We start from the raw sequence: 71,861 nt of genomic DNA on the forward strand, positions 1-71,861 counted from the left end.
AACCTGCTTGCCGTTGTCTGACCCTGCCTGTTTACTATGTTTATGAATAAACGCTTGCACATGGATCCGCACGCCTCATGTCTTGTTCGCCCTGTAACAGAATACTCGGCCACACAAGGATCCAGCAACTTTTCAGATGGACATTTGTCAGGTATGGACACTACAAGACTATTGTTTACCCTCAAACAAGGCTCACGATCACTAGAGAACCATATTAGAGAGTTTTTAGTCTTCTCTCGTTATTCTGATTTACCGGACATTATCTTGATTGAGATTTTTTGTGATGGCATTAATCAACCATTGCAATCTCAGCTTAGACGTGAGGGTCCACGTTCATCACTGAGTGGCTTTTTTGATTTTGCTTTGACTGTTGGCTCACTATTCACTGTGGGTATCACGGATGAGGATCACGTCATGCCACCCATCAGGCCCATCGCCGGATCAGTATCTGGACGTCATAGATTAATGTCCAGCGTGATGGACCCACCGCTCATGTCAGCACGGAGGGCCAAGAAGATTAGCCGAACGGGGTCTTGTCCTGCCAAAACCACCGTTCCAGTCTCTTTCCGTCGAAGTCCCAGCTGAGCCAGAGCTTCACGCCAGTCCAGCCGAGCCAGAGCTTCACGCCAGTCCAGCCGACCTAGAGCTTCACGCCAGTCCAGCCGAGCTAGAGCTTCACGCCAGTCCAGCCGAGCCTGCACTTCACGCCAGTCCAGCCGAGCCTGCACTTCACGCCAGTCCAGCCGAGCCTGCACTTCACGCCAGTCCAGCCGAGCCTGCACTTCACGCCAGTCCAGCCGAGCCTGCACTTCACGCCAGTCCAGCCGAGCCTGCACTTCACGCCAGATCTGCCGAAGCCAAGGCAGTATGCGTCATGCCCGCCGCCCCTGAGACTGTGAGCGTTATGCCCGCTGCGCCTGTGACAGATAGCGTCATGCCCGCAGAGCTTTTGTTTCCTTTTATTCCGTCGACCTTGAAGCTTTCTTCGGCGCGGGTTCCGCCCAGCTCAGAGCCCTCTTCGCCGCTGGTTCCGCCCAGCTCAAAGCCCTCATCGCTGGATCTGCCCAGCACAAAGCCCTCATCGCTGGATCTGCCCAGCACAAAGCCCTCATCGCTGGATCTGCCCAGCACAAAGCCCTCATCGCTGGATCTGCCCAGCACAAAGCCCTCATCGCTGGATCTGCCCAGCACAAAGCCCTCATCGCTGGATCTGCCCAGCACAAAGCCCTCATCGCTGGATCTGCCCAGCCCAGAGAATGCATCGCCGCTGCCCAGCCCAGAGAATGCATCGCCGCTGCCCAGCCCAGAGAATGCATCGCCGCTGCCCAGCCCAGAGAATGCATCGCCGCTGCCTAGCCCAGAGCTCCATACGCCATTAATTCCGTCCAGACCTGAACCTGCACCTCATCATCGAAGATGGCGGAGGAGGAGGAAGACCTCCGGCCTCCCCAATGACCCGGAGGCCGTCCCCGAGCAGCCCGCCATCGTCCCGGAGGCCGTCCCCAAGCAGCCCGCCGTTGTCCCGGAGGCCGTCCCCGAGCTGCTCGTCCTGCCGGCTCCACCCACGCCTGCCGAGCCTGTGTCTTCGGACAAGATGGCCGCCGCCGAGCCTGTTCACGTCACACCTGCCGAGCCTGTGTCCCCTGACAAGATGGCCGCCGTCGAGCCTGTGTCTGTTCCTGAGCCTGAGCCGGTGGCGTCTGTTCCTGAGCCATCAGTGACCGCGACACTGGCCATTATGGCCACAGCCATGTGGTGTGTGTGGGCTACGCACACACTTGGGCCGGTGGTGTCAGTGCCTGTTCCGGTGGTGCCAGTTCCAGTGCCTGTTCCGGTGGTGCCAGTTCCAGTGCCTGTTCCGGTGGTGCCAGTTCCAGTGCCTGTTCCGGTGGTGCCAGTTCCAGTGCCTGTTCCGGTGGTGCCAGTTCCAGTGCCTGTTCCGGTGGTGCCAGTTCCAGTGCCTGTTCCGGTGGTGCCAGTTCCAGTGCCTGTTCCGGTGGTGCCAGTGCCAGTGCCTGTTCCGGTGGTGCCAGTTCCAGTGCCTGTTCCGGTGGTGCCAGTTCCAGTGCCTGTTCCGGTGGTGCCAGTTCCAGTGCCTGTTCCGGTGGTGCCAGTTCCAGTGCCTGTTCCGGTGGTGCCAGTTCCAGTGCCTGTTCCGGTGGTGCCAGTTCCAGTGCCTGTTCCGGTGGTGCCAGTTCCAGTGCCTGTTCCAGTTCCTGAGCCGGTGTCTTTTCCAGTTCCTGAGCCGGTGTCTTTTCCAGTTCCTGAGCCGGTGTCTGTTCCAGTTCCTGAGCCGGTGTCTTTTCCAGTTCCTGAGCCGGTGTCTGTTCCAGTTCCTGAGCCGGTGTCTGTTCCAGTTCCTGAGCCGGTGTCTGTTCCAGTTCCTGAGCCGGTGTCTTATTCAGTTCCAGTTCCTGAGCCGGTGTCTGTTCCTGTGCCGTGGCCGCCCGAGGGGTCGTCTCCGCCATGGCCGCCCGAAGGGTCGTCTCCTTCCTGGTCGCCTGCACAGCCTGACCCGCCCTGGTCGCCTGCACAACCTGACCCGCCCTGGTCGCCTGCACAGCCTGCTCCGTCCGGGCCTGCCGTCCTGTTGCAATCTCTGGGCCTTCTTCCGCTCCACGGGCCTGGCCCTCCAGCCCGCCCCCGGGTCCGCCTCCGCTCCACCACCCTCCTGGATTGTATTGGAGCGTCTGGAAGCCGCTCCTTGTGGGGGGGCTCTGTCACGAATCCGGTCTGTGGCCTTCTGCCCGATAGCCACCAGAGGTCGCTTCTCCATCATATTGACTCACACAGCACACTGGACTGCATTTCCCATCATTCATTGCACGGACGACACACCCAGCTGATTACACTAATCACTCTCCCAGCTGAGAACTATCTCACAATCACTATCACCAATTACACTCTTTATAAGCCTTGGACTTTCTCTCTGTGATCGCCGAGTATTGTTTAGCGCTTATCCTAGCGATAGCTACTCTACGGAGCCGAGTTGTTTATGCCTTGCCTGTTTTCTTGTGTTTTGACATCTGCCCGTGTTTCCAGGATTAACCCTCTGCCTTGCCCTTTGGACTCTGTTTGCCCCTCGTTTGGATCTTTGCTTGTGTACCTGGATTATCTCTCTGCCTGGCCCTGTTGGATATTGTTTGCTAATCGTAGACCCACGCTTGCCCTAGGATTTCTCTTGTGTCTTGCCCTAACTAAACCTGCTTGCCGTTGTCTGACCCTGCCTGTTTACTATGTTTATGAATAAACGCTTGCACATGGATCCGCACGCCTCATGTCTTGTTCGCCCTGTAACAGAGAGGTTAACCAAACACTATTATTTGAAAAGCCGGAGGAGCCATGTCCCGCATCATGTCAACGCATCAACCACTGCCAAGTTTAATGTTTCTGCTCTCAAATAGTGATGGGCGGATCGATCCTGAAGTATCGATCCTCACATAAAAATATCGATCCAAATGTGTATTTTTTTTACCAGTTATTTTTTTATTAATTTAGCACGCAATTCAGTGCGTAAAATAAGCTTCTAAGTGGAAAAATAAGCGAATGTTAGCGGATAATTGTGTAGGATAGAACTTTTTCTCCTAGTCATCTGGATACAAGCCGAAACCAATCAAAGAGAGCATTCGATGCTGGTGCTTCGCTGAGCTCACAGGACCAGTGCGTTTGGGAAACGAAGCCTTGCTTAGATGACAGAGAAACAATCGGGAGTTATTTCGCAATAAACAAACCAAAAGTGTACATAACGGTTCAAAATGTTGACATCAGTAAGATTTTTTTAATGAAATTAATATTTTTATTCAACAAGGATCGATGCATTAAATTGATCAAAAGTGACAGTCAAAGGTTTTACACTGTTAAAAAAAATCTACTTCATATAAATGCTGTTCTTTCAACTTCGTTCATCAAATAATTCTACATAAAATGTATCATGGTTTCCACAAAAATATGAAACTGTTTTCAACACTGATAATAATAAGAAATGTTTCCTCAGCAGCAAATCAGCATATTAAAATGAAATATCATCATGACTGGAGTAATGATGCCGAAAATTCAACTTTGATCACATGAATAAATTACAGTATACTATGGCATAGAAAACAGATGTTAAATTGTAATATTACAGTTTTTACTGTATTTTTGATCAAATAAATGCAGAAGAGAATTAAAAATCTTACAGACCCCAAACTTTTGAACAGTAGGCTAGTACTAGTAGGCTAGTAGTAGGCTAGTACTATAATTAAGGTAGTTTTGTAAAAGTCACTGGCTAATTACTGGCGAGTTGAGAGCACAAATCACAAAATATTTAGGCCTAGTAGTCATGAAAACATATTCAGATTTAGCATATTAATGATGCATTCACCTCATAAATCATGACACACTGCTCTAGCACAGGACAGAGCATACAAGTTCAAGTGTATGCTTTTAAAATGAAAAAGTATTAGTATCGGTATCGATATCGGCTATACTGGCCCTGTATTTACTTGGTATCGGATCGATACCGAAATTTGCAGTATCGCCCATCACTACTCTCAAACATTACAGTTTTGCTTTTTTGACAGAATTAGTGAATTGGTTGTTCTTAATATTTTCAGCACATCATTGGACAATATGACTTTCAACAAGAATTAAACTGAATTCCTCTAACATCTATTTTATTATATGTATTATATGTGTAGTGAAGTCGGGTGACGTTCTCATCACGTCACTATTATTTAATATGTGACCCATGAGCTCTTGCCATTGGGGTATATAAACTTGTTGATGCCTCTTGGAGTGCCTCCCGTCATGGTCGAAAGCCCGCCCCTTTGCGCCGTTGCTATGGACTACCAAGGTACGTCTTGTTTTTTGCATTGCAGTTTAGCTGTTTGAGCCTAGTGTTATTTGGTGACATTTGGCAATTTTTATTTGTTTAGTGTGACGTTGGGTTACTGATAGTGGTGGGCAGATCAAGGCTTCGTGGAACACTGAAACAGTTGAAGCAAATTGCCGTATTGTGTCGAGGCTTCGAAACAAACTGACACCCGTCTCCACGGTGACCCCTAGTGGTCAGAACAGTGTAACAAATCTATTACAAAGATTAAAACGTCTACAAATTTATAAAACTGATCAGAGACACTCCTTCATTGGTTCTCAGCAACTCCTATTGATTCATTGGTTGACAGAGATCATTGTCCCCAGCGGTGAACCATTGAAATTTCTAAGTGTTTTGAAACATTTCGAAACAGTTATGACGTAATTAAGCCTCGTTTACTGAAATCACGTGACTCTGGCAGGCTGGAGTATACGAAAAGTGGAGTATCTCATGTCAGTGCATTCCGTTACGGCTTAAGTGAATGTAAACAGCTTGGTGAAAACTGGATATGTGTCAGTATTTGCTATATTAGATCCTATCAGTGGTGGGCCAGCAGGGCCTTCTCTCAGAATCACTAACTTAATTATAATATAAAATATTTGTTCAATGAATGTGTTTTGAATTATTCCAAATGTATGTTCTCTTAATTCCATAGCTTTTCTCTTAGTTGCACTGCTTCCAGTAGTGTATGTTTATGTTAGAGCTTTTATCCAGTCATATTCCAGCCATCATGTGTTGCCATGGTCAAATAAATCTGCCTTGAGGCCTTCAGAATCAATAGTGCGGGCGCCTGTAGCTTAAAATTAATGGCAGTGAAACTGTATCTTTAACCTATCAGATAATTAATCAGATTTAATCAGCCAATCAGATTTCGATTAGACTGCACCGGGGCCATCTAGCAGGTGTACAATAACGTCTGCAATTTCACGTCCTCTGATTGGATGGACAGAGCGCATACTATCACTATTAGTGAGAGTTAGCGAACCGCATCTGTAGCGAACTGCATAAACTAAAATATATTCTGCATAAACTGTAGATTTAATTTTTTTTTTTACCCACAAATTAATGTTTCTCTTCCCCAGCAGTTTCAAACCTACTGGAAAAAATCCCTTATTCAGCCTTATCCAGCTTAACGCAGAGTCACGGAACTATTCGATCTGTCCGGGTAAAAACCGAACTGACTGTAATGTATGCCATGACTGATTTTGAAGGCAAAAGTCACGCTGATCTCATTGATTTCCTTAAAAAAATCTGTGTGAGAGCATGGGGCAGCTGTACACTGATGTTTTGCAGTGACTGTCCCTGTGTTTCTGTCGAGCGGACATTCTCAGCCCTGACGAGAATTAAAACTCTACTTTCAGCATTAGCCTCGATAGAAAGGACTTATTGTTGGAACTGAAACGCATAGAAAACCTGTGCAACAGAATAATTGAAGTCTCCTTGAGGAAAGTAAGTGTAAAAATAAGCAGTAGTTTTGGAGAGTATAAAGCTTTTTTTGTCCCCGGGTTTACGTGCTGAATATGATTTTCTTCTTAAATTTTCTTGTAAATTTATGATTGAAACTTAATTTTTTCCCACAAACATTCACAGTATCGTAACGTCTGAAGAGCGACAGACAAGGAGGCTCCGTTACTGAACTTTTAATCGGAAAGCAAGAACAACTGTACACAAACGCACTAGCCTAATACCCTGGTAATCCAGAGTTCTCACGAGAGCACAAGTTGAATTTGCTCAGCGAGTAATGATGCTCATTAAATATGCCCCTCGATCTGAGCAGCACCAATCACATCGGGGTTATCTGATATAGGCGGGCCAGAGGCGAGCTAAACAGATGACGACAGCGCTGTGATGTCTAAGTCATTTTTATCTTTTTATCTAAAACAGGAACAGAAGACGCCGCTCAAATCGTTCCTTTGCAAGAAGGACGGTAAGAGTATGATCTACCAGTTAGCTCCGCTGGTAGCTAAGCATATGGAGTTTATTGTTGTGATTGGTCATAGTGTTATCCAATTGTGTGCAGTGAGATTTTCAAATGGATACTTGGTGCCGCCCCTTGAGCAGGGCGATTTTCATTAGTCGACGCCAGACCATTAATCTTTTAGATTTAGGTCTGGATTTCCAGGCTACTAACCTAACTCACTCGCTCATTTCTCTCTACCCGGCCTTTTCCGAACTCACCGCATTAACCCAATAACTGCCAGTGCAAAATAAAACCGCAATTTCACAACAATTATAAAGGGTCTGTGCGCTGCACTATTAAAAGCGCTATTTAAAAAGTAAATAAATGTGGGCTTAAACAGTTTTTAATGGAAAAACACTTTGTATTATCTTTGAACCATAGACTATCAACTGAAAGAAATTTGTCATACGTTTGATTGTTCAAAACAGTTGGTTAGCTTTTTCCAAGAACCATTTTTACTTTTGAGTTTTCTTTTCTGTAGAAGGTGAATTTGCCTTAATTTCAAATCCCCAGGAAGAGAACTACAGGTAGCCTACTACAAAAATGCATGGAAAACCCAGGGTATATGGCTGCAGTGAACGGTTTCTTGCTTTAGTAGTGGTATTCATTCTCGCTGAATGAGATACTGTCTGTGATGTTTGGCGTGCCTGTCCATCCCGTCCTGTTCTTCACCTCGAGAAATCTGGTCACCCTACCCAAGTCCGATTATGTGACTCAGATGTGTGAACAGCACAAACCACATGGATTCTGATTTTTGGCCATATGTAGATTTACAAGTCAGATATTTTGCAGTGAGACCTCAGTGTGAACAGTCATATTGGAATTCATGCAACTTTTAGGCCACTCTAGAATGACATTCGTCACAATATCTGTTTTTTTATGCACAATTTTTCTCAAGGAAATAATATCTATTTTCTTAACTAATGTTGTAAACTATACAGATAACTTTCAGCCGGTACATTATTAAAGGTTAAAAGTAACAAATGAATAGTATACAATTGCATATAATGCATTTTTAATAATAAAAACATAAGTGTTCATTATTTAATGAAACAGTAAAATATATAATGAATATGTTATATAGTGCATATTTTTTTTGTTAAATGCTCCTCTAGAGTAAAATTTTCTTTCCAAGTATGGAGTTTATGGATATTGAGTGACTTCTGAGATAAATGTAATGTTTCTTGACATTGTTTACAAGTTTTATTGATGTCTTTTCACTGATTAAGCATTTACATGAAACATTTCAGTAGGGCAATAGATTTAGATTTTGGCTTCCAATGAATATGAGAACACAATAATTGAGATAAAACGATTATTGTGCCACATTCCTTTTCTTTTCAGTGGTGCACTTTCTCTCCTCCTCAAAAGCACAAACTTAACATGCATGTAATGTGATTTTTGTAAAATGGAATGAGCTTGATATTAAAAAGTGTGAAACAGAACTTGTGCTGTTCCTCAGGCAGCTTTCTGTACACGTGCTCCAAGATGGAGCGGAACACGGATAACAAAGTGAACTTTTGAGTTTTGGCTGTGCGCCTAAACTGGTAAATACACGCTTTTGGCAACAATATGTCAAAATGCTGGGCCTGGTGAGTATTCATGTAAACCCAGTCGGTTATGAATGTAAACCACTGGGTTAAAATGGGATGTGTATCAGTTAGGCTTGCTACGATAGTCAGTGTTACACGGTGTTCAGTCGCAACACCGGTTTCATCATTTGCCCACCGCGGCATCGCAAAAAAAAAGAAAAAGTTTAAAGCGTTAAAAATATTTAACGCAATTATGCAATATCCGTTTTAGTAGTCCTGCCTATTACACACACACACACAGAAAAGACGCACATCAGTATTGAGTTCTCTTTTGCGCTTGAACAAACCATAACGCACAAATTATGCCAAATTGCCGAGTGTCCTCATAAGAACAGTCTTAAATGATTTAAATAAAGTCTTAGATGAACGTAGAGATTTGAGAAAATCTGTCAGCAGTGGCTGGTCTTAAAGTGTCATTAATGTTAATCAAAGAACGAAGGTAAGAGAGTAAATTACTCACTAAGTAAATCCGCGATCGCTCTCCTTGGTTCTGACCAAAGAAGAGCACTTTGGAATCTCCATTACGCATCATACCTGGGCTGCTTTTCCCGATAAAAATAGAAGCACTTCAGAAAGTTGAAATTGCATTTATTAGGACTCATGGGATATTATAAAAAATAATCTAAATTATAATAGCCTATATTTAGACTGTAAAAAGTGGTCAGGAATGTAATATTTTACCAAAACATAGTTTAGTTCTGCTCGTATAACATGAGGCCGAATATTTCACAATTTTTCTTAATTGTTTTAAGTTTTCAACAATACATTACAGATCAATAACACTGCCCGACAGTTTCAATCAATACTCGGGCACAGAACTTGTTCATTGACAACGTCATCTGTCCATTTATTTATTTTCGATTTCATTAACAACAAACTGATTTATTATACAGAGAAGATGCCTTAAAATGTAACCTATAGGCTACTTCGAGATAATAACTAATACAATATAGGCTACCGCCAATTCACAGTCATCCACGAAGATTAACAGCCCTTTAACGCATGTTGGATCAAGCATCACAATATCAACAAAGTTATATGCATTGCAGAAAAACAACAACAACAACAAAATTTCAGAAGCCATTAACTTATCAGGCTAAAAAATAACAACTGAGTAGGCTAAAAGACACTCATATTTTTGCGCCAACAGACAGGCTTAAAAGATTGCCAAACGTGAAGGTAAGGGACATAGAGAGAGTATGAGAAGAATATTGATTCATTGCAAATCAAATTGTTTAACAGAGCAGTAGGAAAAGGCATGCTACCTATCTCTCCGAAATTTCAGGAGTAGTCGGCGGGGTTTGCTCTTGAAAATGTCAGCTGTAAGCTGTAATACTGTAAGCTCTCTCTCAAATGTCAACAGACAGAGGGACATAAGGCGAGAAGTAAGCATGGTGCTCCTATTTGGTGTTTTAATCCGGTTGACACTGGAAAAGATGCGTTTAACTGTACAGGATGTCATTGGCAGTGTTATCAAAGCTTTTAAGAAAGCATGGATATTCGGGAAAACATCCTCATTGCATATGTCCATCACTTCAACAAGACTTTTGAGATGTTCTCCTCTTTTTTTCTTCCTTTCTATGAGTTGCACAAACACTTCGAGCTCCGACTCTGATATGGTTACGTGGAAGCGCTTCCCTGTATCATTGAGAGAGTTCGCTATAGTGGCCAAGGTGGTGTCATTTGTATCAAGGCTAGGGGACATAAGGATTGCCGCAGATGCCATGAGGCCAAAGGTGTCACTGTGGAATCGAGTGTTCAGTTCATTAAGCAGGCAGTCTGTTAGCGTGTTGGAAATGTTGCGCAGGTCACTGTCACTCCTCACCCTTGTCGATTTCCCCAACGTGCATGTGACAATACTTCCCTCAAATCAGCCTGGGAGCTTTCTTGAGCGGGGCAAACTGTGTACATCCCAGTTCTCGACATCATGATCCTCCATCATTTTATTTGTTGTTGCCAACATATTTGAGAACGCAGAGTCACCGGAGCGGATGTCTGTCAGTTCTTGTTTGAGGTTCTCGATCAAATCAACCGTGTCTGTCACTGATGTGTCGATGGACTGGAGGCTTTTAGACGTGAAGTCTGATTTACTGAACAACTGTTTGAAAAGTACAAGGAGGAATATTAACTTTTTTGTTCTGATCTGCTGAAGGAGGGACTGTGCCTCAATCTCACTCTGTCCTCCCTCTTCCGCATACTGTGCCAGCACCTACGCGATAACATCACACAGAATGAAAACTTTTGTCACTGTGGCCGATCTTGAATCCCACCTGGTGTCGCACCCTCGCTCCAATTCCAATGACCTCTGATCGGGCCGCTTCTCTCTTTGCGCATTAAGGAAACGGACATGACGTTCGCTGCCACACATGAAGGTGTGCAAGATGTTGAGAGTGTCGAAAAAAGTAGAAGCATCCAGCGATGTCCGGGCCACAGCTGACAGGACGAGGTTTAACCTGACAGTGACAGTGCACGTAGATGGCGTTTTGAAAGGTGCCCTTAAGGATGGCTTGGACACCCCCCTTATGCCCAGCCATTACCAATGCACCATCAAACCCAAAACCAACGCAAAGGCTAGGGTCTAGTTCAAAAGGTGCGACAACTTCTAATATTTTCTGTGCTATCGCATAAGCAGTCATGTTGTCTGTGGCTACGAGGCCAACAGCGCATTCTCGCACAGTCCCCATGTGCACATACAGAAAGCAAACGGCCACCAGCTGCTTTTTAGATGCATCCTTACACTCGTCTGCTAAAATAGCATAGAAAGATTCCTCATGCAGTTCACATTTAATCCGTCACAACAGGAGAGTGCACGCAGCATCCAACAGGTCATTCTGAATTTCGTGACTGAGCATCTTTGCATTGCTAGGGATCGCATCTAGTCGCTCTTGAGTTGCTTTATCATGCCTGCAGACAAGTCTATAAAATTACAGGAAATTACCTGCGTTTTTGACCTCATCATTCTCCCGGTTGCCACGCAGGGGTACTTCTTGTTTGGCACAAGTGATCAGAACGTCCAGAATTACTTTGATGTGCTCCCGACTCGGACATTGACAGCATGTAATTGTTAAATTTATCCAGAGCAAATGTGTGCGATTTGCTATTCTGGTGCTGAACAAGCGTGACTCTCTTTCTGATGATGTAAGAGAGTTTGTGATTGAGACTCTCTTACATCATCAGAAAAGTTTTGGGTGGGCCTGTTGAAAACTGGGTGGGCACCCATAACACCGTGCCTGCAGTAGCCTATTAATCTAGCCTGGATGCCAGCCTCACTGGTTTTTAGGACATCAAAGAAATCTATAAATCAATTCGAATCGGTACTACCATGCACATTAATATAAAGATAATTTCATGCATACTTTTCCATTTGTAATTAACATTTTCTCGTCATATGTCTTACAATCTATAACAAAAACTACACCATGTCACAGCTGCAGAGTAATTAGCCATCTAGACAGAGTTGAACACCTGACAAAGTGCAGGACAGCCTTATAGATACATTTGTAACTAATTTGATGTCTGCAAAGGCCCATATATGTGATACTAAAAAAGTATCACATATACAACACCTGCTAGACGAACTAATTAACTCTACAAATACGTCTTCACGTGTCAAACTAAACAAATTTATTTCTATGTTGAATGTATTAATACCCTAAAGTTAATAAACACAATATCGCTTTATTTTAAATAGAATTCATAAAAACGTCCTTATAAAAAGTGAAACAAAACCTAAAGTATAACGACATTTTTAAAACAAAGTAAGCCTAATAAATGAACAATCTTTTCATTTCTTTGGTAATCAAATAAACTCTATGATGATCTAAGGCCTACATTTGTAACTTTTTTTCCATACATTTAATTCACAAAGAATTTTAAGGCTAAAAGTAGCTCCTAACTGGCGAATTTAGGAGCAACTCCTAAAAATAATGGGCGTGTCACTTGTAACTTTAGGACTCCTAATTTTTTTGACTAAGAGTAATTCACGAAGCATTTTAGCCCTAAAAGTAGCACCTAAGCCTGGGACAGCTTAAAAGAAGTCGAGAGGACTCCTAACTCACTAAGACCTATTCACAAACCGCTTTTTGTGGCATTTCACGTTGCAATATTTTGAAATGCGTATGCTACAGGAGCTTCCAATCGCAAGGGAACAATTTTGCATTGTAGGCATAACTAGGGATGCAATAACGCCACCAACAACAACCAAAAATAGGCTACTCATTGCATGTAAACTAGTTGTAACGTTTCATTGTGAATCAAATTAAAATGTTCTTCTCTTTGCAAACGTAGGCAGAGGCATATAGTGACAGATTAATTCAATAATGTTGCAAAGATATTACATCAATCCATATGTTTCATTAGGCTACTAGGCTATTTGTTTTGCCTTACTCTTTATTCATTTAGGCTATTTATTCAGTTATTTATCATCTTCCGTCCTTCGCACTACTTGTGTAGCGCACGCATTCTCAGACCTGTCACCTGTCACTCATCATCGTAGGGGAGGTGTTTGGAATCATTCCCGCGTTACAATCATCAGCCAATCAAGGTGGTCACTTCAGTCAAGCTCGTGCATGAGTAATGATGCATCCATAGCAACGAAGACTCACTCTTAGTTTAGGAGTTGTCATTTTTCTTTACTAAGAGTAGGTCTGAAAGGCATTGTGAATAACTTTTAAGAGAAAACTCCTAGCTAAAATCTTTTAGTGCGATTTAGGAGTACTCCTAGTGGTAAGATAAAATGCTTTGTGAATACGGCCCCAGGAGCCCAAAATAACCTCACCTCTCCACTGCATCACCAATGCAAAGAGGAAGAGGAGGGGACAGAACGGGAAATTGTATTGACTCATGACATCACATCAATTAAAGGGAAAGGTACTCACTTCACTTAGGCAGTCATATCAGGTGCAAGTAAACAAACAATTTTGTGAGAATTCTAATAAACTATACATACATTTAACAGTACACTTTCTGTACCTTTTACACCTTTTTTATAAAAAGATGCCACTAAAGTATTTAAAATATACTGTCTTCATGTTGTTTCTACATTAATTTGGAGATTAAGTTATTACATTATAAAATATATGAAAAACTTGAAATATATTAAAAATATATGTTAAAATATATTCAAACTTTAATGTTTTTAATCACGATTAATCGTGATTAATCACAGGAAATAATGTGTGATTAATTAGTTAATTTAATAGATTGACAGCACTAATTTATTCAAATGATTTATTATATCATTTAGTTAAGTTAGAGAACAAGACACAAGACATGAGCCAAATGACAGTTGCAGGAGTCAGATTTCATTTATCACGTGACGAGAGTGAGGCGAACTGATTTTCAAGAAGATCTGAAGATGACTGACACGATGGTGGTGGACTTAGTTTCTAAACGAAATGTAAAAGCACCTGTTTGGCAATATTTTGGATTCAACCAAAATGCAAATAGGCAACCTGAAAATGTCAATGAGGCAATATGCAAACTTTGCCTGATGAAGGTGGCAGCATCCAGAGGAAACACATCTAGGCAATGCAGGCAAGTTTATTTATATAGCACATTTCATACACAATGGCAATTCAAAGTGCTTTACATAGAAGAAATTAAAATAATAAAAGAAATAAGAATAATTAAAACAGTTTAAAAAAATAAAATAAAACACAGTACAAACAGTCGGACGAACATTGGCACAGTGCTCATTCAGTAAATGCATAGCTAAACAGAAGTGTTTTGAGTCTGGATTTGAATGTGACTACTGTAGGAGCACATCTGATCTCTTCTGGAAGCTGGTTCCAGCTGCGGCTGGCATAATAGCTAAAAGCGGACTCGCCATGCTTAGAGTGAACCCTTGGTATTTCTAGCTGATATGATCCTAGTGATCTGAGTGATCTGTTGGGTTTATATTCAGTGAGCATATCTGCAATGTATTGAGGTCCTAGGCCATTGAATGATTTATATACCAGTAATAATACTTTAAAATCAATCCTAAATTTAACTGGGAGCCAGTGTAAAGACCTGAGGACTGGTGTGATGTGTTCATATTTTCTGGTTCTGCTCAGAATCCTGGCGGCAGCGCTCTGTATGAGCTGCAACTGTCTTATGGTCTTTTTGGGAAGGCCAGTGAGGAGTCCATTACAATAATCCACCCTGCTGGTGATGAAAGCATGCACAAGTTTCTCTAAGTCTTGTCTGGAAACAAAGCATCTAATTATTGCAATATTTTTCAGATGATAGTATGCTGATTTAGTTATTGCTTTGACATGACTACTGAAACTAAGGTCTGACTCTAGTGTCACACCAAGATTCAGCAATATCATCAATTATACCTTTAAGTTTTGAGTTAAAAGAATCAAGGAGAAAATCAACAGAGTCTGCAGATATGCTTGGTGTTAAGGATATAGCCTTCATAAATAGTACACTAGTGTTCTCATTTAAGCATCTCTTCTTGACAGACACAGATCTAGCTTCAGTGGCAGGAGAGATCAATATATCAAAGAAAATACAGAAATGATCAAACAGTGCTACATCCTTAATAACAATTAATGAAATGTTTAGACCCTTACTGATAAGTAAATCTAGAGTGTGTCCACGATTGTGTGTGGGTCCATGTACATGCTGAGTCAGATCAAAAGTTTTTAAAACAGTTTTGATTTCTTTTGACATATTGTTTTCTGCATTATCTATGTGAATGTTAAAATCTCCTGCAATGGATAAAACGGTCAAACTCTGAGGTAATTGTTGATAACAGTTCTGTAAAGTCCTCAGCGAAGGCTGGAGAGTATTTTGGAGGCCTGTAAATAATGATAAGTAAAATGCGTGGAGCACCTTTCAACACAATACCCAGATATTCGAAAGAAGGGTAATTCCCAAATGATATTTGCTTACATTGATAGATATCTTTAAAAAGAGCAGCTAGACCCCCACCTCTCTTAACAGCTCTGCAGACACTCATAAAAGTAAAGTTCGGAGGGGCTGCTTCATTGAGGATTGTTGCACTGTAGCTGTCTTCTAGCCAGGTTTCATTTAGAAGCATAAAATCCAGGTTGTTTGTGGTTATTAAATCGTTGACTAGAAGTGATTTATTTTTAAGTGAACGAATGTTTAAAAGTGCTAACTTAACAGTCTTACTTTTTGTCCCCACATCAATCTTACTTTGACGTGTAATAGGCACCAGATTAGTTAGGTTTGCTGTACGGCTATTGAAGGCCTTAGATTTTCTATCTTGTAATAGAACAGCAATAGAAAAAGATACAGGCACACTGGGTTCCCGCTTGTTCTGTAAACATTTGAGAAAGTTACTGTTATCAGAGCAGGGACCCAAAACACATCACTGAGAGCTGGTATCAGTTGTTTTTGGTTCACCTCGAGCAGATGGAGGAGGGTGTGGTCCCTGGCGTTGTGGTAGAGGCCGAAGAGCTCTCACAGGAGGGGGAAGGCGAGCTGGGCCCGCAGGCTTTGGTGCGGGTGGTAATGGTGCCTGTTGTTTTTTGGTTGGTATCTGGGGGCTTGCAAAAGAGTGGGATAGTCTGGTTCCAGCATACACCAGTTCTTCCATTTTCTGTGAGAAACACAGGAGTGGAGTTGCTGGAGAGAGGAATAACGTGTCTGGTGAAAGGGGCTGTTGCTCTGGTGTTATAGGAGGTTGTGATATGCTGTCCTGGCTTCTCTGGCTGTTTTCCAGGAAGTCGTCCTTGGGTGTTGAATCTTCAAGCAGTTCTGATATGTTTCTCTGTGGGCAGGGCTCAGCTGAGATTGTGTCCATGAGCAGAGGTTGTTGTGGCGGAGTGGTTTTATCATTGTCCTTGTGTGATATGTCAACCGCATGTCCATTTTGCTGCTGAAGTGAAGTCCCGTGGTCATTCATACTGTGTCCATGTGTGTGTGTGCCGTTCAGATTGAGTGGATTGGCACAAACTGCAGAAGGATGATTGAGGGAGAAGTAGAAGTTGTCCTTTAACACTCTTGAACCAAGTTTGTTTGGGTGATGGCCATCCCGATGAAAAAGTTGTCTCTGGCTCCAGAAAAGATTGAAATTGTCAATGAAGTTTACTCCTTTTATATTGCAGCCATGTATTTAGCCCAAGCAACCGTGAAAACCTGTTTGTTCCTCTTGCTGGGAGAGGTCCACTGATGAATGTTTGAACTTTCAGTCTTTTAAGTGTTTCAAAAAGTTCATTGAAATCCTTCTTAAGGAGTTTTGACTGCTCTTTATGAATATCATTCTTCCCCACATGTATGATGAGTCGATTTGCAGTCTTATGTTTCATCAGAATGTTCTGAAGTTCCCTGTTTATATCAGAAGTTGTTGCTTGTGGAAGGCAGCATGTAGTTGTATCCCTGCCGCTAATGTTTCTAATTATGGAGTCCCCCACTATCAGAGTCCTGGGCTCGGCTGCGCTCTGAGCTGAGTGCCGCTGTCTGCTCGACCTTGAGCGCCAGTTAGCATCAGTGTTAGCTACTGGCCCATTCAGTCTGTGTTCGATCACATTCATCACATTTGGGGATTCCTCATTTACAATCATTAGTACTTCAAATCTGTTCTCAAGATGTATAGGCGGTGGTAGAAGACCAATGTTTGCAATCCTTGTCAGAGCTGTATCTGGGGTAGAGGATGCTACTGCGGCAATATGTGATGCTCGTGACAATCTGGTGTCTCGAGTGCCTTTGGGTCTAGCTCCCTGTTTGTGCCATCGATTAGTAAGTCGATCGGCTTGTTTCTCTATCTGTCGAGGAGCACTAGTTTCATGGGACTCACCGGTATGCTGAGGGTGTCCATGACGAAGCTCTGTTGTGTGCTCCGTCTGGTTTGGTGGTCCCGTAAGTAACTTTGTTTCGAGAACTGCAATCCTTTGTAAAAGTCTGTGGCAGTTATTGCAGCAAGTAGATTCTTGAACCTGAAGAGGCATTTTCTCTTATCCGTATGAATGTAGGCAGTTGTGTTTTCCTTTCCCGGAATGTAAGCTGGTCGGGTAAAAGAATTCTGCGTTTTTGTAGTAATCCAAAACTTTGTTGTCTGAGCACTGTGCTGTTTGCTGAAGCTAAAATTAGGTGATAAAAGGAAATAAAATATAAAATATAGGAGATAAAATGTAGAAGCGATAGAGCAAAGCGCGGAGCAGTAAGCAAGAGCGTCCGAACAGTAGCTGAGCAGGAAGTGATCTAGTTTACACACACACACCTTCAAGCGCACCACAAGAATGAGGCTGCCAAACTGGGCCTCGCTGCAAAAAATCGACCGCAGAAGCCAGACACCCAGGTACAGCTGTCTATAAGTCATGCGTTTGCGCGATGTACAAAATATAAGAGGAACACAGTGCAAGTTGGAACGAATGCACTGATGCATACCAAATAAATAAATTGTAAATCTGCCATCGTGTCTCTTCAGAAGACTTGGATTTAGATTAGACCATTCGATTGATTATTTTTACAATGCCTTTATGTCCTTTTTTAGATCTTTTAAGTTTTAGGGGAATTGACTTTAAGAGTGTTTTCTCACCTAGTTTGTTTGAGCCCTCCAAATGCTCTCGGAGCAATTCAGTGTGTGTATATGTGGAAAAACCAAGTGATCTCAGACCCCCCCTAAAAGGACCCAAAAGTTTGTGGTCCATTTGAGGTTTGATTTCTTTGTAATACGTGAAAGCGATGAGGTCCTGGTCCGCTTTGTGTTTTGAAATGTGTACTGCTTTTTAGGGCTGTCAAATAAAAATTCGAATTTCAAATATTCGTCAATTTTTTTTTAAATCCTGCACATTCGAATGCAAAAAAATGTTTGAGTGTTTTTTGGAGAACCGGGTTCTCTTTTGAGTCCACTATCTTGTGAACACCAAAAGGACTGAGTCACTTTCGGCTGGTTCCCTTTCTGGTTCACTTTAACTGAACTGGGTTTGGTTCTTTTGAAATTAACTATATGTGAAAACACCCTAAATGGAGGAACAGAAATCTCTCAGATTTCATAAAAAAATATTGTCATTTGTGTATGGAAGATGACCGAAAATCTTATAGGATTAAAATGAGTACATGATGACAGAGTTTATATTTTTGGGTGAATTATACTTTATAAATACAGTAAGGTGAGTCTTGGTCTAACTCTGTATCGCAAGTAGGCATGTGCCGGTATAAAATTTTCATGCTGCGATTAATTGATTGAGCTTTTATCACAGTATACGGTATTATCACGGTATTTTAATTGCTATAATTATTAAAGGTTAAAAATGAACAAATTAAATTAAATATAATTAGGTTTTCATTATAATAAATTATGACACAAGTAAAAATATAATACAAATGTAATATAGTGCACATATTTAGCTAAATACTCCTCTCTATAGCTATCAGTCAACTACGTGTTGGTCATTAAATGGCTTTCCTGAGGTAAATGTAACGCTCTATGACATAATTGTTCACCTGCAGTTTTATTGACCTCTTTCCGTGGTTGAAAAACACTGATTTATCGATATTATGTATGAGGCATACCTTTCGGTAAGTTGTACTGTATCTTTAAATAAAAAGTAACAGATGATAGGTTTACTTGAACTGATGCGCTACTACAGCGATCTGTCACGTCACATTTACAAGCACCAAAACGGTATTTATTGTCTGAATTTCGTAATAAAATGGACAGAACATGAGAGCTGAGAATTTTCAAAAGTAACCTGCTCTGTCTAGTCTGTCAATGTCAGTGTACTCTTTGCTCCGCGATTTTTCTCTGAGTGAGAAAATTAATGTGTGGCGCGAGAGCGTGTGAAAAGTGTCTATTGCGTGAGTCTCACACTGAATGCGTAGAGTTGACAGCCCTGCTTTTAGAAGGGGGATAAATCGTCGGCAGCGTTCCTCCTTCCACCATGCTTCTTCTCCTTGTGAGGATTGTTTACATTAGACTAGAGTGCGCACTGCGCCGCATGCACACAGCGCTTCATGTGGGGATTGTTTACATCAGAGTGCGCGCGTGTTTCGCGCAGCATATACGCAGTGTTTGTTTAAGCGGTTGATGGAAAATAAGCTTATGCGCGTTCTATAAATATAAATTCTGATCTATTATTTTTCACTGTATTTTGAAGTGCCCGCGATAACAATATCGTGCATTTTCATTACCGCGATTTATCGCATTACCGAATACCGGCACATGTCTAATCGCAAGTGATCACATCAGCAATACATATTGGCACATTTTTATATCGCGATATCACAATATAACGATGTATCGTTGCACCCCTACTGTTTTGGCATCCCTCCACCTCCACAACTCCACCAATATAATATAAAACAGACTCATCTTCCAGTCCCATTGGGGGGTATATCTTAGTTTGAGTTTAAGCTGCTTCCTCGAGCCCCTCCACTGCGGACAGCTAGACAAAAACATTTAACCTTAATAGCTTAACTCTTCGGAGTCTTGGGCTATTTTGGCCGTTTTTGAGTACTTTTTAATTTTTTTATTTCTGCGACATAAACAAATGTTTACCATACCAATGTTTGGTATTGTTTTTTTCAGCACAACATCACCTATATGAACAGACAATTATTTTTTCACTTTTATGTACTGTATCAACATACTGGACCCAAAATCACACAAAAAACACAAAATCCGAATAGAAAAATTATAGTTTTTTTACTACAAAAAACACAAACATGCTCAATGAAGCATTTTAAAAAGTTTAAAATGTAAACACAAGTTGTAAATGTCAACATATACAGGTAAAATTCAGATATAATCAAGCTATATACAAAAAAAATATGATTTACAAAAAAAAAAGCGAGTGTAGCCATAGGCTTTTTTTTCTCTTTTTAGCTTTGCCACTTTTTAAAAGTTTATGCACACAATTATACAGAGAGCTATATTTAAGGCCTTGCATTCCCAGAATATGAGGGTTCCCACTTAGTGCAAATACAACATAAAAAAGGTCAAATTGAGATAAAATCTAACTATATACAGCAAAAAGCAGGTGTGGCAATAGGCGTTTTTTTTCTTTTCTTTTTTGCTTAGAAACTCTACAAAACACTTCATGTACAATTACACAGACAGCTACATTACAGGGCTTTCATGAGCTTGAGTAAGAGGGGTTCCTAAAAAGTGCAAATATACTATACAAAAGGTAAAATGAACACAAAATCAAACTATATATACAACTATTTAAAACGAATATCAGGTGAGTTTTTTTTTTATCTGTGCCACTCCTCAAAACAGTTTCTGTCAACAATGAGACCAAAGACATTCGCTTCATTTTCCTTCCACAAAAAACTACCTAAACTACCTAAACTATCTACACTACTCCTAAACTACTCTCAAAATCTATTCAAACTTTTCCAAAAACTAGCAATAATATCTCTCTCTCTCTTTCTATATATATGTCTCTCTGTTTATTCCGTCAATCTCCCGACTCCCGCGGGCGCCTTTCAATTTCACTTCTTTGCTCAGTTGGCTCCTCCTCCACTCCCTAAAATGTGCAGCCTGAAGAGAAGAGTCAGCAGATTCACACATTTTTCTCCGTTTTGTTTTATGACAAAAACCGACGAAGTTATGAGAATAAATGCAACGCCTGTCGCATCCCATCTTGCGTTCCTTTACGAACGCGTCAAAATATTCAAAAAAAATTTATATAAAGTTTAAATTATCATATCTCCGTTTTTACTTGGTCTATCAACACAAAACAAAAAGTAAAATAGAGTTTCAAGCCAGCACTTTCGACAGAAGTGGACAGCAGCGCTCAACGTGACTTTGTTTTTATGCTTCGATGTCTTAAACTGGTCATGTGATTTGATCACGCCGGCGTGATCGGCGACTCGGAAGAGTTAAAGATTATATGGGCAAACAAACTCGTAAATTGTAGCCTAGTGCATATATCATCTAGCATACATAGTGCTGGTTTTAATGGCAATTGCTTTGTCTTTTTTTATTTTTATGTTCTATTTTTTTTTTTTTTTTTGACCTGATGACGCTGAAAGAGAAGTGGCAAGAATCGAATGAAATGGAAGAAAAATCTGTGTAAGGATCATGATGATTTCATGACCGGAGAAAAATTCACACAGATAAAACAAAATCTCAGAAGATTAAATCTAACCGTTATTACGCCTGCCCTCAGTGTGGAAAGCGTTTCGATCAAAAACAAAACAACGTTAACGTCCACATGATAATTCACAATGGAGCGTGTCGAATGGAAAGAGTTTCACTCAAAAAGGAAGCCTTAAAGTACACATGGGAATTCACACTGGAGAGAGCTCTTTTACCTGCCTACAGTGTGGAAGCAAAATTCACTCGAAAAGGAGGCCTTAAAAGGCACATGAAAATTCACACTGGAGAGAAGCCTTACACCTTCCAACAATGTGGAAAGAGCTTCACAACAAAACTTAACCTTAGGTATCATATAAACATTCACACTGGAGAGAAGCCCTTCCCATGTGAACAGTGTGGAAAGTGTTTCAGTCGTAAAGTAACCCTTAATCAGCACATGATGATTCACTCAAAAGGGGACTGTTTTGTATGTCATCAGTGTGGAAAAGTTTCACAGACATGAAACGTTTTAATGTGCACGTAGCAATTCACTCCGGAGAGAAGCCTTTCACATGCCAGCAGTGTGGAAAAAGTTGCAATCATAAAGTTACCTTTAGGATTCACATGACACTTCACACTGGAGAGAAACATCACACATGCTCTGAGTGTGGAAAAAGTTTCAGATATAAAGCAACCCTAAATGCCCACATGAGTGTTCACAGTGGAGAGAAGCCTTACGGATGTCCTTGGTGTCAAGAGAGTTTTGTATATAAAGCATCTCTTGAAGCCCACATAAGAAGTCACACTGGAGAGAAGCCTTTCACCTGCAAACTCTGTGGGAAGAGCTTCTCAGAAAAAGGAAATCTTAAAACTCACATGAGAGTTTACACGGGAGAGAAGCTTTTCACCTGCCCTCAGTGTGGAAAGAGTTTCACGGTTAAAGGAAACCTTAAGACTCACACATGACTTCACACTAGAGAGAGACTTTTCTTGTGTCTTCAGTGTGACAAGAGCTTCTCACATAAGAAATACTTGAATTGTCATTTGCGAACTCCTTCTGAAAAGAAATTGCAGTGTTCTGATTGTGGTAAGAGGTTTAGAAAAAGGTGTTATTTTAAAAATCACATTTGCATTCACTCTGGAAGAATGTCATTTAATTGTGATCAGTGTAATAGGACATTTATTTTGCTATTACACTTACAGATACACCTGAAAAGTCATGAAAATGTGAAACCCTATTTGTGTCATTTGTGTGGAAAGAGTTTTAAATGGCCCAGCAATTTAAAATGGCACCAGAAAATACGTATCTGTTTAAAATCAAAGCTACGATCACATCGCAGTTGAATGTGGGCCAGAGATGATTGTTCCCCTTCAGGACTTCTTTTATTTGCATTTCTCATTTCAATTGTATAGAGACATCACTTCATTCTATATATTGATAACTCAGAATCAAATATTGATTAAACTTTTGTCTTGCTGTGCCATGAAAATGTAAGATTATAAATAAAATGGCATAACCTTAATGAATATGATCATTGCACTGCGTTATTTGATTAATTCTTAGCACTGGTAAACATGTTTTAAACCAGGACTTGAAGATGGTTACTGTTGGGGCTCATCTGGTAACATCTGGAAGCTGGTTCCAGCTGTGGGTTGTGAATCCTAGGTGTTTCATTGAAGACTTCTGGCATAGCCTTTCAAGTATATTTGATAGTATATGTCGTTGACATATGCATACAGCTTATGTGCAGTTAAAAAAAAATTGCTGTTTGCATACATTATGCACTTACAATGCTGATGATATTTATGACATGCCCTGTACGCATACCCAGCATGCATGTAAAAATACTATGGGATCTTAGATCTACAGGTGTGGCTTTTAAGAATGCATGTTTTTTTTTAAACATAGGGAGCCCTACAGGCATGTTTCGTAGGGTACGCTTACACGACAACGATATGCTTAAAAACTGAGAAGTTGACAACACCATCGTCAAAGCAATCCTCATTCACACGGATCCGCGAAAACGACTAAAAACGCTGTATTCTGCTGCCAGGCCATTAGATGAACACGTAAAACACGTGCATGATTTCATCGGTTTCAAAAGTTTGGATTTTCAGGCACTCAAAACGCTGTTGCTGTGTAAACGTACGGCCAAAACGCATACAAAGTTTTACATTTTTAGTTGAAAACGGTGTCGTGTAAACAGCCCCTTAGAGTTTAAATAAATATGTTGGTTTCACACATTATGCATCAGGTAGTGCATGGAACAACATTCTGTGGCTCAACAAACAGTAGCTACAGTGGGCCAGATCAGATTAGTCTTGGCCAGTTCAAGTTAACAATGATTCGCCAATCATTCTCGACATTATTATATTATGGAAATATAACTTATCATCTGCGGCTCGTCTGTATGGGCAGGTCGGGCAGAGCCCCTCCAAAATATTCATCCAAACATAGACCTTTATATGCACTGAATTAATAATAAATTATAAATGTGTTCAGCATTCTGCAACAAATATTTTTCAGAGTACTGTATCTATACTATTTTAAGTCGTAAAGTGAGCAGGATATATTAAAATGAAGCGCATGGATTCAGCAGACATGTATTATGAAACTAAGCAGGGCAGCCATTCTCAGAGCCCTCCCTAGCTCTACAGCGCCCCACAAATTTCCTGTGTCAATCTGTGGTGAAAAAATATTATAAAGCTTGTGTTGAGGAAAGCTCGTCTGTGTTACTATGATTGGAAATAGGTGTCATTTTTGTTTTAACAACGTTTAGCTCACAAGTTATTGATTCGGGAAGTTTGAATTTGTGAATATATTGCCAACTTTATTGAACTACTTGAATTAAACACTGACCGCATTTCTTTATATTTGAGTCCAAGTTCAAACTCTATGATCCGCTCCATTATTAATGAATGGAGCTGTGTGAAACAATGCCAGCGGGACAGTAAAGAGGAAGTGTTTGAAAAGAAATTAATATTTTTATTCAGCAAGTATGCATTAAATTTATAAAGTGACAGTAAAGTTAATGTGGGCATTGACTCTGTTTGCATCCATAGCCTCCCATCATCACCATATAAATAGTGTGCACTGTCCATAGACATGTTCACAATAGCGGTAATGAGATAACATGGGAAGGACTGTACATCTCTTTTCACATAGATTACATAAACAGAGAATATTTGTTTTTGTTTTGAATTAGATAATTTAAAAATAGACACTTAAATATGTCTAAGTATATTGCTCATGTCTGTGTGATGAGTATTTGCTGAGTTTTGTTTAATTTTTGTGACTCGCTCAAGAAAAATGTCATGGAGACAGAGACGGCATAAAGTTTTCTTTAGTGGACGTTTTTCTGTTTTCTTTATTTTACAAAAGCACCATTTTTGTTTTTAGAGGTAAAGCAAACCTCAACTGCCAAATGAGGATTCACTCAGGAAATAGCTGTATTATATGCCATCACCTTGGAAGGAGTTTCACAGACAGAGAATACCTTAAGGATCACATAAGTCACACTGGAGAAAAGCCTTCATGTGCAATCAATGTGGAAAGACTTGCACAAACAATTGTGGATTATCTTCTTTGTTTTTGTGTTAGTTTAATTGCTGCAAATAAACCCCCTGCTCTTTATCTTGTCTGACTTGTTGTGACAGAACACTGAACCCAAAACAAGTTGAATCTAGCAGTCATATCACCCTGTAGCCCAAGACTGGTTGACCACTGAAGCTAAGCAGGGTTGAGCCTGGGGCCGGTTTCACAAAGCTATTTTAGACCAGTCTATAGTGTTAGACTAGTCTAAAATTTGCTCATAGATAGTTTCACAAAAAAAAAAAAGACTGACTTAATTTAGACCAAAAAAATTAGACACCTTACCCCCAGGCTAACTTAGGTCTAAGACTCTATGTTACCTTGGCAACCAGCAGTAACAATCAGTTACATTACAAACAGCCAAAAGAAGAGGGAAAATGGCTCATAATTTGTGGTTTGCTGACGACGTTATAGAGAGAGCTATGAGAATGGAAAGGGTTTTTAGGGACCGCAGTAACCTACTGGAAATATATAATAATGAGGACTTCATTGGTCGGTTTCGTTTGCCCAAGGAAGCTATACTGAGTCTGACAGATGAATTAGCTGAAGAACTGAGCCCTGCCACTTCAAGAAGCCACAGCATCCCAGCAGTGCTTGCACTGCGTTGAGATTCTATGCAACAGGAACTTTTCTGAATGCTGTTGGTGACACAGTGGGTCTCAGCAAAGCTTCTGTGTCACGGATGGTATACAGGGTATCAAGAGCACTTTCAAATAAGCTCCCTCAGTTTCCAAATCAACTAGCTGAGCTTAACACTAGAAGTGCCAGAATTCCATTACTACTAGAACTGCCGCAAGCGGTCATTTTGACCGCTAGATTCCAAACTCTATATCTTTAATGATGAATACCCAATTGAGAGATTAATGCATTTATTGTATTAGGATATCTTTTAAAAACAAAACAACACCAAACTCTACATTTAAACAAGTTTATTTTATACATCTATAAATAATAATAAGATGTCCTGAACAAAATGACGGAGTAGCCTGTTTTCATGTTTACACTGTTCGATTGCGCCCGCGCCCGCGCCTGCCGACACACACACACACACACACACACACACACACACACACACACACACACACACACACACACACACACACAGACACACACACACACACACACACACACACACACACACACACCATATTCCATTGCAATCTTGACATCGCAGCCTGTTCATTACAGCCATAATAAAATATAATAATAAAATAGCATAGTCAACCTAACATATAAAAATTCCACTGCTCTGTTTATATAGTCAGTAGTAGGCTACAATTCATACCATTTTGCGCATGTGAAGGTGATAATTTTTTTCGTCGATTTTGGAACACGAGTGAAGTACAAAGCCTATAATAAAGAATAGTTTACCATCCAAATACATCGCAAATGTTGAAACATTTTGATTCTAATTAGAGAGTTATGTGAGCCGTTATGTGAGCCCAACGACGCTTACTTTCACTTTCGCTTGAAAGTAGCCGATTTCATTTTGGCTTGTTTATTGTTTATTTATTTGTTATTGTTCTGTTCTAAATATCATTACATTTAAATGATTTGTTGTGGAATATGTTTTGTGTATTTTTTTACCACATTTTATTGTTGTATATTGGTATATGTATAATAATACAGCGAAATTCAGTGCGGCCAATATGACCGTCTATGGCCGAAATAGGTAAATATGTTAATTTGTTTTTTTGCATTACGTGTAATTTATATGAAAAGCATTTTAAATGAAAATACAGACACTTTTAGGAAAAGTCAGGTACCAGCAGGATTTTATTTATTTTTTCAACAAAGTTATTGCAGATATAAAATTCAAAACGGTCAAAATGACCGCCATGGCAGTTCTAGTGTTAACAAAGTCAGAAGAGGGTTCTTCAGCATAGCAAGATTTCCCAATGTTGTTGGAGCAATTGATGGGACGCATGTCAGAATCCAGGCTCCAACAGCTCATGAACATTTGTTTGTGAATAGAAAAGGATATCACAGTCTAAACATTCAGGCTGTTTGTGATTCTGATCTCCGGTTCCTCAACTGTGTGGCCCGCTGGCCTGGATCAATTCATGACTCTAGAATTCTTAAAAATTCTCAACTTTTCCGTGCATTTGAGCAAGGCATTATCGATGGGGTCCTGTTGGGGGACTCTGGCTACCCTCTAAAACCTTGGCTCCTTACTCCCTTCCTGAATCCTACTACACCTGCACAGAGAAACTACAACACAGCACACTGTTCAACTCGTAACACTGTAGAGCGGGCATTTGGTGTTCTGAAGAGGCGTTTCCATTGTCTACATGGGGAATTGCGAATGACACCTGACAGAGTGTGTAACATCATCTGTGCGACTGTTGTGCTGCATAACATAGCGAGGTAGGACTACCTGAAAACAAACAATTTAAATTTCTAGCTTTTTTCGATAGGCCTAAATTAATTACTATTATTTACCACATGCTACAACTTTAATCAAAATAGTTTATTTCATTGATCATTAGGGATCTCCGGCTACCTGACCCTGAAGGAGGGGATATCAGAGATGACAATCTCAATGAACTGGAGGACAGAGAACATTTAGAGGAGCAGGATGGAACTGGTCGATATGTGCGTCAGATGTATGTTGACAGGATTTTCAATGTCTGAAAAAACAACAAAAATCACAATAAAGTGTTGCCTTTCTTTACCTATTAGGCTTAAATGAGTAGCAAACAACTCAATATATACATTTATTTTTATTTATTTTTTCTCAAGTGACATACTGTTCATTCAATAAATTATTCCAAGAAAATATACAGCACTTAAGTCTCTTTCATTCATATCAAAATCCTCAAGGTCATTAAAAGTACAACATATTTACTATACAAACTGTAAACCAAGTATCTCACAAAACAAGTGACATACTGTTCATTCAATAAATTATTCCAAGAAAATATACAGCACTTAAGTCTCTTTCATTCATATCAAAATCCTCAAGGTCATTAAAAGTACAACATATTTACTATACAAACTGTAAACCAAGTATCTCACAAAACAAGTGACATACTGTTCATTCAATAAATTATTCCAAGAAAATATACAGCACTTAAGTCTCTTTCATTCATATCAAAATCCTCAAGGTCATTAAAAGTAGGCTAAAACATACTAAACAAACTGTAAACCAATGTAAAAGTAATAAGGCAGTGAGGTGTTTTAGGCATATAAGACGTAACTCAACATATTTACTTTTGTAACTGCTTTAAAAAACATAAAATAATTAGCCTAAAATACCTTGTTGTCTTATTGGAAGTACTCAAGATATTCACAACTCCAGCGACTGTTTGTGCAACTCTAATTTTAATTTATCTCTCTGAAGCTGTAAAACTTCAATCTCGAGCAGCAATTTCCTCTCTTCCAGTTCAAGATTTCTGTATTGTTTGTCTAGCACCATTGACATAGTTGTTCCTCTCGACACCGATGGGAAAACAGCTGTAGCTGATGCTGACTCAGACTCTTCATCTTCCGTCCCCTCCCGTCTCTCACCCGGCTCCTCCTCCACTGCCTCACTTCGGTCCCAAGTCAAAGACAGGGTCACTAAAAATAAGTACAGACATAACATTACCTTACTTGCTTCATGAATCCGATCCCTACATTATATATATTGCAGACCTAGAACATAGGTTTCTTGTATTATAGGCTGAGTCATTACGTTGTTTACGTTTATTTGCCGGCTAGCAAGCTTACCGGTTCACATTAGCACACATCAACTTAACTTTATTATTATTTTAGCATCAACTTCGACGACAATGAAGCAAAACTTTAAACTTTTAAAACTTTTTTCTTTAAAACAATCACCCGCTGTTACCTGAATTCTCCTCTTGACTGTTTGTCTCTTCCTCTTGACAAGGCAGGGTGCTGCTGTCAGTGGCTGAGGGAACTCCGCCAGTAACGTCAATGTTGACGCCACACACTCCACTTTCCCGTCCTCCGCTTATCCCCCAGAACATAGGCGACTGTCCACCATAAATGTTCATCACCATTTCAGTGGTGTCTTTAAGTTTCTCTTGGGGTCCTCCTCGCGTTTTTGGGTATTTCCTCTTAAATATTTTTTTTTTTGGCATCTTGTACCATGTTTTTGTATCTTTTCTGTACGTCTTTAACGCTCCGCTCAACGATCGGATTAACGCTGTTAACTGTCATAGCAATCTTTTTCCAAATTAAAAATGTTTTCTTGTTACTACATTCTCCGCTGAATTTCCCAAGTAAAATGTCCTTGTAACTGTTATACTCCTCCAACAAACACATATTTTCCGCTGGGGTAAACTGCACTGAGCGGTTGAATGCGCTTACTCGATCCGCCATGTTTTTTTGTTTTGAAAAGTGTCTTACTTTACCCAGAATGCATTGCAGTGTAGTCCTACTTAAGATAGTCGGAGTCTTAAGTGCTTTGTGCAACGGTCTGATTTAGATGTCTATCTGAAGTCTGACTATCTACTATATCTAAGCCATAGTCAAAGTCTATCTTTGTGAAACCGGCCCCTGGTTAGTACCTGGATGGGAGACCTCCTGGGAATGGCTCATGACCCCCCCAAGTACATATTCCTCAACCCTGGGATCGGTCTAAAAAGATCAAAACGGATGGTGCCATCTGGTGGTCAACGTCCTGAAGTGTTATTTACAGAAATTGTCGTGTACAAGGCCTAGTTTATTGAAATCCACTAGTCTGCTGAATGTTTTGTTTATTATTTTCATAGTTTGAGTTGATGTAGCTGATGAGATTCATATAGTCAAGTGGAAAAGTGTGAAATTGTTACATTTCTGGGCTGAATTAAGAAAGGGTGTAATGTATCAGTGCACTCTAACATTTTTGTGACCACCCAGGGGGTACAGCCAGCGCACAGTGGGGTGTATTCACACCTCTGGTAGTGGCGGAGAAGAAACAAGGACTTCTAATTGCTTTGATGTGGTTTTTTTTTTACACTATCCCACCCCTTCTGAAACCAAAGCATACAGAGACTCCAAAATACTTGAAATACTTTTACAACTTTTATTTTTCACCCAGAATGTGTTTCATTTAAAGGCAATGCATGAAAACACAAGTAAACAAGATCTGTTTGGTTTAAAGCTCGCTCACCACGACAAGGTACAGATCTACGAGCGAGAACACGAGACAAGACGAGACAAACATTTACTACCATTTGCAAACATTTAGTTAAACATGGAGCTGAGCTGACAGACATACAAACATCACAAGGACACGCACACATAAATAACATTTATAATAATCAAAAACACTTAATTAAAAACACAAACTTGTACTTAAGATAAAAATTAACAATTGGTTTGTACAGGCCAAAGCCCAATAAAGAACAGGATTATCCAAATGAACCAATCAACAAATAAAGGCTCAAGCCATTCCTGTCTGTTACATTTTTTGTGCATTGTGTTTTCTTTGGCAAACCTTTGTTAAACATGAAGCAGACAAAGATATACATACATCACAAAGACATGAAGCTGACAAAGACAAACAAACAACATGCATGACAAACACAGATTATCTGAACATGAACAACCACTAAAGGGCATGTAAACTGATTGTGTTAGATCGGAACTGATTAAGGTTAAAGTGATTGAGGTTAGATTGGCCTTGATATTGAACATAGGCCAGAACATGTTTGTATATATAAAAAAAGATACTACAAAGTGCATTTTAACAGCAACATAAATAATAATAAAAAACAAACACAAGAACATTCTTAAGTAAAACTGTAAAGTGCATTTTTTTTAACTTTTGAACTATATAAATAAATAGATTGTACTTGCTGAAGCACTTTGAAACAAAAACAAACACACAAACAAGCCTCTTTCTCTCTCCTACAGATGGCACAGGAGAAGTGGCATCACACAGGTAAGTTATTTACACAGTTATTTACAGTTATTTACACAGTTCTCCTCTTTTCCAACTCCAAATCCACCACACTTTTAAAGTGTTCAAAGCTGACGTACACCACACTGTCAAACCCAGAGGTGGTGGATTTCCTAGTGGATGGACAGTAGGAAAATATCTTCTGGGTGCTTCCAGCCACTTTGTCCTTGGAAGGTGTGTACCTTTTCCGCTGTCCACCACAATTAGGCACGTGGCAAGCCCCACATGGCCGAGAGGACTTGTTCGGCATGAGTGCCTTGACTGTTGGTGCAGGAGGTACAAAGCTCTGGCTGCACGATGGCCCACGAAACAGGACGGAGGGAGCCTGTGGCTGTGCGGGGAGAACCAGCAGTATGGGTGCTGCCGACACAGGGGGTGGTCCATAGGTGGACGCAGCAGACCTTGACAAAATGGGGGTGGGCGCAGCAGGCTTTGGCCGAGTGGAGGAGGACGACGCCATGGGCTGAACGGGCCGGTTCACAGGAGGCACAGGCTCTGGCTCTTCAACAAATAATCTGGAAATATAAAATACACATGTAATGAGTATTGATATGACGTATATGCTATTTGCTTCCCACAGCCAACAGGTGAAACAATGTGCTTATGCCAACTTACCTCCGCTTCTCACCACGCCTTTTTCCAGCCTTGTGATGAACGTGCTGGTACTGGACCTGAGGCCGGTCTGGCGGTGGGAGGGATGTTGGCAGCGCAGAAGCTTCTGGTAACGGTGCGTCCGACAGCACTTTCAGGTGAGGCGTCACCTTCGGCAGTACCGTCGCCCCGTAGTTGGCCTTTTTCTCCTCCCTGGCAGCGAAGGTCGAGATGGACTTGGCGTTCAAGTTGGGCAGTGGAATGGCGAGACCGCCGAGGATGGGGTCGTCTCGGACTCGGTCTGCAATCCTCTTATACTGTCCCTTCAAAGAAGCCGTGACCTTGCTGGGGGAGGTGAGCTGATTGGCCGGCGCTCGGTTCTTCAGCATCTTGAGGAGGAGATAGAGCAGGCGACTGTCCTCAGTCACCTGTGCCGCCTGAGCGTACCTCATGCAGCCAAACTTGGTCTCCTGGGCTGCTCTGGTCTCGGGAGAGTCTGCCCCAAGGCACCGACCGAACAAGGTGTAGCCCCACCTGGACTCGTAGCGCTTGACGAAGCGGGCGGCGGTCTTGTCGTGGTCGTGGAGAGAGCTGGCAGCGATGGCGATCTTCTGCCTGAGGTCAGCTGGCACTAGGTGGTAGTCGCTGTTGTCAGCCAGTTCTAGGAGGAGCAAGGCCAGTGCCTCCACTTCCTCTATACCTGGCAGATGCAGATGTCGATGGCTCATCAGCACGTCTTGCAGGGCAGGACTGTCCTCCTCTTCCGCCTGTTCTGCCTGGGTGAGGACGACGTGCTTCCCACAGACTCTGTCTATCGGGTCCTCTGTATCAGAAGACATGCCGAGACCCTCGTCCGCCATCTCGTCATCTCCCTGCTCAGCCTTCTCCTCCTCCTCCTCCTCCTCCTCCTCCTCCTGCGACTGCTCTTCCTCAACTCAGGGCTTAAAGTATTCCGGCACCATGCCGGATCTCCGGCGTGCGGCCGTGAGGGGAAAAAAAATTGGGAACTTGCATGCGGTTCAATATTTTCGAGTCAATTGATTTCACCTACCAATCATGAGAGGATCGCTGCTCTAACTAACGTTACAAGCCTATCAGAAGCAGAGCAGGGCGGGTCCTGGCAACACAGTGTGATTGAGATCCATACGTTAGCGTCGTCGGTGAAAGCATGGAGCGCAAGTTCATAAAGCCCGGGGATGATGTCTTACCCACGGGTATAATTTCCTATGCGGACGGGGGGGGTATGTCCCCCCACTTTCAAATTCGTTTGTTGTGATTTTTAACCGCACGCCGTCATTGCCACAGAGGAGCAGGACAGAGCCTGTAAAATTAGTTCACTGAAAGTTCTAATGCGCAGGTATCCACCTTATTTTCGAACGCGGAAGTAAACATGGGTCCAATATCCGGTTTTTGTGCGGCACTTCCGTTTCCTCGCTTCCCTGGGCTAAATAACATAGGCTATCGATCGCGAAGGATTATGCAGAGTTGATAGAAAAATGTTACACATGCCGTAGCAGATGAATACTACAAAGAACTAAAGCCCCGCCTCACTCAGTTAGGGTACCGGACCTGGTTGAATACACTCAGGCATCTAGCTGGCAGAGTGCCAAAACTTCACCGGCGCCTTCAGCCCCGCCCTAAACATAGTCGAGCCAACGCTGGACTAATATGGAGGTATTTTGTCATGTCAAATGTATTAATAATGCCATAAGAATGCAACCAAAGCATAGGATGGATAGCAATAAGTAGATGGCTATAAATAGTTGTAAATCATACAAAATAAATGCCATGATCATGCCATTATGCCATGATCACTAGATTTTATACAGGGGTTACTATAATGATTTTGTTTCTCCTTGGAGTTTTTATCATGGTTTTTATTGAGACTTCATAGCCCAGCCACTTTTCTGGTATCGGGTGGTCTTCTATAGGTGCTCACGAAATGAAAAGAACAAACATACGGTCGTTTCGATGGTTTCTTCAAATGTAAAGCTTTTAACCACAGGCGAAGGGATTCCTCAGGCCGGCGACACACTGGCTGCGTGTGTCCGTTTTTATTTCGGCTCCCATGTTAACAGGTTAGAACGTGCACACTGCCTGCGTGACATGCGCGTCTCACAGGCGCGGAAAACGCGTGCATGCTATAAATAGAATCGACGCCTATTTTTCACGCGACACGCAAGCGTTTTGGAAGCGTTTCCAGACAAAATAGAATAGGAAAAGATCTTTGTATTTAATTTTACATGAATACATATTAATAAATTACATTTTGATGTTTGAAATTTTAGGTTTTGACAAATGCAGATATAAATGCAATGAAAAAAAAATCGATTTTCTAATATTGCACCTGTCAATACAGAACGAAATATTCTGTAGCCTGTTTTGCCGTCAATACTGCCGACGTTGTCTTTGCTGCTATATATATGTTTAACATTAAAGGCCTTCCACAACTCTCTCCCCATTATGTCGAATATAATCACCAATGAATGAGGATCATATGTCACCTAGCAGTGCCGCGTCAGACACGTTTCTGGTGTGCAAAGACATGTAAAACGCCACGCAACAGAAACGCCACGCAGCCAGTGTGTCTCTGGTCGTAGGGCGCCTGATTAAAATGTCAATGATTTCGATGATTAAAACACTCCTGCTCCAAGTAAACCTTTCTTTTGTATCAGTTTATGACAATCTGTAACTGCACAAACAATCCCGGTCTTCCCCGAAGCCATGACGATGAGTTAGTTGTTAGGAACACTTGTTTAATTAACCGATATGGTGAAAAGTGATCAGCGCGCCAGTGACCGGAAGTGCCTGACCGGAAGTCTCGCACAAAATACCGTCAACTGGCTGCGTCCGTATTTCCGTTAAAAATAAGGTGAATAGCGGTTGCGACCATAGACTATAAAAAAATAGATTGCGACACAGTTAGTGATGAAACGCGAGAAACAACAACAGGCTAATGTCATTATGGATGAAAAGAAAGAAAGGAGATGTTAGTTGGTTGATTCAGGAAATTAGCTCAGGTCAGGATAATGGGTAACTTCAGACTGTTAGATAAATATTAAATGTAGAACATTCTGTGTAGCTTACTTCAAACCGCAGTATTTTCTGTCAGCAATGTATGAAAAGTGCTGTCAACGTCAACGCATGCGATTCATTTTTGTCCAGCTTTAACGTTTTAAAATATTTAACGCAATTAACGCAGCATCCATCCGTTCTTTCTTTCTGACATCCTTTAGCTAGGGTTATGATCACGCTCTTATTCACGCAAATGCTTTAGAACCATTCCTGCGCGACAAGACAAAAGAGAACGCGCTTTCAGTGAATGTCCTGACACGTACGACGCACAGAAAGATGCGAGCCAGTATCGAGTTCTCTTTCGCGCTTGAACGAACAATAACACACACATTTATGCCAGAATGTCCTCTTTGTCGAGTATCATCACAAGAACAGTCTTAAATGAGTTAAATAAAATCTTAAATGGTGGAGAGAATGAGATGTGAGATCCTGTCAACAGCGGCAGATCTTAAAGTGACAGGAGCCATTAATTCTGTCTGTCAGTAAAGTTGACCTAAAGAACAGAGGGAGCAGAGAAAATTACTCACTGCTCTTGACTAAAGAACGCTTGTAGCTTTGATAAGGATTAATCTATATTTAATTTATAATTTATGCAGTGCGGACTGTTTTATAACCTTATTCAATTTCTGTATGGTACAGATAAATATGACATATGATGTATTATGGGTTTAATGACGATTGTCTTAAGTTCACTTAAATTAAAAGTTTTTATTTTTTTGAAGCCTAACGTTTAAAATTTTTGGGGAAATCATTTTCATGAGATATCAGTAGCTATAATATTAGTGATACTGGCTTTCATTCATAAAAAGATGCCATTAAGATACAGCTGTAATACTTGAAAATAAGTATTCCCCCGCCCCCCCCAAAAAAGTTCAGGCTCAGGAATTTTTTTCACTTTAACCCCTGCTCAACTGCAAATATGTAATTGTACTAATCACAAACGTGTCTACACAACAATAGTTTTTTTTTTGCACCAGGTTTGTCATCATTGTTTAAGTGTGTGATCAAGTACTGTACCTTTCTGCACGTAGTAGTCCCTGGCAGTGAAGCTGGTGGACTGGCACATGGCGTACTCGACACCAAGGAGCTCCTCCTCGTCGGGGTGCTCGTACGCTTCGGGGACCGGCATTGGTGCAGCAAAGTTGGGCTCCAGGACGTGCTCCTTGCCGAAGAGAACCTCGGCCTGCTGGTTGACGCGCTGGATCTGCCGCGCGTCCAAGCACGGTGCCATGCGGTGGTTCCACTGCACGGCAAAGGACACCAAGTATACCTGAAACACATTTCCATTTTGACTGTTATTGTGTACAGTGTTTACAAGTGATGACTGGAGCTGTGAAATAAAATGTATCATTGAAACTATCATTGACACTTTTCTTTTTAAATTATACTGTATGATGTGCTATATGAACATTTATAAAACGGTTAGTTCCAATCCTTGATTCTGATTGGTCAATAGCTGTGCTTTATTCATGATAAAACACGGCTATGACCGCTTCACCCAACGGTTCTATTTATCACTGCGCCCTTAGCAACCACAACTACAGAGCTACTGGAGGCCAAACTTAAAACAAAGAAAGCACTGGAGCAACATTCTTGCTGCAACAGAAAACACTGCTGACAGTGCTGAGCCCCAACTAAAGAGAACCGCGTTAATATAACCACAGTGGAGCCGATTGAAATGAGACACATATTTAAAGGGGGGATGAAATGCTAATTTTCACTCAATCTCCTGTTAATCTTGAGTACCTATAGAGTAATATTGCATCCTTCATATCTCCAAAAAGTCTTTTGTTTTATTATATTTTTAATTGAAAGATGGGCTGTACCGAGTCTTTCCCGAAAAAAAACGAGCGGCTGGGGGCGGGCCGTGTGGGCGAAGCTAAAGCTGTGCTAACGCGCGAGCTAGTGACAACACACAGAGACATTTGTTCAACAGTTTTACTCACCGTTCCAACGCACGACCGCGAACCTTTATCATTGTGACTGCTCGATCCTTAAGCATTAGACGATCTGCAAATCCGACGATCTGGGTTTTGTTTATAAAACAATCATCGTCGAAATGCAGGGAACAACAGTCACACAACTCTGTTTATGCTCAGGAAAACAAACTCCATCCACGGGTTCCTTAACGCTGGGTTCTTTGGGAATCTGTGCAGGGTTGTCTTGCCCTGGCAACCAAAAACACACTTCTTGACATTGACTTCCCAGAAGCCGGGCAGGGCGCTTTGATGGCGAACTGCTTTCACTCTCTTGCTCTAGTCTATGAGTGCGCGCGCGCCCGCGATCTTACCGGAGAAGTGCCCTTAGGACCCATATAAGGAAATTCCGTTACATCTGACATCACACATACCCATACTCGAAAAAAACTTTCCGAAACTTGTGACAAACCGGAAGGACAATTTTTGGCACAGAAATACTCCTTCAAACGTACAATTTAATGTTTGAAACTTTGTCCATGTTTAGCATGGGAATCCAACTCTTTAACAGTGTAAAAAACTCAGTATGCATGAAATAGCATTTCACCCCCCCTTTAAATGCGTGCACAATAAACAGAGATGTTCAAATAAATTTAAATAAACAACAATAAAAAAAGTATCTCTTGTTCATTAATAACATTAATAAAATAGATTAAAGACCTAACTGTTACCTATCAAAATATGTGCCCTTGTGTTTTTATTTAGGCTATGTAAATATTTAGTTTAGTGCAGAGAGAAAATAACGGAATAAACAAAAAAATAAACGTTAGCTAAAATAACCTATGCCTATTTGTGTGAGGAAATTTCACAAATATTGTGTTGTAAAAAATAAAAAGAATGAGACAAAGTTTGAGAACGGTTTGTTGTTTTTATTTGAGCTTTCATGCATATTACAAATTGGAACGTTGTTGTTCACGGTCAGGGACTATTTTTTTCTAGCGGAAGGAATGCTTTTATTGATTTAACTTCATGAAAGTTGCACGAATACTTTTTTTTTTACTTTAATATTGTGTGGTAACCGTTTTATAAAAGCAATAAACCTATGCTCCGCTTCGCTTCGTGTCGTGCCTAACAACGCCCTTCAGCTGTTACTTATTCACGATACAGCAGAGCCTCTCGTACCTTATTGCTTACGTGTCTGCAATAAAGCTTTATATATAAAAAAGTTTTAATCACTCACTTGGAATGGCATAATCCCACATCGCTGTGAAGGGACGGCGTTGACCAGGTGGGCGTGCAACCCCTCCAGAGAGTTGCTACCTCGCCGGCACTTGTGCTTGTTCAGTCAGACGCCGTTCATCACCACCACCTTCACAGACACATACAGCGGTATGCCAGGGGGATCCTGTAACACACAACATATTGCAAGGTCCTTATTCATTCTGGTGTCCTTTTGAAATTTTGCCATATACAAGTTTGAATGGTTTTGACACACGATGACCGCAAAGACATTAACCCACCTGCATGCAACTGAGGTGCTTGCTCGCAACTGCCCAGTGAGCGTCGACTGCCTCTGGCGACTTGAACAGGTGAATGCCATCGATGTCAAGGCCGGCTGGTCCCTGGAACTCAGCAAGGATGGACTCTATCACCAAAGCAGTCTCCTGTAACACATAGGATATATTCTCAGCGTCGAGTGTTTAATGGATCTGGATCAGTTGAATACATATGTGAATATGAAAGCCACACTTACCACAACCCCACGGGTAATACGCCTTACATACGACCTGATCTGATGAGGTTTGAGGAAGGCCATCATCTCCTCATCAGAGTACCTGCCGTAGAGCTCTGGGTTACCGTTCCTGACCGCCTGGACCAGGAGCATCATGTCCACCTTGTTGTAGGCGAGCACGGCACCCGCCATGGCACTCATGAAAGCGCCGTACTTGGCGTGGCTCTGCTTGATCACGACGGCGTCCCAGCGGTGCAGCCAGTGGCGGATGTCCAGCCTGATGATGGTACCCCTCTTCACCCAGTCACCAAACAGATTCTCCAAGAACGACGAACCGCTGTCACTGAAAATTATATCATGACATTTTGTGTAGGTGTGTTACATGTTGGATAATCCATTTTATCATAGGTTTCAACTGCTATTGAACTCACCGACAGCAGTTGTTGTCCGCGTACACCACCTTCGGAGCAGGAGCGTTGGCACGGCGAAAGCGGGCGACCAGACCTCTGGCCATGCGTGCATAGCACCCCTCGGACTCGGACGCCACCACCACTGTGGTCAAGAACTGACCCTACTCATTCAGCACGCTGGTGACGTACTGCATGGTGCCCTGGCCGTCGCCGTAGATCTTCTTGAGAATCTATAAAAACAAAGCAGAACATTCATTGCGTGGTGTTTATCAACAGTCAGTCTGTTCCATATGATCACAAGTACTTTATGCTGTACATACCTTCCTCGTGCCGTCGATGCACAAGATTTCCCCAGTCGTACTGAGGATTTGGTTCCTGTACACGGGCATCTTCTCCATCTCCAGGATCAGTTGCGCACGCCTCAGGACCCGAGCAGACGGAAGGGGAGACGTGGCGATGGGAGGGGTGTAAGTGCCGGCTGCTCTGGCAAACGACAGGATGCCTTGCTGAGACGAAGACGATCCAGCCGCCGACGTGTGGGCATCGTACAGGAGAGTCTGGTACAGGTCCCGACGCTCCACGTACCACTCGTCGTGGCCCTGCTGCAGCAGCCTCTGCACCTTGCTCATTGAGACAGCGTTGAGTCGGTCGCTCATCAGGGTGACCACACTCCTGTCCACAGCACACTTGCCGCAGATTATGGCAGGGAACATGCTTCTGACGGCCGGGGCGAGGCTCATCAGAATTTTCGGACTGTATGCCAGCCAGGTGTACCGCTGCTGGGCACGGTGGGCGCCGTCCCCCTCGTCGTCGCTGTCATCCGCGTGTGCCTGGCTCAGCTTGAGACAGTGTTTGCACATCAACCTCTCGGTCAGCAGGGTGTAATGGAAGTTCATGCCGCACACTTGCCTGGCGTAGCTGCCGTACCCTCTCTTCACCAGGTAGTACTCTGGCGGTGCGGGGCAGTTGGTGTTGGGGCAGCGGATCAGTGCCTTCATCACGCCGACCGGGCGCCAGAAGAAGGCAGGGGTGGTGAAGAAGGAGAGCATGTTGGGCACAGCTCCCTTGACGGCCATAGGAGGTGGGGGCGGGTGGAACTCCATCTTCTCCTTAAAGAGCTTCCTCTCGGCCATCTCTCCCCTGACATTCTTGTACTTGGACGCCCTCTCGAACAGCCTGTAGGTCTCGTTGGTCTTCAGCCACTTGATGTTCGCGGGGGCTATACCAAGGGCTTGGGCGGATTCAGGCGACTGCTCCCAGAACTTCTGCCAGCCCTCCAGCACAACGCCACTGGGTTCCGAGGTCTCTCGGAGGGACGAGGGTCCGGGCCTGTTGTCCTGGCACACAGAGCTGGCGAGGTCTCCCCAGGTGGTCAGCTGCGTGCTGACCGACGCCTCGGACATGTCCAGGACACTCTCTGAAGAGGAGAACACCACAAAAATGTATCAACTGCCTTGCTCGATACATACTGATGAATTTCACGTGGCACAAACACAAGTCCTAGCAGCTCCACAGCATACTACAAAGTAATTTCATGTTCATTTCAGCATAATACTACTATACCTGCAGCAGCCAACAACTCGGCATCGCTGGCGTACTTGGGGTCCTGCTGAGAGAGGTCGGGGATGGTCGGAGGAGCCCGGTCTTTCTTCGATTGTACTTTCTGCAGAAAATAAAACACAACCATAAAATAATCTCATAAAATAATACTTTTACTAATACTGGTTACTGCTTAACATCAATTACTCAGGTCTAAAAGGTAACTGAGTTTATCTTACCTTCAACCTCCTGTCAAGGTGCCATGTGACAGGAGGGAACTCTCTGGCGTACTCGAGCAGTCGCTCCTTCTGCCACTTCAGCAGCTCGTTCTGCTCTCCCTGCTGGCAGTACTGGAACAGCAACCACACCAGCCAGCCGACATCGTTCTCTAGAAGCCACCTGAAGGTCTGACCGGCGTACTTCCCAAACACGATGACCAGCTGACCTTTCCACAGTTCACCCCCGGACCTCTTGGCAGCCGCCTCTGCTGTCTTGGGATCCAGCCATGTAGGGTCAACAATGGTGCTGGGGGCCTCTGCCACAGACTTTGCTGCCTCTGTACACTGCAGCCTGGCCTCTCCTTGCCGGTACAAAACGATGTTGGGGTACTGGTGTTGCTGTTGATGGCTGACCAGCAATGATTTGGTGGTCAAGCTCTTCCTGCAGACATCACAGTCAAAGGTCTCCCTGGCGACGGCATGGATCTTCAGATGCCTCGTCAGGTTGGACTTTTCAGTGAATGTCTTGTCGCACACACTGCACCGATGTCTAGTCTTCTCCATGTTTCATCTGTTACAGTAAAACATGAATAAATGAGTAAAACTAAAAGCAGATGAGGGCCTAAAGGAATAGTTCACTTTAAAATGAAAATTCTGTCATCATATACTCACCCTCATGTTGTTTCAAACCTGTATGGATTTCTTTCTTCTGCTGAACAGAAAGGAAGATATTTAGAAGAATGTCAGTAACCAGGCAGTTTCTGGGTCCCATTGACTTCCATAGTAGGAAAAAAATATACTATGGAAGTCAATGGGACCCAGAAACTGTCTGGTTACTGACATTCTTCTAAATATCTTCCTTTCTGTTCAGCAGAAGAAAGAAATTCATACAGGTTTGAAACAACATGAGGGTGAGTATATGATGACAGAAATTTCATTTTAAAGTGAACTATTCCTTTAAATAAATTTTTAGAGACCCTGCAGCCCTCGTAAATGTAGTAACCAAAAACAGCCCATTCATTCATCACTTTGGTTTTAGCATGCAAATCGCGGTTGACATGTTTACACTTCTAAAGCATTTTTACACATCGAATTTCAACTCCACACTGTTGTAACACCATCTCTATGGTCTTAAGAAGTGAGCTAGAGTGTCTGATCACGTTTTTGAAGTATTTCCAGGGATTGTCGGGTCATTACAGCGGCGATTGATAACTCATTCATTCAGTATTCGCTGAGTTTGTGAAGAAAATCCATCAAAACGCGCCGGCGCGTCCACACAGTAGTAGCACATTCTTCAAGGTCTCAACATGTAAAATCAATAGTCTGGTCGCATTTTAAACGCATTTCAGAGAGATCAAACCTAGCTATTTTAATGTAAACAAGTGGTGCTAGCTTAGCCAATTGGTGGCAGAAATTAGTGTCAGTAACGTTACGGCGCTAACGAGATACAGATGGTGGTCAACCAGAATGAGACTTTTACCGCCGCCGTTCCCGCGGCGGCAAAATTGGGATGTGTATTTGCTGCCTTTTACCGCTGAGTGGCGCTGTAATCACAGACTTTGAAAAGTGTCAGTTTATTCTCTTTATGACGTAATCTGCCGCGGCAGTAATTTGAGCTGAGGTCACAGATAAATTCAAGATAAATATTGTGGTTAAACGAATTCAAATTCATTAAATTTAAACAAAGTAGACACACGTTAACATTGTGTGCCCAGTTTTTCTATAATTTAGAAAGGCTATGTCAATAGGTTACTTGTCATTTTCTTCGTGTTATTTTAATGTGTTTGTAGATTTATTAACTGAAACATAACAGTGAAATAACTTAAAATAATTTACCGTGAAATTAAAACATTTTCAGGACTTGCAGCTCCTAACCGATGTAGTCGGTTTAAGCATTCTTTGTTATATTCAGAACTAAATAGCCTTACATGTTACAAACTTTTAAAACAGAGAAAATAGTAGACGTTGGCGATTCAGACGGTAGCTCTGTGGTCAAAGCATTATCAATAGCCTCTCGGAGCTTCAAACGATCTGAGATCGAATCTCAGTGTAGCCGACAGTGTTTATGTTTTTCCGTTCTTGATGCTTAAATATGCATCTGTTTATTAAAGTCAATCATCTTGTTTAATTATCAATTGTACATTACAACATAAATTTGCTACATTCCCGCTGCAAAGACGACACATCTGATGAAGGAAGACTGTCAGCCGATTGCACCAGAAAATGAAGATGATTCGTCTTTAATCTGCTAAATAATTTTTTTGTGTGTGTGTGAATCATTCACGAGATTGAGATGACTGACAGTGATACCCGGCCATATCAACGGAAGACATTTTTCAAAACAGATCGAACAAATCAGAAAAATACTTTCAATACAGTATTGCTTTCAATTAAAAAATAAACAATGAAAATGTAAAAGAAAAATAAAATTAATTAAGTTTGAAAACCCATCGCACATTTTAAGATATGAATAAAGTGTCGGGACAGTTTATTTATTTAAACAGGGTTGCATCGATAGAGTTTATTCCCTTTGTGATGCAAAATAAGAAACACAGAATCTTAGGCCTATTCTTGCAACATTTTAAATTTCTATTGTCAAAGAAATTGCAGCTAAATTAAAAAATTAAAACGGTACAAAACGGAAAAAGTTCAAAGCAACATAAATTAAGAACAGGCGTTTTTCTTCGCCTCTCTCGCGATGGATATTTTTTTTGTAAGTTTGGTCTCCCTCACTGCGCGCGGCGGGTCTTTCTCGAAATTAAGCATTTCAGCGTAAAAAAACACCATACAGCTGATAATACTGTATATGTCGCTGTGTGTCATCCACACAAATCACGAAAGAAAAAACTGTAACAAATAGCTTTTGTTCCTTCAAAGATACAACATGCCTTGCTGAATTCACCTCACAATAAAACGAGGTGGGTCGCCAATAAAAGAGCTTTGTATCTGCTAAATTTAAATTGTTTGTGGAAAACCTATACAATCAATAAAACTACAATATATAATTTAATAAGATATAGGGCCTACTGTACATAGGCTATGGACTTTTGGAGATTTTGAGATTAATCCTTAAAAGAATTTTGCCTTTGCCTCATCAGGCTGGCTCCGACACTCTCCATATGAAAGACGGAACATTAACACCTCTGTCCTGCACCCCCACGATAAAGCAAAGTATTGCCTTCTCCAAACCCCCCACAGGCTAGCTGAGTTTGCAAAACAAAACAAAGAGTTTGCCACTCGTCGTGCCAAACAAATTATAAACTTCAATATTTAATTCAAAACAATCTCAAAACGCTTTGAGACATTTTGAAAAGCCGTGGATGCATTACTGCCACTGGAACCATGGACGCAACAGAATACTGGTTCTGATTTTATTGTTTGTCGTTTAAACGTCATATATATGAATTATTATAGGCTACAGAAGTAAAGTCATTGTATAATATTTGTTCCTTAGTGTAAAATGGAAATGCATGGCGATTTTATTTTGTAAATAGGCAAAAAAAAAAATGTTTTAGAAGACAAATCTCTCTGCATCAACAATAGACTATAAAATGCATTAATAGGCTAATATAAAAACACCAGTAGTCCAAGTTAGTTCGGGATTCGAACCCGTGTCATCTAAATGATCGTAACGTACGTTCAACCACTCGGCCACTATTCACTCGTTGCGATACGGCCTAACGTTCCAGTGTGTGTTCGCTCGCACGAGCGAGAAACGCTCTTCATTCAAATGAACGCGCCGCCGCATTTGTTGAACACTAATTCTAATTCAACACTAATTCAACATGCCAGAATAAAACCTGGCTTTAGAACAATGCATAGCGCCACTCGTCGTGGTGTGCCAAAAATTACAATAATTTAGTTTAATTTATTTCAGTGTTAATGTTTGAGTTAAAAAATCCTCTACAAATTAAATTAACCCAAAGTCGGCTATAAGAGTCCTTTAGGCTACGTAAAAAGCAAAGGGCTTACAGTCTTAACATTTAGGCTACTTTGCTTAAATTCGATACATTTATTTCCAGTAGGGCCTAATACATTTGTATGGATGTAATTTCAGTATGCTTTACCAACGCTATGTATTCAATTAAAGTTCCAAGAGGTCTGGTCTCTATATTTCCTTCCCAGCTGACACTAATATGCAAGTGCACAGCAAAAATCACAACTTGTGCTTGCTGCGAACGCAGGTTATTTAAGGTGTCTCAACTGTACACAGTCTACCCTACAGTGTGAATTCGTTACAAGGTTTCATTTAATTACATTAACGTGCAGCAATTTGTACAAATAGAGTCTATAGGCCTACTGTTGTAGACATTAAATAATCTCATTTAGTATCATATTTGTTAAAATATTATAATGTTTTTTTTTTTTCAATCTATGTTGAATATGAAAAGTGAACAGCATGAGTAAAATAAGATGCATTATATCGAGAGATGGATATGGAGTGGGTCAGACATGATTTTGACCACTTCATTAAGTTTTGTTTAGTAGAAACCTTTTTTTAAAGTGAATTTCGTTTTCTATAAATTGTATCTTAATTTTAATCATTTTTTCATCACCCAATTGTCTGGATTCAATAAGAGAAGCAAACAGACACTAATCATAGAGGCGCCCGTGAGGTCACTTGCATTGCACGTCAGCTGGAGCGCATCTCATCCTCCTAACTTAACGAAACTCAGCGTATGCCTCACACAGACATGATAAATACATCAAATACACAAAGCTTGAAATGTCTTCAAACGAAATAATTCAAAACGAAAAAGAAAAAGGCTACTCTCTGATTATGTCTTTGTGCATTTCTCTCTAGGTGCGTTCACTACAAATATGGCGATCGTCAACTTCATCTTTGCAGTCGACACTGTCAGAAAACACTAGTTCATTGATAAAAATCATATGAAGACAAGGCATATATTAAGTTATTTTAGCTGTTATGAGAAAAATAAATCTAACAAAACCTAAAATCTAAATCTAATAAATAAAAATAAAAAATATTAACGCCAATTCAACATGCCAGAATAAAACCTGATTTTTGAACAATGCGTAACGCCACTCGGCCTGGTGTGCCAAAACACTACATTTTAAACTTCAATGTTTAATTCAAAACAATCTCAAAACGAGTTGTGATTTTTTTTTAAAGCCTAGCCTATATACATTAAGGGCATTGAAACCAGGATCTTAACTAAAACGTGTTCCGCGTAATCTCTCAAAAATGATGCCACACTACTCCATGTAATTTTTTTTTTTAAGGACTGCTTTTGAAATCACTATAAATTGTATCGCTCACGAGAGCTCTTCGTTTATCTAATTCCTCAATAGAATAGTAAAAATATTCAGCGTCATTGCTCCTAACATCGTCTCTATTTTTAACTTTTGATTCTATTTTTTCAGCTGTAAAATTGATTCTATCTTTGGTTCTATTCTGTTGTAGCCTAATAGGCCTATTTATATAAATGAAAAATATGCCTATTATTTAACCCACTTACATTTTAAAATACGGCAATTGCTGCTGTTTTGCACAATGTCCCTTTGCGCCACCTGGCGGTCATTTCGGGAACGACTTTGAAATGCGGCTGGTTTATTTTCGCCGCGGTAATTTCGCCGCGGCGGCTGGCGCGGCGGTAACAGGCATTCTGGTTGACCACCATCTGTATCATGTAAAACCTTGAATATCAGGCAAATTATCCAAAAATATATCAAGTTTCATTCATTACTTAACACATAATTATACCAAACGTACCTGAGAGTAAAAAAAAACAGTCCAAACGGTCATCAATAACGCCGACCACAATAAATTAGTTAAAGGCCGCCAGTATTTTTATAAAACAGCTCACACAGCTAGATGACGTTTTCCGATCCTCGCTCAATGATTGGTCTGTTGAGCACTGAGCTCTACTCAGCATTGCTCAACCATTGGCTGATCGCTGCTCAGCTCTGCTCAACCATTGGACGGCTGACGATCGCTTAGGTACTTGGAGGGGAATTTGCTTGGGAATACTAGGTTGCTGCTGGAAGAGGTGTTAGTGAGACCAGCAGGGGGCGCTCACCCTCTGGTCTGTGTGGGTCCTATCGCCCCAGTATAGTGATGGGGACACTATACTGTTAAAAAAATTCTTCGGGTGAGACGTTAAACCGAGGTCCTGCTTCTCTGTGGTCATTAAAAATCCCATCAAAAGTGTTCTTTAAATGTCCTTCGAAAGAGTAGGGGTGTAACCCTGGCATCCTTGCAAAATTTGCCCATTGGCCTCTGTCCATCCTCATGGCCTCCTAATCATCCACATATATACTGATTGGCTTCATCACTCTGTCTCCTCTCCACCAATAAGCTGGTGTGTGGTGGGCGTTCTTGCTCAATATGGCTTCCGTCGCATCATCCAGGTGGTGCTGCACATTGGTGGTGGTTGAGGAGATTCCCCCTCCCACCTTCCAAATGTAAAGCGCTTTGAGTGCCGAGAAAAGTACTATATAAATGTAAGAATATTCGGTTGTCCACCCGAGGACCTACTGCTCTCCCTGTATCAGGATGGATGTCCATTGAAGTATTATGTTGAGGGCTTTTTGGAGCTAAGCCACTGAGTGCCCTGGAACAAAGGCACTCTTTAAGGTGTGTTTTTGAAGTGGACTGGATGGTTTCCTCTGTGTACTGATGACAGTTGGAGAAACCGCCTGTACCCTGGCTCAGTACATAGACACGCTGTGGCTGAGTGGATCTCCCCTTACCGTCGGTGAAGTTTTTGAGAACAACAGCAACACCAGCCAAGAAGCACACTGTAAAACGTGTTAAGTTCAGAATACTTAAAACTTTTGTGGAAACTGATTACCCTAAAAATATTTAAGTAAACCAACTTAATCTTTTAAAGTAAACAATTATTATAAATTGCAGATGATTCAAACTAGGGCTGTCAACTCGATGAATTAAAAAATGGCCTCCTCCAGGGAAGACACCTCTGCAGACAGCTGGTCTTGCCAGGGAGCACCACTGACTGTCTCTAAAACATGCTCCCCCTCATCCTCCGCCACATCCTCCTCGTGCTCATCCTCCGGGGCCATGATGTCACAAACCCGGAGACAGATGTGATGGAGCATGACACAGGCTGTGATGAAAAAAATAAATTAATAATAATATCCTCTGAAAAATTGAGTGATGAGGGGGAGGGGGTGTCGGAGGCATGGGTACCCTCAGTCTGCCAGGATAAAGTGCCCTGAAGGAGGGTGCGCTGACCTCCTGTACAGTGGGCTGTAGCGGAGCACTCGTGCATCATGCACTGACCCAGGTCCACGTAGGTGTCAATGAAACGGCCCTGATGGTCACAAACAGCCTGTAGGATAATAGATGGGAACAGTCTCCTGTTCCTGTAGCTCTGAACATCAGGGCTGCTTGATGCGGACATGGCTGCCGTCGATTGCTCCTGCAGCTTTCAAGAAAGCTCTGTGTCTGGCCAGCCCTGCAAACACACAGAAATTATTAAAAACAATTTTTTGGTAATTATAATAATAATTTTATTATAAAAAATAATAAACTGCCTCCAGGTCCTTTGGGGTGTTCAGGAAGTGAATGACTTGGTGGCGAATGGCCACCACCTCCTCAGCGACTCTGTGGACAATGCAGTGGACAGTGGAACGAGGCATGTCAAACACTCTGGAGACGACCCTGTATGATGTACCACATGCCTGCCAGAAAAGAAATACCAGGGTCTCTATTGTGGAACCCCATCCATGTCGCCATTCACTTCTCAACAGGTCCAGCAGCCGAAAATGTCCAGCACTGGGACGTTCAGGTTCATCCTGCAGTACAGGGGTCTGGTCTGATTTAGGGAAACAAAGAAGAGAAATTGTGTAGAGTCAAGTAAAGTAATTGGTGGAAGAAATATTGAGGTACTTGGGAAAAACTACTAGTCATATTTAAAACCTTACTCAAGTAAAAGAGTTATCTTGCATACTCTAATGTCCTTAAGGTATCAAGAGTAAAAGTAAAGGTGTGTATTCTGCAGAAAAACCCCTCCTTGTCAGGGTTTTTATATATGATGGGTTTGCATTAATATTATTGCGTCATTTACATTCACGCATATGGCAGACACTTTTATCCAAAGCGACTTATATTGCAAGGTACACATTTACATTCTTATCAGTTCAGAATATTCTATTCTATTCTATTCTAGTTCTTGCTTTCCCTGAGAATCGAACCCATGACCTTGGCATTGCAAGCGTCAAGGTCATAGTCAAGGTCAAACTTCTGAATATGGTCATTGTTGTTAAATTTAAAGTATGTTATATACTGTTGGGTAGTTTAATGTACAACAATGCATCATATTGTAAAATACCATGTTTTTGTAGTGTTGCTATCCTGTGATAAAAACAACAACAACAACAACAACAACAACAACAACAACTCAGTACTCGACATTTGTATGTGAATACTTAACAAATGTACTTCCTTACAGTCCACCACTGGTTATTTTGAAAATGAAATGAACAAAACTAATTGTCACAATATTAACAAATTGTTGCTAACCACAGCTGTGTCCCGACTCCCATATCAAAGGCTGCATCCGAAAGACTGCAGTGCAATTTGTGCAGAAAAACAAACCTAGAAAAAACATGCCGACAACACTGGTGGTTTTATTTATGAAACGTTAAACATAACTTGAATAAACAGAAAATTCATAAAGTCCTATGTTTTTCTTTCACGTTTTCTTTGTGCCGCTATCGCCTATAGACACATTTCATTATGTATTTCCTGATTCATTTAGTTACATTTCTAATGTTTTTTTTTTTTTTTTTTTTTTACTATAATCAAACAATAATGTAGATTGTTATTCTCAAATCAGGCATTCAAAATGAATTGGTTTGTTCTGAGCAAAAACGTTGGGCTATTTTTTAGTTCTGGTTATCGGTTAGAACAAAATAAAATACTGCTTTATTTAATCCAAAAAAATAAGTCAGATTTCAAATGTTATTTGTGTTGGTTTTTAATAAAGACTCAGAGTACTAATTTTTTCAGTAAAATGCACAGAACAAAAAGTGCGTCATCCTTTACTGCGTGTTCAACAACATATACAGCTCTTCTTTAGTTCTAAACTGTAACCAGAATTCAAAAATACGCTTAGAGCTCCCCCTAGTGGTTATACCATACAACTTAAAAGAGAAATTCACATATGAGAGAGCTCTATAACTTTAACAGCTTTAACAAAAATCCACACAAGTTTAATAACTATTCTGCTAAGAGTGTATTTTTCCAACAATTTGTATATTAATTTTTTTATTTGATCAGTCTACTGTAAATGTACAACACTCCCAATAAGATTTAATGGGACTGCCAAGACTGGAAACTCATGAAAGCATGACTTAATTTGACAGAAGTGCTGCAGAGATATTCAATGCACTGTATTTCCTCATCATATTTCCTCAAATATATTAGATATAATTAAAGTGTATATATTAATTATTATATATATAATAAACCAATTCATTTTGAATGCCTGATTTGAGAATAACAGTCTACATTATTGATTATAGTTAAAAAAAAAACACACTAGAAATGTAATTAACTAAATGAATCAGGAAATACATACACTCATATATATATATGTGTGTGTGTGTGTGTGTGTGTGTGTGTGTGTGTGTGTGTGTGTGTGTGTGTGTGTGTGTGTGTTTAACAAATGTCATGTTTGTGTATTCATTAGACTAGGCTATATTTAAATTAATATATATTCAGAAACAACTGCAGTTATATAGCCTACATAAGCTACCATTTTACATTTTCTGTGTACTATTATTATTATTGTATAACTATTATTAGACTCCAGGTCGAAATAAAAGAATACTTAAAATTATTTTTAAAAAAGAGGAATCGCTGCTTATTCTGAATTTTTACAGAATGCAGTTTCACTGTTTTCTGTCTACAGAACAAAATGAATAGCCTGAAAACAATTAACTTGCCATGTTAACTTATTAGAAATATTAGATACACACCTTGAACCCTTTTTTCCTTTCGTTCCTCAGGGCTTAGCATGCCGTTGTACATCGCTGATGGTAGCGCCATCCGTCATATCTTCTCTTCTTGTATCTCAGGACCGGAAGTGTATAAGCGTAGCCTACACTCAAGGAAGTGGAAATAGAAACATGTCAACCCGTGCAACTAGTCAATACCGGACTTGCCTGGTTTGCTAGGCTAGTACTGCTTGAAAGCGCAGCATCCTCTGGTGTTGTATGAATAAAAGAAATTACATGTGAGAGTTTATTGCGCCATAATGCTCACATCGCCTTATTTTGGATAAAAAAACAACAAAAATATTCCTCTCTCAAGATATTTGAAGTAAACATCCATATTTATCCGAATGAGCAAACTTTTGGACTAAAAGCCTTAAGGGGTGTTAATATAACAGAACACAGAAAGGCATCAGCAGTTAACAGGTTAATGTAACATGAAGAGGATGGTAGTATTGCTCCCTTTTGCTCTCACTGTTGATCGGCAAGTCCTGCCGATGGGGTGTCTTAACAAGTAATTTTCTCTAAATCCAAAAAACTCCCATACTGGCGAGCTTATTTTTATGGAGTGTGGGTAGAGACTCTCCTCTGTCTTATCGGACGACATGATTTTGCACGGCAGTAGTAGCTGTGCGCTGCGTCTTTTGCTTAATAACAGATGGCAGCGTTGAGGTGCAAAACCACCTCCTATTGTACTTTGGGATGTCAACCAGATACTGGCGCTGGATTGTTTATGTGTCATATATATCATATGTGTACTATTCATTTAAAATATTATGGTTATCACGATATATTGTCACACTCTTAATAAACAATATATTTTTGAATATCATAGTTATAGTCAACACCAGTATATTGCGTAACTCCTAATACAAACACAATTTCTCCCCTCACAAATGCTTCATTTGGAATAATAAAGACATAGTACCACCACAAAAGACTCTCTTTTTAGTTAATCGGATTAGTTATTTTGTTGGTTTCACAACTTTTAAACACAAATGGTCATTTGTATTTTATGTAATTTTATGTACCTGTCAAGGAGTACATGAACAGTGGAGATTTAGCAAACTGTTCTACGATAATTATTATAAAAAAATGTTTTTGTCTTTTAAAATTATACCTTCCAATTTAAGACTAAGTTTTTTCTATATAGTTTTCTAACAATATAAGTTCTGAGGGAATGGCATTAATCACCATAATGCCATAATTTGAAATCTTAGTCTTAAATAGAAAGGTATACATTTAAAAGACAAAAACATTTTTATAATAATTATCTTAGAACAGTTTGCCAAATCTCCACTGTTCCTTTAGCCATTGGATTTTGGAGATCAAAATTTCAGGATGTCAATTGGAAAGAGACCTTTAAAATCTTTAGATGCTTTTGTATAACTAATAAAATTAGGGAGGTATCTTTAAAGATTGCTCACTGGGTTTATTCTGTAAAACTGGTGTTTGCAAAGTTGTGTAAAGATATCGACTTGAAATGTGTTTTCTGCAAAGAGGGAAGAGAGCATTGTTCATTTATTTTATGAATGTATTTACACAAAATTATTTTTACAACTTATAGAAAATAAAAATGTTGACTTTAAAATGTGGTATATTGTAAACTTACCTATTATTTATGGAAAATGTGTATTATTATAGAGATTATTTTCTCTGTTTTTCATTTGTCTTTTTATTATCGTTGTATTTGTTTCTTCTACTATTTGATTTGACCTAACTGATGTTATTATTTCCTTTCTATGTTCAGTTTTCAAAAGATTGCAAGCAAGCAAATACATACATACATACATACATACATACATACATACATACATACATACATACATACTATTGTTTTAGAAAGCAGCGTGTGAGCAGGACTTTTATTTTGATCTGGCAAAATGACGTCGTAAGGTTGCGCCGCGCTGCGTGTTTTGTTTTGGCTGAGGAAAGGTTTGTGGTTTTTCCAGCATGTTTAAATCGATAAAACCCCAATTCAGTCAAATGTATAGGTTTTACTCGCGATGTAAAATGATGGAATTTATTATTGAATATAATCTTGCAATGCTTTAACTAACATTAAGTTTATTTTTTGTGAGTAGCTGTTAAAGCTCATCTGCACAGTAACAGAAAAGAAACCGAGAAGGTGCGTCTTATTTCGCTCCCTATATCTTGAATTAGGTTATTGTAAACGAATTTGGCTACTGACTTGTATTGATGAGAGAAAGGGAGCTTTTCGGAAGACCGAGTCAACTTTAATAATCAAGTGCTTTAAAACATTAACACTTTTGAAGCGCTTGAATCACCACACGCTGACGACACATGGTGGTCAAACCCGTTTAATTCAACAAGAACATCAACCATGTGTAATGACAACTTTTACAAACCAACAGCAAATATTTTGGTGGAAATGTATTAAATGTAATCAATAAATACAAATATAAGTCATAACTAAATATGAACCGTCGCTGTATAATTTGTTCTTTTATTAATTTGCAGTGCTAGTTTTGAGTTGTTGTTTTTTTGTCTAATCAGGTAATCTAAGATCACTCTGACTGACTCTTACCAGTGCACTAACTACTGAACTATGGAGCTGATTGAGACGCACCCTGAGATTTATTTTTGATTTGTCTTTTCTTTCTTTTAATTATTCTCATCTTAATCATGACAGAGTGTCTAAACACCTGGTGAAGCAACTGAGATCCATGTGACACACTATTATAAAGATGGCGTTTATTAAAGAGGAGAGTGGAGACATCAGGATTGAAGAAGTATTCAGCGTGAAACAAGAAGATACTGAGGAACAAACAGGTTGGTTTCATTCTCAAAACTTAACTCAGTCAATTGATCCGTATTAAAATATTGGCCTCTACAGAAATGAATGATATATTTGAAAAATTGTCATATGAGCAGTGGCGGCTGGTAAATAGAGGGGGCGCTGCCCCCTTCAAGTAAGTCAGAGAAGAAAGCTACTTTAACATGTTAACAATAAGTTAAATATATCGCAAATGAATAAAGAAATACAATTTAGTCACAGTATTCCACTTTTAGTCATATTAAAATGTATTTAAAAAAAATCTAAATTGTATTTCGTTCATATCTGTGTGTGGGGCGCTGGCCAAATGAGTGTGTATGTACTAGGTCTGTAAACTTTTGAAAAGCATGTGACTTGAGGCTAAGCTCTGATTGTCTTGCGTCACATTGTCCTCGGGTCGCAGCGCTCTGCGCCCCAGACCCTCACACTTTTGATTTTAGCGAATCAATGTTGTTTTTATATTTTTAGCCTCATGTGATTGGACCGTTCTCAATGACTCCTATTCCCGCACAGTGGCTTGTCAATTGACTGGTACTGATCAATGTGGAAGCAAGCAAGCGCAATTTCTCTTCGAGATGAAAGAAAATTCAGTTTTATCTTTACAAAAATACCCTTTTACAAAACGTTCTCACAAAGAAAAAAAAAGGATCAAGGAGCTTGGACCAGATCAACCCAACTTGCATATTCAGCAGAAGTCAAGTAATCGCGGGCGAATTTACACTCGGGCCTTCTCCAGCACTTCTTACGGCAAGCGGAGTTGGCTAGCTGGATGCAATATAAGTCATGCCTTTTATTGTTTTCCCTGTTTGCTGTTTCAAAACCCTGGCACCGAAACGTCGTGGACAACGACAGGGGTCCGCGACTTAAAACATCTTTCTGAAAAGTGCAAACGGCATGAAAGTAGCCGCAGCCATCTTGACAACGCTATGAGACTACAGTTTTTCGGGAAGCTTAGCATTGCTGAACAGCTAGATGAAGGCTACAGGATCGGTATTAGAAGGCACAATGAAGAGGTCGCAAAAAATCGGCACATCCTTTCTAGGATAATAGACTGTGTGAAATTTTGCGGCGCGTTTGAGCTGGCTTTGCATGGCCATGATGAGAGCGAGAGCTCAGATAATCCCGGGATATTCCGTGGCTTGGTGGATTTTGTTGCTTCCCTTGATGGTGTGTTGAAAGAGCACCTCGAGAATGACACTTTGTTTAAGGGAACTTCGAAAATGGTGCAGGACGAGCTGTTGGACTGTATGTTGTCTGTTGTGAAGGAACACATAATCAAAGAAGCACAGAGCAGCGATTTTCTCTCGATCCAGGCCGACGAGACCACTCATATTGCCACACAGTGCCAACTTGTGCTTGTGCTGCGCTACATTGATGCCAAAAGCAATGTCCAGGAAAGGTTTTTTGAGTTTATTCCACTGCATTCGGCTACAGCTGATTCCATTGCCACAGCACTGAAAGAGCGTCTCGCTGTCATCCTTCCTGAGGATCAGAAGGGTAAACTCATCTCCCAAGCATATGATGGAGCCAGTGTGATGAAGGGTGCCACTGCTGGTGTTCAAAGGATTATACAAAATGTCTACCCAAATGCCCACTACATCCACTGCTATGCACATCAACTCAATCTAATAGTACAACAGGCCACTTCTCACATACCCAAAGTGAGAATTTTTTTCTCTGACCTTGGAGGATTTGCCAGCTTTTTTTCGAGATCACCCAAGCGCACAGATGCTCTTGATAAAGCAGTGGCCCATAGATTAGCAGCTTCAAGGAATGTTAGATGGAACTTTCACAGCTGTGCCATCAATACCGTGTTCGAGCACAGAGAAGACCTCATCCGCTGTTTTGAAACCATACGAGACTCGGGTGACTTTGACCCTGTTACCGTCAGAGAGGCAGGAGCCTTTGCCATGCTGCTCGAGGATCAGGATTTTAAGTTCTTCCTGCAACTTTTCCACAACATCATACCGCATGTGGAAGTCCTCTTTACTCGACTCCAGAAGAAAGACATCGATTCGGTCCACATCAAGAAGAGCATCCAGCAGTTCCAGCAGGACATGCAGAAGATCAGGTAGCAGCTATATTCCTTCTTTTGCGATTTTTGTTATTATTATTATTATTATTATTATTTATACATTGTCTTATTCCTTTTCAGAAATTCTCACCCTTCCCTGGTTGACCAACGCAGTACAGGTGGTTCTAAAGCGAAGAGGCGCCGGTCGCTCAGTCCAGAGGTCCATGAACGGATTGCAGCAGAGGTGAGTTTTATTGTAGTCCATATTACACTGCAGTATGATATTTAATAAAATAAAAAAATGTTTTACCTTGTACTCCAACATTTGAATTTTGCATTAGATACTTTAGGCTACGTCTACATTCATCTGGATAGATTTGAAAACGGATGATTAGATTCAAAACTCTCTCCGTCCGTTTTCAAGTGTTTTCTAAGTTTCTCATCCACACTGAAACGTCGGAAACCGCTAAATACACCTTTACTGCGCATTCGTAAAACCCTCATAAAAGCTCACTGAGATGAAACAGACAGAACAAGACATAATGAAGTTATCATGCAATTCTTCTGGCAGGATCGTTTTATTCAACAAAATATCTCACCATTCACTGATGCGTCCAGGTTGCACTCAGTCACCATATGTTTGGTCTAAAAACGGTGTTTTCAAATGTATCCATTTTGGAGGGCGTTTTCAACAAGCTTTGTTTTTGGTGCTAAAAACGCTGTCTCAATGTGGACAGAAGGCCAAAACGTTGAGAAAAAGATGCATTTTCAAATGAAAACGTATTAGTGTGGACAAGGCCTTACTATGAGAGTGTAGGGGAATTTACAGTTAAGACCCAAGGGCCAAATATGATGAATGAAGACCAGGAGTCAGAGATGCAATCAATTAAAGAAAATTTTACTAAAGAATAGTTTGCCGTTTCATCAGCAGATGTCAGCTTCAACATTCACAAAAAGCCTCATATGTGGAAACTCTACAAAATTTCCACATATGAGGAGTTTGTCAGAAGCATATCTCCATCTATTATCTGGATGACGACTGGGAACTCTGGCTTAGACATATCAGATCGACCACCCTGATAACAACCAAATACCGGCCATCTGATCTTCATGCCGTTGTTCTCCGATTGGTGAAAGTAATATGAACTGGTGTGGCAATCTTGGCATACTAAAATGCACATCTCTTCCTCAACAAAACATGGATAGTGTCAATATTAAAATGGCTCTCATTAATACTCGTTCAGTATCGAACAAGTCTTTTAGTCTTAATTACTTTTTTATACCACATTCTTTGGACCTCTTATTCATCACTGAGCCGTGGCTGAACCCCGGCGAACAAATGGCTTTTGGGGATCTAACACCGCCAGGCTGCGACTTTCTAAATTCTAATTTCAGGACGTGGCGGTGGTGTCGCTACTTTTTTAAAGACTCTTTTAAACGTAGAATGCTGCCGATGGATTCGTATTTGAGTTTTGAGGCCCAGTTGTTAAAAAACGACATCTTGGGTCCTGTTTTCTGCGTACTCATCTGCAAACCTCCCAAATTTAACAAGGATTTTATTCAACAATTTTCGGACTTCCTCTCTGGGCTGGTGTCTCGTGGTGACGGACTCCTCATTCTTGGGGATTTTAATATCCACGTATGCTTGTCCATCGAAACCTCTGGTAAATGAGTTTCTCTCCCTCACTGAGTCACTAAACCTTGTACAGTGCATCACTGATCCTACTCACAACAGGGGTCATACATTAGATCTGGTATTATCGTATGGTCTTTCTGTGTTCAATTTAGAGATTTTAGATACTGGCATTTCTGACCATTATTCAATAATATTTGAGTCTTTGTCTACCTGCCCCCGCCCTACATACGTTCAGCCATACGTTTATGTAAATCCCGGTCTATTCATTCGTCTACTGCCAATCTTTTTTCAGAATTTTATTTAATGCATTTTTCAGATAATGTCTCAACTGGGCTTGACACTGAATCACTGGTTGAAGCTTTTAATTAGTCTTGTACGTTCACACTTGATAATGTCGCTCCACTTAAGTTTAGTAGGGTCAAGGGTGTTCACAGCCTTGGTTAAACAACATCACCTGCGCTCTCAGACAAGAGTGCAGAAAAGATGAGCGCAAGTGGAAACGAGACAAGCTTCAGGTCTCTTATGGCATCTTAAAAGATTGCTTAACAAATTATCAGTGAGCTGTAAAGGATGCTAAAGACAATTTTTTTTCTACATTAATCTCTGAAAATGCAAATCGACCTAAAGTTTTGTTCAATAGAATTAATTATGTTTTAAACCCAACCAAAAATACTGTTCTGGATGTTACACAAGAGAACTTTGAAACATTTCTATACTCCTTTACTCACAAAATTGAGCAAATTAAATATTGAATTGTACTTGCTCCATTTGATCAACCATAAAGTACTCCACTATCCAGCTCTCTGACTAATTTTGAACTAGTTACATCAGAACAATTAGCAGATGTTGTCTCCAAGTTGAAGTGTTCCAGCTATAAGTTGGATTCCCTTTCTGCATGTCTTTTTAAAGAGGATATTTATGACTTTCAGTGCCAGTGTGACAGCTATAATTAACAGCTCATTAGCAAGTGGAGTTGTTCCTAGCAGTTTTAAACACGCAATCTTTCATCCCTTGTTAACTCTTCCGAGTCGCCGATCACGCGGCGTGATCAAATAACATGACCAGTTTAAGACGTCGAAGCATAAAAACAAAGTCACGTTAAGCGCTGCTGTCCACTTCTGTCGAAAGTGTTGGCTTGAAACTCTATTTTACTTTTTGTTTTGTGTTGATAGACCAAGTAAAAACGGAGATATGATAATTTAAACTTTATATAATTTTTTTTTTTAAATATTGACGCGTTCGTAAAGGAACGCAAGATGGAATGCGACAGGCGTTGCATTTATTCTCATAACTTCGTCGGTTTTTGTCATAAAACAAAACGGAGAAAAATGTGTGAATCTGCTGACTCTGCTCTTCAGGCTGCACATTTTAGGGAGTGGAGGTGGAGCCAACTGAGCAAAGAAGTGAAATTGAAAGGCGCCCGCGGGAGATTGACGGAGTAGACAGAGAGACATATATATAGAAAGAGAGAGAGAGAGATATTATTGCTAGTTTTTGGAAAAGTTTGAATAGATTTTGAGAGTAGTTTAGGAGTAGTGTAGATAGTTTAGGTAGTTTTTTGTGGAAGGAAAATGAAGCGAATGTCTTTGGTCTCATTGTTGACAGAAACTGTTTTGAGGAGTGGCACAGATAAATAAATAAAAACTCACCTGATATTCGTTGTAAATAGTTGTATATATAGTTTGATTTTGTGTTCATTTTACCTTTTGTATAGTATATTTGCACTTTTTAGGAACCCCTCTTACTCAAGGAAGGAAAGCCCTGTAATGTAGCTGTCTGTGTAATTGTACATGAAGTGTTTTGTAGAGTTTCTAAGCAAAAAAAGAAAAGAAAAAAACGCCTATTGCCACACCTGCTTTTTGCTGTATATAGTTTGATTTTATCTCAATTTGACCTTTTTTATGTTGTATTTGCACTAATTGGGAACCCTCATACTCTGGGAATGCAAGGCCTTAAATATAGCTCTCTGAATAATTGTGTGCATAAACTTTTAAAAAGTGGCAAAGCTAAAAAGAGAAAAAAAAAGCCTATGGCTACACTCGCTTTTTTTTTGTAAATCATATTTTTTTTGTATATAGCTTGATTATATCTGAATTTTACCTGTATATGTTGACATTTACAACTTGTGTTTACATTTTAAACCTTTTAAAATGCTTCATTGAGCATATTTGTGTTTTTTTGTAGTAAAAAAACTATTATTTTTCTATTTGGATTTTGTGTTTTTTGTGTGATTTTGGGTCCAGTATGTTGATACAGAACATAAAAGTGAAAAAATAATTGTCTGTTCATATAGGTGATGTTGTGCTGAAAAAAAAACAATACCAAACATTGGTATGGTAAACATTTGTTTATGTCGCAAAAAAAAAAAAAAAAAAAAAAGTACTCAAAAACGGCCAAAATAGCCCAAGACTCCGAAGAGTTAAAAAAACCTTTTCTGGATCCGGCAATACATGACAACTACAGACCGATCTCCAAACTGCCTTTCTTGTCAAAGATTTGGGAGAGAGTTGTTTATTCCCAGCTCTACTCCTATCTAAATACATTTAACATTTTGGATACATTTCAGTCTGGTTTCAGATGTTTGCACAGCACTGAATCTGCATTATTGAAGGTCACAAATTATATTCTACTCTCCATGGACTCAGGTTCGCCTGTTGTCCTAGTTTTGTTAGATCTCAGTGCTGCATTCGATAAAATCGACAGTGATATTCTTTTAAATCTTTAGAATGTATGGTGGGCATCCAGGGGACAACCATCCACTGGTTTTCATCTTATCTAAAAGAAAGAACATTCTCTGAGAATTTGGGCAACTTTTCTTCTGCATCGGCTCAGCTACTATGTGGTGTCCCTCAGGGGTAAATTTTGGGACGCCTGTTATTTTCATTGTATATGCTTCCCCCGAGCTTTCAGAAGTACAGCATATCTTATCACTGTTATGCCAATGATTCCCAGTTTTATTTCCCTGTGAGTATAGACAAAAATTGCTCATCTGAGAATGCCTTAAATTGTTTTAAAGATATCAAACATTGGCTGGCTAATAATTTTTTACAATTAAATGAGAGCAAAACTGAAGTCTTGATCTTAGGTTCCTCCTTGTCCCGTTTACCTGGCCTAGCTGTCCAGTTAGGCCTGTTATCGCTGAACGTACAAGATCATGTGAGGAACCTTGGATTGATTTTTGACTCATCTCTACTTTTCAATAAGCAGATCAGTGCTGTTGTAAAGAGTAGTCTATTTGTGGTTGGCAGTGATATCGTTGAATAAATATGAGCACTGCACGTTTCAAAGTCAAAACGTGGCGCGGGTGTTTTTATATGAATGTGTCTGAAGTGAACTGATGGTCTTTAGAAAAGTTTCGATGTTATTTCAATCGAATATTTCTTTTATCTTTTCTAATAAAGCAGCGTTTATAAGCGTTGCTGGTTTGTGTACAGCCGTTACCGGAGACACCACTGTTTCTGTCGTTCGTAAAGTGCCTCTTGCTGGCACCTCTTTGTAAACAGCCTTGCAAACCTGTATTAATACTAGTGTGGAATTTTTTTCTACAGTATTCACTCATGACAGTAAAATAGGGCATTCTAAGTCAATCTACTGCAGTATTTCCTCTCAATCAGTAGAAAATGTGGTTAACACCCAGTCATGCTTGGAAAAAAATAATACCTTCATATACAGTGAAAAAACTGTATAATTTTGAAAAAAGTTTGGTCATTCCGCCCAGCACTAATTTATATCAGCATTTTTTAGACTCCAGTTTGTCTAAAAGATGGTCATTTCATCTCGTCTGGATGCCAGTTGTTCACAAAGTCAGGACCTGTAACTATGGATACACACACACACACACACACACACACACACACACACACACACACACACACACAGTTTCTTCAAGGTTGGAGTTGGTCGAGCTCTAGCTCTGAACAGGAAACCTTCCCAAAACATAAGATTTCAGTGAGAGGTTCAGACAATATTCGTCATTATTCTCTAGTGATTGAAGATGAAAAGTCATTTAATATTTAGAAGGATAAATATTGATAATTAACTTGATTATAAATTACTCAAAAGATATACACTGAATCAGAAGTGGGTTCAAGAATCCAACCTTTCAAAAGTTTACTATGCCATTTATGTAGGATCAATTGGAGGAATTTAATTTTTATTAGTTTATATATTTTTATATTATTATTTAGATATGACTTTAACTTAAGGATCTATTCTTTGCTACAGTATTTAAGCAAAAATATTGTAAAATCATCAAAGACATGAGAAGACATTTACAAGTACCCATTGAAGGTAAATGAAACAATGCAGTTTAACTTGTTGCAAAGGTTTATTGTCTTTTTGAAAGCTTCTTCTGTTGTTCAGCAAGGTGTTTTATTATTCTAGTTGCACAGCAATTTGTATATTTTACAATATAGCCGAAAGTGGCAATCATCAGGGTCCAAGCACAATAGCTTCAAACGTTGAAACTGGTCTCCCTTTATAACTTAAACTGGTCATTTCAAATGTTGCAGTTGAAATTGACATTTTGTCATCACTACATAATTTTTTTTTTATCCTTCACTGTAGGTCTCCGATACCATACTGGGACACATCATGGAACGGTTCTCCTTCACAAACCACCTTGTTAGTGCCACCTTGCTGCAAGGGGATAGGTTTGAACAGTTCATGGTGGTGTTTCCTGAAGATGCACTGAGCAGGACTTTGAAGGCCTATCCAGTGCTTAATGGGAGTAAGCTGAAGACAGAGCTTAGTCTCATCTACTGCAAGGAAGACTTCAGAGCCTGTTGTGGTGCTGTGGATCTACTCCAGCTGTTTATTGAGAACAATCTTGAAGAAATCTTTTCAGAGACTGTCACTCTCCTAAAGATCCTCATCACCACACCAATGACAACAGCAGAAGTTAAGAGGTGCTTCTCAACCTCAAAAAGAGTTGAGACTTTTCTGAGAAACAGCATGAACCAGGAGAGGTTGAATGCATTGGCCATGCTGTCAATGGAAAAGAAACTGGTGACTGAGATAACTGACTTTAACCAGAAGGTCATTGAGAAATTTGCAAGCCAGAATGAGCGGAGGGCGATATTTCTTTACAAGTAGTGTTATACTGGCCAGTGTTTAGGCAACATTACAGTGTGTGTTTGACATTGTAAACTCATATTGAACTCAAATACATTGATTCGTGGTACCTTTATTTTTGCATTTTGCATCGTGGAATTTTTGCATTTTTAGCTAAGCAGTAATGATGCATCATCACCTGTTAAAAATATGTAACAATTGCATTCAGTCCTTCATTACTAAAAGTTGGATTTTCAGTTTGTTTTTAGCACCAGCCGCCACTGAGAATTACAGTATTTCTGTCTTGGCGAGTATTCATGTAAACATTATCTGTTATGTCTTAAATGAACGCTTGGTTAACTGTTGGGGAAAAACATCTGATGTGTATCATTATATTAGATCCGTGCATTACAGTTACCATTACATGCAACACAATATACACATGGTTTTCTTAGCTCACCATAAATTAAACAAATAAATAAATAAATACACATCATGTGACAGCTATAACTTACAAATACAAATAAATAAACAGCCATTCACATTTGTTCTCTACATCGAAAATATATATGAACACGCTGTTGCATTTTTGATAACTTGAGGCTTATTTTGGCACTGCACTCAAGATGCAAACTGCGTTGATGAGCAAGCTGACGTGTCATCAAAGTATTGTAGTGTACTTTGTACTCTGTGGACATGATGTAGATTTTAAACCAAGACGAAAATAGCAGAAAAAAGTTAAAAATTAACCAGGCTGTCTGTCTCATTAATGTTATTTAAACAATTGTGGTATTGAACATTTTTTTTATATATATATTTCTTCTAGATAGAAAGATATGGGCTGAGAGACACGCAGCTCAAACATACTCTCTGCAACTGGTTACAAAGCATGTAACGCTCTTGTTTTAAAAAAAAAAAAAATCTATTGGATGAACTCACACCTCAATTGGACTCATTTATGTAATTACGTGCTGTCAATTGTTGTAAAACTTCACACCCAAAAAACAACCTGTGGCAACATTGTAAAAGTAGCCCAATTCCACTGAAAAACCACAGGCTTGGCAACACTGGTTAGAATGTGGTTGTGACATCAGCTGTTTGATCATACAGCTAAATTAACATATTCAAGCAGCTACTTTAATTTCTTGACTTAATTTTTTTTTCAGGATTCACACTTGTAAGCAATTGCTGCTGTAAATCCCACAAAGTGACTGTGAACGTTAGGGGTGGGCGAAAAAATCGATTTGCATATGAATTGCGATTCTATCTTCTACCTATTCGCATCGATTTTCAAATTTCAAAAATACACTTTAACTTTGCAGTACTACTTAAAGTTATTGACACATTAGTGTTATTAATCACAATAAGCTGCGAAAAAGGACTCGATGCTGTGTGCTCACACTGATGGACACACAGCCGAAGCGTAAGCACAGATGCCGCCTCTTAATCTCAAATTATCTATGCACAAATGCACACTCAATTATGTCAAAATGCACATTGTGTGGAGTATTCATGAAAGCATTCTGTTGTTTCCTACAAGAACATAAACAGTTAGGAGAAAATTGGATGTGCAACAGTATATTAGATCCGTGCATTCATTCTTAAAGGGACAGCAGCCTCATAAACTGCTGCCATCATTAGTTGATTAAAAAAAATCAATCACTGCTCTTCACTGAATATTTTTTGTATCTTTAATATCTATCAATTTCTATTTAATTCATACAGTGAAGACTACAGTATTTTATTTTTACATTTGATTATTCAGTTTCTGTAGTAGTTAAATAGACCTAGGCTATTGTACCTGTAAAACTTTTATTTAAAGTCCCCCTGTAGTCAACAATTTAATCCATTAAAACTCATCTTTGATCACCAAAATGACATTTAAATGTTTTTCCCTTGAAAATAAATAAATAAAATAAAGTCCTTAAAATTGCTTGAATGTAACTTTACACCCTTGCTTCATTTAGTATACGGGGTTCTATTAATATGCAAATTAGCCCCGCCTCCACTCACACACTACACCTCAGAGATCCACTCGTTGATGTGATTGGTTACAAGGTAGTTTGTGACGACAGAAACTACAGCAATTTCAACCCGCGTTTTTGAGACTGTCTTTGGTTCACTGGAGTTTTATTTTAAAAAGGATTTTTCAATTGCATTTGTCCTATTGTTTGTAATTTGCTTATTTGTTACTATTTTTAATATAACAAGTAAAATAAAATTGCCTGCCTTGCTTTATTACAGAAGGCTACCAGTTATGTGTGTAATGATTATAATCAGCTTAAATGGCATGTGTTTTATAATATTAGGATGACTAAAATGGGAAGAAAAACTAAACAAATTTCAAGGTTTTAATTTGATTGAGTGGGATTTTTTTCTTCAAGACCCATTAAACTGTCAACCGCAGTCAAATAGGAAAAGTAACACAAACCAGTTAACTACAGTCAAATCTATGCATATATCAAATAAAAAAATTATTTAAAATCGAGAATAGATTTTCAATCAAATCCCCAGCAAACACATTTACGTTGTGGTACGTTGCATTTCTACCATGGCATCGCTGTCTACTATGGCATTTACGTCGCTGTCTACGTGCACACAACTTTGTAACAACGTAGAATTGTTAGACGCTACAGGCAGTAGCAACGGTGTTGCGCGACATTAAGCAACTGAGAGACGACGTTCTGACAATTTATTTATTAATTAATATTGTTTATCCTTACTATTATGTATGGGCCTAACAGTGAATTAATTATAATCAGCACCTGCAAGTGTACACTTTGAAGAGTAAAAATTACATAGAAGGTTAGCTAATTCAACTTTATTAAAACTACATAATTCCAAAAGTCATACATTTGTGAAAAAAATTAAAATATACGAATATACAATTTTTTTGTAAGTATAATAAATAAAACATAAAAAGCAAAGGCATATCAGAACATTTAATGAACAAAACCGGCTTCTGTACATAGTAGACGGGAGCATAGTCGAAAGCCAGGCAATAAAGGTTGGTAATGGGAATCAGTCCAGGGAGCATTAACAAACACAGAGGAGAGATGCAAGCCCTGAAACCAGTAGTTTAGGCATGAGTTTGAAACCAGATAGACAATCCGGAACCAGAGAGGGTGGCACTGCAGGCACAGGTAAACTTGGAGCTTCACATGACAGGAATACAGGGAGTGACAACCGCTGAAAGGAGTGCTGAAATGTCAATTACTCCTCATTAAAGTCATTTTGGCTTCATTATGGCATATAACGTTTGGCATAAAGTTAAAATATTTGTAATACCTGACCAGAAGATGTTCAAAACTTTTCCTAACGGTAAGGATTAAAGGATATCTGAATACTAAAATAAAAATAGCTAACGTTAGCATACACTGGTACTTTAATTTACACAAGATCGCAAACTCACTGAATTATTAGCTAACGTTATTCTGTCCCTTCAGTTAGACAGAACAAATAAATGGCAGATTAGACAAGGAAGTTGTAGGTTGTGTTTGAATAATTACGTATCTTATTTAGCTGAGGTAAATTAAACGTAATACTCGCATCACGTATCCTTGAAGAATGAAACAGCCCAACAGTTGGTTGAAATTTAAAAGGCTGATTCGCGCTTCAGGACAGTGATGAGTACACATGTTGTCCAGTGGTTGTCCAGACACCCTAGGCACAAACTTAAAGGAGAACTCCGGTCAATTTTAACATTGAGCTCATTTTTTTGTACATTTGGAGTGCTGTCAATACAGAGAACAACGACAAAAATCGGTGTTGCCTACACCGAGTTATTCTATTTTTAAAATTTGCACCCTGTTGACTTCAATGGGGCAAGTACTAAACCTGCTTTTAGCCTCTTAACATCCTTGATGTGTCATTACAAGTGCACAGAAAATGTGAGTGATTCCTTCTGAGTGAACACGAGTGAATCTGACTGCAGTAGATGTGAAAGATATGTATAAAAATTATGTTATTTAAGCCAGCGCAAATACCTGTGTTTACATCCTGTTTTTCGGTTGAAGTCCAAAGTAGTCGATTACCGAGTTCACGCGCATAGGTTTAGTTACCTATGATCACGCATAATTGCAGTAATTGTGTGGTACCAAAAGCTTCCTGTCATAAACAGAGGAGGACAGACGAGGTAAGTAGTAAATATAAAGCTTTATTGCAGGAGTGGATGAAGAGGTAGAGCAGTGAGGCAACACAGGTGAGTCAACACGGTCGGATACAATATCCTCGGGCTGGTCGAAGTGGCGGAAGACATGGTGGAAGAGTACTTCCGACGCTTCAAAGGCGGTGGGTTGGCCCTTCAGGGGGACAAGTTTGCAGGCTTTGGAGAAGCGATCCACGATGACGAAGACACGGGTTGGATTCAGAAATGGGAGATCTGTCATGAAGTCGATCCCGAGATGAGACCAGGGACGTAGAGGAATGGGCAGTGGTACCAGCTTTCCTTCGGGAAGCTTGGGCATGTATTGGTACTGGCACAGACTGAGCAACCCTTCGGACATCGTATCGGGAGATGTCCTTGGTCACAGAAGCAAGAGGGTTCGCTGATTACCTGGGTGTCCAGAGCCCGGAGAGGTGTGAGCTGAGTCCATGAGGGGCAAACGACAGGCGGATGGAATGTAGATTCACCCCTCAGGACCTCCAGGTGGAGCAGGTTCAGCCCGAGTGGCTTGGTTGATTTGATCTTCGATGAACCATTGAATGGGACTGACTATCATGGCTGGAGGGAGAATGGGTTCAGGATCACTGGATTTGGGTTTGGGATGATACAACCGTGACAGGGCATCGGCCGTGAAATTCTTGTGTCCAGGTCGGTAGATGACTACAAAGTCAAATATTGTGAAGAATAAAGCCCATCTGGCTTGGTGTGGGTTTAGGCGTTAAGCTTCATGAAGATACTCTAGGTTTCTGTTGTCAGTGATTACCTCAAAGCAGTGATTTGCTCCCTCCAGCCAATGTTTCCATTCCTAGAGAGAGAGCTCAATGGCGAGGAGCTCTTGGTTACCGATGTCACAATTCTGCTCCGCCGGGGACAGCTTCTTGGAGAAGGCTCCTGGATGGAGACATTGGAGATTCCCCTGCCGCTGAGAGAGGAACGCTCCGACTCCGGTGGATGTGGAAGTTTGGATAAATCGCTGTTGAAGTGCCTCTTGGATGTACTCCTCCATGGCCTTTTGCTCCGGGATGGACAATGGGTAAACTCTGCCCTTGGGTGCAGTCCCATGGCCGATGAGGTGGTAGTTGAGACGACAGTAGTAGAAACGCCCGGCTTAGATCTTGGAGTAGGAAGGGGTCTTGGTGACTCGTGACTCAGTAGTGGAAACAGGAATCGCCCCATTGAAGGATCTCACCAGAATTCCAGTTGACCTTTGGTTCATGTTGCAGCATCGTCAGGCTTTCCAGGATGATGTTAGCGGTGGATCCTTCCAGCACCATGAACGAGATCTCTGAATGCAGGCAGCCGATGGGGTGGAGGAGAAGTGACGGATGCGACCACGGCCCAGCGGTTTTCCCAGAATGGTGTGAATTTGTAGGTCTTGGGAACAGCGTTTCCTCTTGATATTGAAGAAGGTGGTGAGATTGGAAGTTCCCCGCTGAGCCAGAGTCGATGAGGGCTTGCGCTGAAATGGAAGAACGGGGTGGTAAGACTTGCACGGTTGTCCTTAGGTGGAAGTTGAATGGTACTCACCGTGGGGCGTGGTGGTCGAGTTGGGCAGCTGATGATGATATGTCCTTCTCCCCCACAATATAGACAGAGGTGGTTCAACAATCTTCGTTGATGCTCTGCAGGAGTAAGGTGATAGGAACCCACTTGCATGGGTTCAGGTGCTAGAAGGGCGACAGATGGTACGGAGGGTGGAGAATGCAGTGCGGGTTGTGGTAATGAACAGGCAGTGAGGCGCTGAGACACACAAATGTTTTTTTTGGATAGATTTCTCCAAGCCAATGACATCCTCATATATGACCATGAGCTGACGGATCTCCGCATTAAGACCTTGTCGAAAAGCGGTGAGAAGTGCCGTCTCATTCCAACCACTAGATGCAGCAAGTGTATGAAAATTTAGGGCATATGAACTCATTGAGTTTTTATCTTGCCGCAGATGGAACAGCTGGTCATGTACGGATAGCACAGAAACGGTTTGGCCAAAAACCTCCTTGAAGTGATTGATGAATGATGACAGAGAGTTGATCACTTGAGCGTTAGATTGCCACAAGGATTGTGCCCATTGAAGCGCAAGGCCGGAGAGAAGTGTGATCATAAACGTCACCTGCGCTCAGTCAGTAGTGATTAGATGCGGCTGCATCTCGAAGTAGAGCGAGCACTGTAAGACAAACCCACTGCAATCCTCCGCTTCACTGGTGTATGTCACTGGTCGGGCCATGGGACCAGCAGAGGCAGCAGCCGAAGGAGTGGGTGTTGACGGAAAAAGTGACTGTCAAACTGCCTGGACTAGATCGGTGAACAGATCCCCGCTCGTGCCTGTGGTTTCTTGCATGTTGGTGGTCTGGTCTTCTGTCATAAATAGAGCAGGATAGACGAGGTAAGTAGTAAATATAAAGCTTTATTGCAAGAGTTGATGAAGAGGTAGAATGGGGAGGCGACAGGGGAGTCAACAGGCAAATGATCTGATGTAAACTTAGCTGGCTGGTGATATGGTGTTTCTCTGTGCAGGTGAAGGCAAGTGATGGTGACGGATGAGCGGACGAACAGTAGAACACAACTGGATAAATGGAACAGATGATGGCAGGCAGAAGACTGAAGTCGGATCGGGAAGTTCAGATAAGTCTCTCTGGTGAGTAAACAAGTAGGGTCTGTAGAGCATGTCGTAGATGAGACCAGTCAATGAGGTCTCCTTCTTTCTTGTTTTACGGCGGTTGGCATCCAGCTTATTGGTGCATTACCGCCACCTTCTGCCCCGGAATGTGGATCAGATAATAGGTTTACAATCTACTTTCCTTTCCCTTTTCCCCACTAATGCACTCAAATTTACCCATTCACTCATACCCACACACACATATCACCAAAAAAACAAAAACAAATCCTTAACCTATTTCATTTTCCAAAATACCTAGCTCTGTTCTTCTATACTTTACTTATAGTCCATTACAATACCTCCCTCACATTCTAATAATTATACTTCAAATCCTATTGAAAACCCCTGATTCTCTTAAAAACGTCATCAGTACTCTGATCTGTGCCCTATCTTTTGTGCTCAGTAACCTTTTTAACGTGAACTCCTGCACCCCTTTCTCCCTCAGTTTTTCCCTCATCACCTCTATCTGTTTTATATTTTCTACAAATCATGATTACATACTCTACTGATTCCTCTTCTTCACAGCCCACACACAATCCTGTCTGATGTTTTCTTGTCCCAACCTTAACCTCATCCTCATCAATACTATTTCTTCTCTCCGATTCCCACTTCCCACCCGATCTCCTTTGACATTCCTTTGAATTTGATACAATGGTCTCCCTTTCTCCTCTCTTTCCCACCTTTGATTTATTTTCTCCCATATAATACTTTTAACTACTGCTTTGCTAATTTTTATTTTTATTTCTCTGTTATCTTTCAATAATACCCTCTTTGCTAGCTTATCTGCCATCTCATTTCCCCTAATCCCTACATGCACTGGCACCAAAATAAATATTACCTGACTACCTTTATTAACTATACTTGTAATTAGCTGAAGTACTTCATACAGAATATATTGCCGGCTTTTTGAAAGAAATGACCTTTAACTAGCTAAAGCTGATGAAGTGTCAGAGCATATCAATGCTTTGTCCTGTCTTTTCCACCCACCTTAATGCAATTAATATTCCCGACATTTCTACAGTATATACTCCTAATTTATCCAATGTTCTTCTATTTATTCCAATTCCTTTTCCTGGTATTACCACCTCAAACCCTGTTGTCTCTGTCTCTATTTTTTTAGCCCCGTCCATATAAATCTGTGTAAATTCATTTTTAAAAAATTTTTTTAAGAGTTTTTTAAAAAAAAATTCCTCCTACTCAATTTTTAAAAACTCTTACCAAATTAATTTCCTCCTTCACTTTCCTTTTTTCCTCTAGCACAAACCTTTCTACTTGAGGCCACACCATCTTCCACGGAGCTATCTCTGGAAAAACTACCGTAGGACTCTTTTTATTACCGTAGGACTCCTACTTTATTTCCAATCTGCCCAAAATTGTCCCTTTGATTTCTACCATTTTCCCAGCACTCCTGGAGTACTGTTTTTGTGGGATGGGAGTCCTTATGCCCCTGAAAATTAGCCCAATAGTTTGCCATCAATTGGATCTCCCATTTCAATCTGTATGGCTGATATTGAAGATGTTTTAAAAGCTCCACAACAGATTCGCAATGCTTGTGTCTGGATCACCTCCATTCTCTTTAACACAGATTTGGCTGCTGATCCAACCACTATGCTACCATAATACAAAACCGATCTAATCAATGACACATATATATATACTCTTTAGAGATGAGCGACTAGCTCCCCATTCTCTTCCTGTCAGACATCTTATCACTTTTATTACTTTTTTGCACTTACCCTCCATTTTCTTAATATGCTCTGCAAATGTCAGTCGTGCATCCAATGTCACTCCCAAAAATGTAAATGTACCTACCCTCTCTAACTCTTTTCCCATGCATCCTTAGCCTCATACCTTCATGAATTATTTTCCTGGTAAAAAAGGACGGACTGCGTCTTTTCTATTGAAAACCTAAACCCCCAATCATAACCCCATTCTACCACCTTATCAATAGGCTCTATGCACGAACGCTGCTGACATATTTCCGGTAGGATCTCAGCCGGCGTCTTTACTTCCGCATAGCGCATTCTATAGGACAATTCACTTTAATAAAATTCATTTTCTCAGAAACGGAGACAACGATTTTAGAAACTGATTCGCTAGTCGGATTTCGCGTGATATGAGAGAATACTCACCCTCAAAGTTGTCGATGTAGCTCGAAATTTTTAATTTAAAGAACTTCTCTTTCTTACTCATATTTGTGACAGTTAACTGCCTCACAATATTGTTTACATCATTCACGTTAACCGCTGGAAGTTCTTGTAAACAGAGAGTGTAATTTGCCATTATCTCCACCTAATGCAAAAACGGCTTCTGACGCAGCACCGGAATGACCGGATGTAACTGGGCGGGCTGAGACAAAACGCGGAAGCGATCGTGCATAGAGCCTATTGCCTCCTGTACCTTCCTTATAACATATTCCACATTCCTTCCTCTTTTACACACCTTCCTATGTCTTCTGGAACCTGTCCAAATACATCATTTATCATAATGATAAACAGCAACAGGCTTATCACACTCCCTTGAGGAGTGCTGTTTTCAACCATATACAGGTTTGACATATCTGCCCCAATTCTCACTTGAATTTTCTTTCCAAACAGAAAGTCTTTTATCCAGTTAAATGCTCTCCCACCTACGCCCATCTTATTCAGCTTGATTAATAATCCCTCTTTGTCCCCCATGTCGTAGGCCTTTTCTATATAAAAAAAATACTGCAACTACACTTTCTTTGTTTGCTTGCACTTTTCTTATCTCAGTCTCTAATCTTAAAACCGAATCCATAGTATTCCTTCCCTTCCTAAACTCTGACAACTTGCCAGTAAACCTCTTCTTTCAAGTTCATATGGCATTCTATCTGTTATCATTTTTTCCATTATTTTACATAAGTTGGACGTAAGAGCTATTGGCCTATAACTCGTGGGTATAGTTGGATCCTTGCCGTTTCTTAATCGGAATCACTATTGCTTCGTTCCATACATTTGGTAATGTTCCCTCCTTCCAGACTTTATTGTATAACTCAATCAACTTTAAAAGTGATCTTTTCCCTAGTTGTTTTAACATTACATGACATATTTGATCTTTCCTTGGAGATGTAGGTTTTGCTCTCTTAATTGCTCTTACCATCTCTGCAAAAGTGAACGGTTCATCTATTGCTTCTCCTGACTCATTCTTTCTATTTATCATCTGTAAATGCAGATTCAAATGTATTGCC

General features: G+C 40.5%; 5 protein-coding genes across 7 annotated transcripts; 2 read left to right on the forward strand and 3 right to left on the reverse strand.

Moving 5' to 3' along the window:
* Positions 1 to 17,601: 17,601 nt before the first annotated feature.
* On the forward strand, positions 17,602 to 27,352 carry LOC308689274 (putative nuclease HARBI1; the record flags this gene model as incomplete). The annotated part of the gene is made up of 2 exons (XM_081362928.1): positions 17,602 to 17,660; positions 26,827 to 27,352. 2 exons carry the CDS (start codon positions 17,602 to 17,604, stop codon positions 27,350 to 27,352), a joined length of 585 nt encoding a protein of 194 aa, XP_081219054.1.
* Positions 27,353 to 29,988: 2,636 nt separating this feature from the next.
* LOC308689275 (uncharacterized protein) lies at positions 29,989 to 35,771 on the reverse strand (the record flags this gene model as incomplete). The annotated part of the gene is made up of 3 exons (XM_081362929.1): positions 29,989 to 31,389; positions 31,490 to 32,390; positions 35,558 to 35,771. 3 exons carry the CDS (start codon positions 35,769 to 35,771, stop codon positions 30,888 to 30,890), a joined length of 1,617 nt encoding a protein of 538 aa, XP_081219055.1. The 3' UTR covers positions 29,989 to 30,887.
* LOC308689457 (uncharacterized protein) lies at positions 35,259 to 38,798 on the reverse strand. Its single transcript, XM_081363167.1, has 5 exons — positions 38,620 to 38,798; positions 38,210 to 38,531; positions 37,977 to 38,120; positions 37,697 to 37,861; positions 35,259 to 35,810 (listed from the first exon to the last, which is right to left on the reverse strand). Exons 1-4 carry the CDS (start codon positions 38,700 to 38,702, stop codon positions 37,802 to 37,804), a joined length of 609 nt encoding a protein of 202 aa, XP_081219293.1. The 5' UTR covers positions 38,703 to 38,798; the 3' UTR covers positions 35,259 to 35,810; positions 37,697 to 37,801.
* Positions 38,799 to 44,723: 5,925 nt separating this feature from the next.
* Positions 44,724 to 50,434, reverse strand: LOC308689458 (uncharacterized protein). The gene is made up of 3 exons (XM_081363168.1): positions 50,322 to 50,434; positions 47,874 to 48,154; positions 44,724 to 47,794 (listed from the first exon to the last, which is right to left on the reverse strand). The coding sequence occupies exons 1-3, from the start codon at positions 50,389 to 50,391 to the stop codon at positions 47,768 to 47,770; spliced, it is 378 nt and encodes a 125-aa protein (XP_081219294.1). The 5' UTR covers positions 50,392 to 50,434; the 3' UTR covers positions 44,724 to 47,767.
* Positions 50,435 to 52,157: 1,723 nt separating this feature from the next.
* LOC308689428 (zinc finger MYM-type protein 1-like) lies at positions 52,158 to 63,772 on the forward strand. Of its 3 annotated transcripts, none has more exons than XM_081363121.1 (5): positions 52,158 to 52,271; positions 52,990 to 53,129; positions 53,602 to 55,204; positions 55,289 to 55,391; positions 61,350 to 63,772. In XM_081363121.1, the coding sequence occupies exons 2-5, from the start codon at positions 53,045 to 53,047 to the stop codon at positions 61,875 to 61,877; spliced, it is 2,319 nt and encodes a 772-aa protein (XP_081219247.1). In that variant the 5' UTR covers positions 52,158 to 52,271; positions 52,990 to 53,044; the 3' UTR covers positions 61,878 to 63,772. The 3 variants fall into 3 exon arrangements, with proteins under 3 accessions (XP_081219247.1, XP_081219249.1, XP_081219248.1); XM_081363123.1 differs by having other exon boundaries at positions 52,199 to 52,271; positions 53,647 to 55,204; XM_081363122.1 differs by having other exon boundaries at positions 52,264 to 52,464.
* The last annotated feature ends 8,089 nt before the right edge of the window (positions 63,773 to 71,861 follow it).

This window comes from Scardinius erythrophthalmus (genome assembly GCF_964197995.2).
Source record: "Scardinius erythrophthalmus genome assembly, chromosome: 4".
In the NCBI taxonomy this organism is placed as follows: Eukaryota; Metazoa; Chordata; class Actinopteri; order Cypriniformes; family Leuciscidae; genus Scardinius; species Scardinius erythrophthalmus.

Excerpts from the sequence above, each read along its gene's own strand:
- LOC308689457 (XM_081363167.1), bottom strand. The coding sequence starts at position 38,702 with ATGGCCAGAGGTCTGGTCGCCCGCTTTCGCCGTGCCAACGCTCCTGCT. Across the intron at positions 38,532-38,619 it reads GCGGACAACAACTGCTGTCG|TGACAGCGGTTCGTCGTTCT; the intron begins GTGAGTTCAATA and ends TATAATTTTCAG. Across the intron at positions 38,121-38,209 it reads GTATTACCCGTGGGGTTGTG|GAGACTGCTTTGGTGATAGA; the intron begins GTAAGTGTGGCT and ends TATGTGTTACAG.
- LOC308689458 (XM_081363168.1), bottom strand. The coding sequence starts at position 50,391 with ATGGCGCTACCATCAGCGATGTACAACGGCATGCTAAGCCCTGAGGAA. Across the intron at positions 48,155-50,321 it reads AAAGGAAAAAAGGGTTCAAG|ACCAGACCCCTGTACTGCAG; the intron begins GTGTGTATCTAA and ends TCCCTAAATCAG. Across the intron at positions 47,795-47,873 it reads ACACCCCAAAGGACCTGGAG|GGCTGGCCAGACACAGAGCT; the intron begins GCAGTTTATTAT and ends GTGTGTTTGCAG.
- LOC308689428 (XM_081363121.1), top strand. The coding sequence starts at position 53,045 with ATGGCGTTTATTAAAGAGGAGAGTGGAGACATCAGGATTGAAGAAGTA. Across the intron at positions 53,130-53,601 it reads AGATACTGAGGAACAAACAG|CCTCATGTGATTGGACCGTT; the intron begins GTTGGTTTCATT and ends TTATATTTTTAG. Across the intron at positions 55,392-61,349 it reads ATGAACGGATTGCAGCAGAG|GTCTCCGATACCATACTGGG; the intron begins GTGAGTTTTATT and ends CCTTCACTGTAG.